We start from the raw sequence: 72,089 nt of genomic DNA, 5'->3' as shown, positions 1-72,089 counted from the left end.
GTCTGCTTCTGGGTTCTGTAAAAAAGCGAGAAAATCAAAACGAGATAAAGCATCAGCTGCAACGTTGCTGACCCCGTCCAAAAACAGGGCATGAAAATGAAACCCCTGTCCCAGAGCTATCCAGGTCAATCTACGCATGAAAGACCTGATGAGTAACGATTTAGATCTGCCCTTGTTAATGATCTCTGCGGTCGCCATGTTGTCAGTGTGGAAAACCACCGTGTGACCCGACCACCTATGCCCCCAGACTATAGCAGCTGCTACGATAGGAGAGATCTCGAACAATGCCGACATCTGAGAAAACCCCGGCACCTGTAGCACGTGTGTGGGCCATGAGCCGGCGCACCAATGTGAGCCAAAGATGGCCGCGAAACCTACCGAGGCAGCCGCGTCTGAAAATACGTGTGGAGAATCAGAAGTGGCCCTCGGAATAACCATGGAAATGCCGTTCCACCCACTGAGAAATCTGTCCCACATGAACAGATCTGCTCGGGCGTTCGCATTAAGATGCACTGATGCGTCCAAATCACTGGTCTGTTGTAATAAGACTAGCAATCTTGAAATGAATGATCTACCCTGAGGAATGATCCTCATGGCAAAGTATAACATGCCCAACAGAGACTGCAATTCTCTCTTGGTGCAAACCTGAGACATGAGCAAGGAACGGACACCTGATTTGATTATGTCGAGTTTGTCTTGTGGCAGACTGGCTGACATGGCACGTGAATCCAGAGAGATCCCCAAGAACGTGACAACCTGCGCAGGCCCTTCTGTTTTGTGTTCGGCCACTGGAATGTTGAACTCCTTGAAGACCTGCAAGAGAACCTGCAAGTCAACAGGTGCCTGTGAGGGTTCTTCGATCAACAGAAAATCATCCAGGTAGTGAATGATGTTCTGACAACCCCGTACTTCCAACAAAATCCATTCCAGTGCCTGCGCTAACCTGTCAACAGACTGGGGCTGCTCTAGGAACCAACGTCAACTTGTTGGGGAATAGTACGCATCTCTCCATTTGATGCCATGCCACTGCCAGAGAGATGGGCTAATGGGCAGCAGTTTGAACGCATCAGAGACATCTGCTTTGGACAGCCAAGCCCCCATGCCTGTCTGAAGAATGACCTGGATAGCCTGGTCTACGGAAGTATACTTCAAGGAAAATTCCTCGGACGGAATCAACGAGTTGGGACTAGGAACGTGGGAAGAATGTGTAGCAGACAAATCATGAATCAAACAAATTTATTGGAATATTTTCCCTGCACCACCCCCACCGGGCTCACCCTCCAAGTGCAGAAAGGAGGGGACTGGAAAGGACAATGATGAAACCCTTGTCCAGCTCAACTGCCAGGAGTGAATCCACCAGACCAGCATGTTTAGAAGCCGACTGCAAGTTGGGGCATTCATGAGTCTGCTGGGGCAGGTTGATGAGCCCAGTGTGAAACCCCCGTGAAACCCTTCCACCAGGAATGTACGGAACGGCTGAACCGGATGAAGCTGCAGCAGCTGGTCTAGTGCCTCCACATTCACCCGGCTCAGTCACGCCGGCTTCAATGTGCAGACCGTGACCGGATGTGCCCTAAAACATGTGGCACAGACATGCAGGAGACTGCACTGGCTGAAGTTGCAGATGGCGTAGACCACTGCAAACAACACAACAACACCACAAAACAACAACAATAAAAAACGAAAAAAACAACCTGTTAACCCTACGACCTGCTGCCCGTAAGCTGACAAACAAAATGACGGAATCTAAGCCCCCCCCCCCCCCCCCCCCCCCCCCCCCCCCCAGCAGCGTGAAACGATTGAACGAAAAGCCTTCGAGGCTGACAGGGAGTATGATAGTCGTTTCCACTGACGTATGAAGCAAGCCTGAGTTTGTGCGAATCTGTGACGTGGCAGATTAATTAAAAACGAATACCGCGGGCTAAAGAACCTACAGACGTGGTAGGTGATGTATGTAAGTATAGGATTTGTGGAAAACAGACCGTATGACGTATGACACTAGTCTACGAGATGAAACGGGGTGTGTATGTCGTGCGAGCGTGTAGCTGTATTGGCGGATGTACCTATGCTAGAGGTGTATGGATGAAGCTTGGTGGATAAAGTGTTTTTTTTTTTTTGTTTGTTTTTTATTTTTTTTTTTTTTTTTTTTTTTTACAATCCACTTGTACCCTTTTTTTTTTTTTTTTTCATTTGAACAACCCACTTTTTTTTTTTTTTTTTTTTTTTTAACTTTATTTAACAATCCACTTGTACCCCTTTTTTTTTTTTTTTTTTCATCAAACTGCCTGATGTGCGAACTATGTGTCTAAGGTATGTATGTAGTGTATGTGATGAGTGTCAAACATGTGCACAAGCAGCAACTTTGTAAGTAAGCAGCGTGAAACGATTGAACGAAAAGCCTGCGAGGCTGACAGGGAGTATGATAGTTGTTTCCACTGACGTATGAAGCGAGCCCGAGTTTGTGTGAATCTGTGACGTGGCAGATTAATTAAAAACGAATACTGCGGGCTAAAGAACCTACAGACGTGGTAGGTGATGTATGTAAGTATAGGATTTGTGGAAAACAGACCGTATGACGTATGACACTAGTCTACGAGATGAAACGGGGTGTGTATGTCGTGCGAGCGTGTAGCTGTGTTGGCGGATGAACCTGTGCTAGAGGTGTATGGATGAAGCTTGGTGGATAAAGTTTTTTTTTTTTTTTTAACTTTATTTAACAATCCACTTGTACCCTTTTTTTTTTTTTTTTTTTCGTCAAACTGCCTGATGTGCGAACTATGTGTCTAAGGTATGTATGTAGTGTATGTGATGAGTGTCAAACATGTGCACAAGCAGCAACTTTGTAAGTAATCAACTCAGTAATGGCACCAGGACCCAGCTGCCAGAGTTTAACCTGCTGAGCCCAGATGACTCGCAGCCCCTGTGTGAACTTAGATACAGGTTATGCTGAGACAGGCAATGAGCTCCAACTATGTGACAATGCTGCCCATTGGTGCCAAAACTTGAATTGCATGTGCCTGAACGCAGTGAGGAGAAGCGATCCTCCGGCACACTTCCCCCTCTCTACACCCCCTCCTACCCTCCTCCACGTTGCCACGCTCCCCAAACAAACCAGTTATCTTGGAAAACGACCTGAACAGCTTGCAGACTGAAGTGAAAGGTACACCCGGCTTCTCTGAGATCCGACTCGTGCAGGACGCTTGCTGATGACGTCACACCCGGAAGTAGCAGACGTCCGAATGCCGACGTGCTGCCTGGGAGAGCCAGACTGCTTAAGACAGGTACCGGCCCCTCCCACAAATCCAGGCTAGCCTGCGGCCAGCCTTAACACATGCTTCCAACATCAGCGATCTCCCAGTACACCGATTCATTGAGACAGCCGACATACACTACATTTTGCCTGCACGCTGTCTCTCTGTCCCCCTCTTCTTTGTTATGCTCCCAGTCCACCTAGCCCCCCATCCAGTATCAGTAGCCGTTTAGAGTGCACTTTCAGCGCTGATGTCCAGTGCCACCCACGGGTGACACACTGACCCATACTTTTACTTTACCTTAAGGAGAACAACAGCTCCTTTTTAGGACATTTCAGCTGCGGCGTCATCCCATCTGGGCTGATTTCCACACATCTAAACTAAGGGAGCGCAGGGAGGTCCACTTGTTTTTTTCTATATATATATATATATATATACATTTTTTATTTTTTTTGAGTATTAATTCATACTCAACGCCTCCTTACTTATCAGGGGGGGAATATCTGGGCCGTCATGGTGGACTCAAGGAAACAGAATTACCGGTAAGTCTAATTACGGTTTTTCCATTTCGTCCACCATGACGGCTCTTACTATGAGAGCTACCAGATTATTAAATAGGGTGGGCAACTGCTTGCAAAACCTTCTGACCGAAGGCCAAGTCTGCAGAAGCCGAAACATTAATGCGGTAATGTTTGATGAAAGTATTTATACTTGACCAGGTGGCCGCTCTACAAATTTTGTCTAAGAAGACACCTCCTTTTTCTGCCCACGAAGAAGCCATAGCTCTTGTAGAGTGGGCTTTTATATTTGTAGGGCTGTTTAGGCCCGATTTTTTTATAGCAACAGACAATGGTAGACCTAATCCATCGTCCAATGGTGGCTTTGGATGCCTTTTTTCCCCTTGATTGGACCTGCATATTGAACAAGAAGATTATCATCCTTTCTAAATTCCTTTGTTGAATCTAGCTACTGTATGATAGTATCCCAAACATCCAGGAGCTGGAACTGATCGTGTGATGGACAATCTTTGGGAAAAGATGGAAGGACAATTTCCTGATCTCTGTGAAAGTCCGACACGACCTTTGGCAGGAAACCCGGATCCAGACGTAAAACTATTCTGTCTGGAAAGATAGTGAGGTATGGTTCCCGGCAGGACAGTGCCTGGATTTCGCCCAATCGTCTGGCTGAAGTTATGGCTACTAGGAAGGCCGCTTTTAATGATAGGTGTTTGAGTGAGATATCCTGAATAGGAGAAAATGGTGATCTTGTAAGACTTCTCAGGACCAAGTTCAAGTCCCATTGAGGCGTCCTAGTGTCACAGCCAGACAGCTGAGAAGCGCTCACAGGAGCTTCTCAGATCCTCCTCCTTGAATTTCTTTGTTTTGGTTTAGTTTCTCATCTCGTTAGTCTATCTCAGCTGTCATGCAGTCAGACTGATCGCTACCCTTTAAGTTCCTCCCCATAATGCAGTAGTGTGCGGCTGATACAACTTCCTGGAGTGTGTGTGCATGCTGTTCCCAGTTCCCAGTTCCCAGTCCTCAGTCGTCTGCAGATAAGTGCTGTTTATGTATTTATGTTTTTGTCTTTTCTGGATCCAGGTGACCCTGACTCCCTCCGTGTCAGTGTAGGGAGCCGGTGGTCGTGTCCCTTCACTATTGTAGGGTCTTCAGGTAATAGATAGCCGAGGAACGTGGATATGCGGCCATCCACCTTTGGGGTGTTCGCATAGGCTGAGCAGTGAGGGAGAGCGGCAGGTCTATTGCAGGGGTCTCCCTTTGTTCCTTAGTTGTGGATCCAGAGAGACATTGTTTATATGGTTTTGTCTTGTTTCCTGTACACCATCCGTGACATTATCAGCCGCCAAAACCGTGTCAAGCATGGATCCGGTTTCACTTTTGGCTGAACGCCTCCAGGGTCTTTCATTGGAGGTAGCTGATCTCCGTAGGATTTTTTCTCAGTTTCAAGTGACCGGTTCAGCTTGTGTTCATGGAGTTTGTGCTGAGCCCAAGGTCTCGCTCCCGGATACGTTCTCTGGGGGTAGTGAGAATTTTGTGCGTTTTAAAGAGGCTTGCAAACTCCATTTTCGCCTTCTTTCCCATTCTTCTGGTGATGAAGAACGGAGGGTGGGGATCATTGTATCGCTGCTCAGGGGTAACGCTCAGTCTTGGGCCTTTTCGCTACCGGAGGGGGCACGGCCCCTCCGCTCAGTGGATTAATTCTTTTTAGCCCTGGGTCAGATATATGATGATCCGGATCGTATTGCTCTGGCTGAGTCTAGACTACGTCGGTTATGCCAGGGTAAACAATCCGCAGAGATATACTGCTCCGAATTTCGGAGATGGGCAGCTGATACTGGTTGGAATGATGCTGCACTCCGAAGTCAACTTGTCCATGGTCTTTCAGAGGGATTGAAAGATGCATTTTCCTTTCATGAGAGGCCTATCTCCTTGGACTCTGCTATGTCTCAGGCCGTTCGTATTGACAGGCGTCTTAGAGAGAGACGAGAGATCTCTCCTTCCTGTCCTATTCAGTCTCGGAACAGTGCAGCGGTCTCATTCTGTGCGCAGGAGTCTCAGTCGCTGTCAGCCCCTTCTGAGCAGGAGCCCATGCAGCTGGGGTTGATTGCCTCTGACAATAGAAGATTCAGCCCGCATGGGAGGGTTTGTTTTTGTTGTGGAGGTATAAATCATTTGGCAAATGTTTGTCCCTCAAGGAGATTCAGGCAGTTTTCTGGGAGTAATAAAGAGACAAAAAGGAAAAAATCTCTTAAAAATGTTCCGTCTGTTACTATTGGCAGGGTTGAGGCGGAAATTGAAGGTTTTCCGTTTGCTTGTAGTTCCCGTTTTGTCCTGCCTGCTAGGGTGGCGCTAGAGAGCAAGAGCATTTTTTGTGAGATTTTTGTGGATAGTGGAGCAGCTGTCAACCTCATTGATAATCAATTTGCAATAACTCATGGTTTCCAGGTATGCACTTTGGGAAGGGATATTCCTGTTTTTGCTATTGATTCAGCTCCACTTTCTCAGAAATCATTAAAGGGCATAGTTCACAATATCCGTTTAATTGTGAGTGATGCTCATGTTGAGGATGTGTCATGTTTCGTCCTTAGCGGTTTGCCTACTCCTTTAGTGTTGGGGCTACCCTGGCTCACTAAACATAACCCCACCATTGATTGGCAAACGAGGCAAATAAATGGTTGGAGTGACTTTTGCAGAGAGAATTGCCTCATAACATCTGTTTCTGAGGTTTCTACTAAGACTGTACCACCTTTCCTCTCTGAATTTTTGGATGTCTTCTCTGAGAGTGGAGTTCAGGGTTTGCCTCCGCACAGGGAGTATGATTGCCCTATTAATCTCATCCCAGGCGCCAAGCTGCCTAAATCTCGTTTATACAATCTCTCCCAACCTGAGAGGGTCGCTATGCGGGCTTATATCTCTGAGAGTTTGAGAAAAGGACACATACGACCCTCGAGGTCACCTGTTGCCGCTGGTTTTTTCTTTGTTAAGAAAAAAGATGGTTCTTTAAGACCTTGTCTGGATTTCAGGGAGCTGAACAGTATCACTATTCGTGATCCTTATCCGCTTCCTCTGATCCCGGACCTGTTTAACCAGGTTGTTGGGGCTAAAGTCTTTTCCAAATTAGACCTAAGAGGGGCATACAACCTGGTTAGGGTCAGAGAAGGAGACGAATGGAAGACGGCTTTCAATACCCCTGAGGGCCATTTTGAGAATTTGGTTATGCCTTTTGGTTTGATGAATGCCCCAGCCGTTTTTCAGCATTTCGTCAACAGCATTTTTTATCATTTAATGGGAAAATTTGTATTAGTGTATTTGGATGACATTTTGATTTTTTCTCCTGATTTCAAGACTCATAAGGAACACTTACGTCAGGTCTTGCTCATTCTGCGGGAGAATAAATTATATGCGAAACTGGAAAAATGTGTGTTTGCGGTTCCAGAAATCCAATTTCTGGGGTTTCTTGTCTCCGCTTCTGGTTTTCGCATGGACCCCGAGAAGGTCCGCGCTGTGCTTGAGTGGGAGCTTCCTGAGAACCAGAAGGCGCTGATGCGTTTTTTGGGCTTTGCCAATTATTACAGGAAATGTATTTTGAATTATTCCTCTGTTGTTAAACCACTCACTGATATGACCAGAAAGGGGGTAGATTTTTCTTCCTGGTCGGTAGAGGCGCGTAAGGCCTTTTCTAATATCAAGGAGAGTTTTGCTTCCGCTCCCATCCTAGTACAACCTGATATTTCGTTACCCTTCATAGTTGAGGTTGATGCTTCTGAGGTAGGGGTGGGTGCGGTCTTGTCTCAGGGTTCCTCTCCTGCCAAATGGCAACCGTGTGCCTTTTTCTCAAAGAAACTCTCCTCCGCAGAGAGAAATTATGATGTGGGAGATAGGGAATTGTTGGCCATCAAGTTGGCTTTTGAGGAATGGCGCCATTGGCTAGAGGGAGCCAGACACCCTATTACCATGTTTACTGACCATAAAAATCTGGCCTATTTGGAGTCAGCCAAGCGTCTGAACCCGAGACAGGCCAGATGGTCTTTGTTCTTTTCAAGGTTTAATTTTGTTGTTACGTTCCGCCCTGGGGTTAAGAATGTGAAGGCAGATGCCCTGTCACGTTGTTTTCCAGGAGGTGGGAATTTTGAAGACCAGGGTCCCATTTTGGCTGAAGGTGTGGTGGTCTCTGCTCTTTTTCCTGAATTGGAGGCAGAGGTGCAGGCAGCCCAGTCAGAAGCTCCTGATCTTTGTCCTCCTGGGAGGTTGTTTGTGCCTCTCGCTTTGAGACACAAGATTTTTAAAGAACACCACGACACGGTCCTTGCTGGGCACCCGGGGGCAAGAGCCACACTGGATCTCATCGCTCGGAGATTCTGGTGGCCTGCGCTTCGTAAGTCGGTTGAGGGTTTTGTGGCAACTTGCGAGACTTGCGCTCGTGCCAAGGTCCCTCATTCACGGCCATCAGGTCCTCTCCTTTCTTTGCCCATTCCTTCCCGTCCTTGGACACATCTGTCCATGGACTTCATAACGGACTTGCCTCGTTCCTCGGGGAAGTCTGTGATTCTGGTGGTGGTGGACCGTTTTAGCAAAATGGTGCATTTTATCCCTTTCCCTGGTTTGCCCAATGCTAAGACGCTGGCGCAGGCATTTATTGACCACATTGTCAAATTGCATGGGATTCCTTCAGACATAGTCTCTGATAGGGGCACGCAGTTTGTTTCCAGATTCTGGAAGGCTTTCTGTTCTCGCTTGGGGGTTCGGTTGTCATTCTCTTCTGCTTTCCATCCGCAGTCGAATGGCCAGACAGAGCGCGTCAATCAGAATCTGGAGACATATCTGCGCTGTTTTGTGGCGGAGAATCAGGAGGATTGGTGTTCTTTTTTGTCCCTTGCTGAGTTTGCTTTAAATAACCGTCGTCAGGAGTCCTCTGATAAGTCACCATTTTTTGGTGCATATGGGTTCCATCCGCAGTTTGGGACTTTCTCGGGAGAGGGCTCTTCTGGTTTGCCTGATGAGGACAGATTCTCCTCGTCTTTGTCATCTATTTGGCAAAAGATTCAGGATAATCTAAAGAGCATGAGTGAGAGATATAAGCGTGTGGCGGATAAGAGACGTGTGCCTGGTCCGGACCTGAATGTTGGTGATCTGGTGTGGTTGTCTACCAAGAATATCAAATTGAAGGTTCCCTCCTGGAAGTTGGGTCCTAGGTTTATTGGGCCTTACAAGATCCTGTCTGTCATCAATCCTGTTGCCTACCGTCTTGATCTTCCTCAGACTTGGAAGATCCATAATGTTTTTCATAAGTCCTTATTGAAACCTTATGTTCAACCTATTGTACCCTCACCTTTGCCTCCTCCTCCGATTATGGTTGATGGAAATCTTGAATTTCAGGTCTCTAGGATTGTGGATTCTCGTCTTGTCCGCGGTTCCCTCCAGTACCTCGTTCATTGGGAGGGTTATGGTCCTGAGGAGAGGATGTGGGTCCCAGTGACGGACATTAAGGCCTCTCGTCTCATCAGGGCTTTCCATAGGTCCCATCCTGAGAAGGTGGGCCCTGAGTGTCCGGAGTCCACTCCTAGAGGGAGGGGTACTGTCACAGCCAGACAGCTGAGAAGCGCTCACAGGAGCTTCTCAGATCCTCCACCTTGAATTTCTTTGTTTTGGTTTAGTTTCTCATCTCGTTAGTCTATCTCAGCTGTCATGCAGTAAGACTGATCGCTACCCTTTAAGTTCCTCCCCATAATGCAGTAGTGTGCGGCTGATACAACTTCCTGGAGTGTGTGTGCATGCTGTTCCCAGTTCCCAGTTCCCAGTCCTCAGTCCTCAGTCGTCTGCAGATAAGTGCTGTTTATGTATTTATGTTTTTGACTTTTCTGGATCCAGGTGACCCTGACTCCCTCCGTGTCTGTGTAGGGAGCCGGTGGTCGTGTCCCTTCACTATTGTAGGGTCTTCAGGTAATAGATAGCCGAGGAACGTGGATATGCGGCCATCCACCTTTGGGGTGTTCGCATAGGCTGAGCAGTGAGGGAGAGCGGCAGGTCTATTGCAGGGGTCTCCCTTTGTTCCTTAGTTGTGGATCCAGAGAGACATTGTTTATATGGTTTTGTCTTGTTTCCTGTACACCATCCGTGACACCTAGGGGTTAAGGATGGCCTTATAAACCTCCTTATCCACCTATGACTGGCTAGGTCAGTATCATAGCAAGCCCCCAAGGCCGAGATCTGTACTCTAAGAGTACTTGGTCTCAGACCCAGATCTAATCCTCGTTGGAGAAAGTCCAGTACTTTCTCAATATTTGGGGTAGAGTCTACCGGCGGGCTCTGGCCTAGCCAGCTACAGAATTTCTTCCAGATTTTTAGATAGATCGCAGAGATGACTTCTTTCCTGCTGGATTTGAGGGTATTTATAATCTTCTCAGATAGCCCCCTGCTTTTTAGGACCTCGCGGTGAAGAATTGGGCCCTGAGAAATGATGTTCTCCTGTGGGGGAATTCTCCAGGGTTCTAGTTCCCTTAGTACTGGGAACCAATTTCTTTTTGTCCAGTATGGGACAACCAGTATTACTGTTACTGGGTCCGACCTTATTTTTTGCAGCACTCTAGGTATTAGCGGCCAAGGGGGAAAGGCATAGGCTAGACCCCAAGTCCACCTGATTGAGAATGCGTCCACTGCCCAAGGGTTGTCCCTGGGGTTTAGAGAGCAGAAAGGATGGACTTTTGCATTTTTTCTTGACGCAAACAGGTCTATCTGGGGGGTCCCCCATCTCCTGGTGATCTGATGGAATACCTCTGAGTCTAGGGCCCATTCTCCTGGATCTATGGTCATCCTGCTATGGAAGTCCGCCTGTATATTTTCTGTACCCTTTAAATGGATAGCTGTGATGGAGGGAACATTTCTTTCTGCCCAGAAGAATATTTTCTCTGCCAGATTTTTTAAGCTTGGGGATCTTGTGCCCCCCTGATGCTTCAGATATGCGACTGCTGTTACATTGTCTGAAAGGATTTTCAGGTGTTTTCCGGATACCTTGTCTTGTGACGCCTTCAGAACCTCCCAGATCGCCCTCAGTTCTCTGTGGTTTGATGACTTTGTTCTTATGATGTCCGACCAAGTGCCCTGGTAGCTTAGCGAGCCTATTTTTGCTCCCCATCCTGTGCCGCTTGCATCTGTATATATTTGTATTTCTGGATTCTTTATCCAGGGTACACCTCTTAGCAAGTTTCTGTTTTCCGTCCACCAGTTTAAATCTGATCTTACGTGGTTTGGAATGGGGATTCTTTTTTCTAGAGAGCACTGCCTCTTGTCCCAGTTTTTCAGGATCCACGACTGGACAATCCTGGTATGAGCCTGGGACCAAGATACTGCCGTTATACAGGAAGTCATCATACCCAAGAGGCTCATGGCACTGCGTATGGAGCACTGAGACTGACTCTGGAACTTTCTTGTTTTGTCTACAAAGGATGTTATTTTCTCCTGAGGGAGGGATGTCATCTGGGAAACTGCGTCCAGGATCAATCCTAAAAATTTCATTCTGGTTGATTTCTTTAGGTTTATTATCCAGCCTAGGTCTGAGAACCTGCGTATCAGGTCGTTGGTAAGGCTGGTTGTTTCCAGTTCTGAGGATCCTAGAACTAGGAAATCAATCACGTATGGAAATATTTTTATTCCTTCTGCTCTCAGGGGGGATATCATTTCCACTACGAGCTTCGTGAATACCCTTGGGGCAGAGGAGATTCCAAAGGGTAACTCGGTGAACTGGAAGTGTTTTATTTCTCCCAAGCTGTCCACTAGGGCGAATCTGAGGTACTTCTGAGATGTCTTGTTTATGGGGACATGATAGTAAGCGTCCTTTAAGTCTATGGACGTCATGAAGTCTCCGGCTTTGATCAAAGGAATGATGGATGTTATGGATTCCATCCTGAACTTTCTGTATGTGACAGCTTTGTTTAGTCCCTTTAGATTTATAATAGTGCGGAAGGTACCGTCTGGTTTCTGCACCAGAAATAAACTGGAATAGTAACCCCTTCCTCTTTCCATACTGGGGACTTACCGTTACCACTCCTGAATCTATAAGCTGTATGACCCCTTGCCAGATTTTTTCCAGAGTTTTTGGGCTGTGTGATGTTATCTTGAACTTTTTTTGGAGGGGCTGAGGAAAATTCTATCCGGTAGCCATTTCGTATGATGTCTAAGGCCCACGGATTTTTGGTGATGGATTCCCACCGGGACAGAAAATTCCTCAGTCTTCCCCCTAATCTGGCGTCATTGTTTATCTGACTGTTTATTCTGGGGGTTGAGAAGGAAGCCTTTCCCCCCTTCTGGTAACTCCACCTACCTGACTTCCCTTTGCCCCTATAGGGTCTAGTCTGGGAATTGAAGGAACAAAAGGGCTTCTTTTTATTTTCCTCTGGAAAACCCTTCTTTTTATCATCAGCCTTCTCAAGAATGGAGTCTAACACGGGTCCAAAAACGTATTCCATGGAAAAAGCTATAGAACATAGCTTGGCTTTTGATATCCTATCCCCTCCCCAGGCTTTCATCCACAATGCCCTTCTAGCTGACTTGGTGAGGGCAGCATCCTTGGCGGTGAACCTCACCGATTCCGCCGATGCATCCGCCAAGAAGTCAGTGGCTGATTTGAGGAGTGGAATAGAGATTAATATTTCCTCTCTTGGGGTTTTGTTTTTGATATGGTCTTCCAACTCAGTGAGCCAGAAACACATGGACCTAGCAACCGACGTCGCAGCTATGTTGGTTTTAATACCAAACATAGATGCCTCCCAGGATTTTTTTTAGAAGTGAGTCAGCCTTCCTTTCCATTGGGTCCTGTAGTTATAATGAGTCCTCGAATAGAAGGGAGGTCTTCTTGACTACCTTGGCTACCTGGATGTCAATTTTTGGGGTTTCATTAAACAGTTTGACGTCCTCTGGATCGAATAATAGCCTATTCCTGAATTCCCTGGATACCCCCAGTCTTCTTTCAGGGTCCGTCCACTCATCCAGTATCATATCTTTTATGTTTTCGTTCATTGGAAACATCTCATCCAGGACAGATGGTGTTTTTTTCACCTCCTCAATACCCATGGTTGCTCTGACAGCGCCCAATAGCTCCTCCATGTCCTCGGAAGAGAATTTTTTTTTTTTACCATCTTCCACAATTTCACCCTCTGATAGAGCGTCAATATCAACGTTCTGTCTAGAAGTGGAGGCCTCCTCGTCCATATCCTCTGAATCAGAGGAGGATGGGACAGACATTCTAGTTTTTTTTGCCGGAGGTGTAGGAGGGACTGATCTGAGAGAGGCCAGGGAGGACCTAATTTCACGGAACACGTGCAAGGTCGAAAATAATCGTGAGTACTTCATGAACATTGTTTTATCATGTTTATAAAACTGCACGTAAGGCCGAGAAAATCGTGAGTACTCTACGAACTTTGTTCTATTGTGCCTATACGAAATCTTTGGCATTTGAAAGTCTGCATGAATAATATACAGTATATGAACTTATGCATCATAAAATCGCGAGCAACTCATAAATACTGTCTCACTGTGTTTATATCGAATTTTTTGAACAAGAAGGTTTGAATAAACGCAATACGCGAACATTCGATATACTTACGAATATACAAGACTGGCCGTTTAAATAAATGTGTACACTGAACTTTCGATTCAGCAAGTTTTCAAGCCACCATAACAGAACTGTGTAGCCTTTGGCAAGTTATTCAGCTACCTCTGCTTGCCTTAAAGGGGCCACACCTCTGTTCACTTTAAAGGAGCCATTCACACACAATTTGTAACATTTGATGAACCATTAGCCATATATGCAAATTAACATTATATATATGAGTCTCAGGATTAATGTATGTACAATGTTTTAAATATTGAATATTGGCCAATACATACTGTGTTATATTTTTTTATGTATAGGGATTTTTAACATAAATAAATTGTAATATTGTTGCATCTGCGTGACCCCTGTATTTGTGAGTGCCAATCTAATTATCCAATATATCTTATCTGGTAAACGGGGGTTTACATCAGATTGTGCACCTAACCAAACTTCCTTATATTCAGTAGAGCCATCCTTATTTGATTAAGGACTTAATTTCGTTTTGAATTAGTGATTTGACCTCCAACAATATGGATGGTTGCTCCTCTTTTACAAGATCATTGATGCAAACTTGGCGGAGTTTCTTTTTATGATTTTCAGGAAGTCTCTTGCTACAAGTTGCACACCTATGAACTTTAGTTCTTGTTCTGGGCTCTTTAACTCCCTATTAGAGAGGAGCAACCAGGTATCAATAGACATGATAATGAAGTCAATATGATACATCATTTTTCTCTCTCCCCACAGGGGAACTCACGGTTGGAGTAGCCGAGGGGGCTTCAGATTCCATCTGGGCTGCAGGGTGTCAGGGGCGTCGGGGACAGACATCTGTGATTTGTCTGCTCCAGGAGACTGACGTCATCGCGGTGCGCCCCAGTCCAACCTCCGCCCCTTCCTCCTCCTGCCAGCCCGAAGCAGAGTGCAGTGCTGAGGCTTCATCCAGGAGTCGGCGTGCAGCGTGTTCTGCTATGCGTGGTCAGCTTCCTCAATGCAGGGAAGGGGGACCGACGCTATGGGGAGAGATGCAGGCTCCTGCAGACAGGAACGAAATCAGCTCCGCATGTATCCTCTGCCCAGCTTTGGACTCGACCGCAGGAGGGCAGAGGAAGAGGACACAAATCCCCAGGTATCTTTTAAAATAATAAAAAATTCTTCACCTCTATCAGGAGGGCTCTCTGTGAGGTGCCCCCGTAGGGACAGGAAACACTGAGGGTGAGAGTGGGTGGTGGCCTTTTAAACTCTCTGTGTTCCTGCCCCTACAGAGATCAAGGGGTCAATCTCATAGTAAGAGCCGTCATGGTGGACGAAATGGAAATAGCTGATTTTTAATGCGCTTCATCACAAGTTAATTTGGGTCTAATCAAATTCAGTGAAGCGGCCAAATTGAATTTTTGAAAACCTTGCTTACCTCTAATATTTACCCTGGAGGACTGTGTAATGATCTTCATTTCATATCAGATAAGGTCTCCATTATCTTATCCAGCTCTGAAACCATGAGTCTACTCGACTCATACCAGAAAGCAACTTACCTATAGTAATCTAGGCAGATGGATTGTCCAACAGATTATCTGTTAGGAGTTGGCATCACCGTAAATATATCATAGCTGGAACTCTAGATCTGAAGGATATATTTCTTTAGGACTTCAGAGAAATAAGAAGCCACAGCAGCCTGAGGGTAGGGTTCTCTAAGAGCTCGGTCAGTTCGAAGGATGGACCCACAGACAGGTGTTGTTCCATCTCTGAAGGTACAATAGAATGGCAGGATAATCTGGCTATAAATGTATTAACTTTAGTAGGAAGAACCCACTATATGTAAGTTATACTTTACAGGCCTGAAGCTGTGTACTTTACACTCCAATGAGGGCAGACACATTCACCTCAATAGATGATTCACTTTATGCAGATGAATGATCTGATGACGTCTACACTTCCACAGAAGAAAACTGAGCAGATGACTTGTTGGCCTTATTCTCTCAAGTACAGCAGCTCCTGAGTAGAGATGTAGGCCCCCAACCCAAACCAGAAACATAGCACTCTCTGCTTAGCTTTCCACATTTATCAGAAGAAGACCTGTTCAGGATTGAGAAGCTGTCTATAGTGAATCTGGACTGAATTAGTCAGTAAGGATAATTTTCAGGATGTTTCCATTCTGCCATCATAGCTTTTTTCAAAGCTTCAACTACTTTGAAGGCCCTAGGCCCCCTAGAGGTAGATACCCCGTGGTCATCATCCTGGTCTCCTAACCAGATGGACATGAACAATTTCTTTGTTACTTTCTTTCCTTAGAATGAATATTTCCCTCTTCCTTCTTCTTCTTGTCAGAGGAGGAAAACAGTTTATCCTGAATTCTTCATTAGAATGGTGCACTGACTGGGGTTGTTGCACTACTTTGCAATACTTTGCGTTTTCCTGAAAGAAGAGAGACTGACTCCTGTCATCTGGATCTTCAAATCAGTCAGCACTGCAGAGATGGTTCACAGCGAGGTCACGAGGGCGACATTCTGGCACCATAGTAATTCCTAGCTATAGGACAAGACATATATCAGATTCCTTGCAGCAAGGTGCTTTCATTTGGAAGTTGTCTTTCTTACCTCTAAACCTCTGTCACCAGGACCTGCTGAAGAAAATACATTAGTAAAAAATTTATACCAAGAATGAAAAGGGGATGGGGGGGGGGGGAATACAAAACACAAAAAGCGGAACACTTAACTTCTGAGGATGATGGATGAACAGGACTCCAACAAGAACCTCACTCCAGCTCTTCCAAAACCAAATTAAGCTATCCCAAGCAAGGAGTGATAGGTAAAGTCAGACTAAATAGGGCGAGGTAAAGGTCACATGATCCACACCTGAACAGGAGGTGTGGACATACCAGCAACACACAGACAAAGGGAAATCAAAAGAGGCTGTCAGATCACTAATGCGTAGATAATCTTTCAGACCTTCTGAGACCTGTGACAGATGTGACAGTACCCCCCCCCCCTTCTACGGGTGACCTCCAGGCACCCAGGACCGACCTCATCAGGATGAGCTCTGTGGAATGCTCTCACCAGAAGACTAGCATTAACATTGGTCGCTGGAACCCACATCCTCTCCTCTGGGCCATACCCTCTCCAATGAACGAGATACTGGAGGGATCTCTGGAGAACTCGGGAGTCCACAATCCTGCTGATCTAAAATTCTAAATTGCCGTCCACCATGACAGGATCAAGAGGTAAGGGGGACGGCTCAACAGGTTCGACACATTTCTTTAGCAACGATTTATGAAATACGTTATGGATTTTCAATGCCTGAGGAAGTTCAAGACGGAAGGCTACAGGGTTAACAATGACAGTGATCTTATATGATCTTGGGCCCAACTTCCAAGAAGGTACCTTAAGTTTAATGTTTTTTGTAGACAGCCACACAGAATCACCCACTCTCAGGTCCGGACCACTCATACGTCTCCTGTCAGCCGCATGCTTATACCTGGTGCCCATCTTTTTCAGGTTATTTAGGGTTTTCCACCAAATAGAAGACAAAGAAGAGGAAAATCGTTCCTCCTCAGGAATGCCGGAATTTTGAGCACCAGAAAATGTACCAAACTGTGGATGGAACCCATATGCCCCAAAAAACGGCGACTTATCAGTGGATTCCTGTCTCCAGATTCTGATTCGTGTGCTCCGTCTGTCCGTTCGACTGAGGATGAAAAGCCGAAGAGAAGGACAATTGTACACCCAGACGAGTACAGAGCACTTTCCAGAATCTGGAAACAAACTGAGTCCCTCTATCGGACACCACATCAGAGGGAATGCCATGTAGTTTCACGATGTTGTCGACAAACACATGTGCAAGAGTTTTAGCATTGGGTAGACTAGGTAATGCAATAAAGTGTGCCATTTTACTAAAACGATCTACAACCACCAGAATCACGTTTTTTCCCAAAGAATTCGGTAAATCCGTAATAAAATCCATGGACAAATGGGTCCAAGGTCTGGACGGGATGGGCAATTGAAGAAGAGATCCGGAAGGCCGAGTATGTGTCACCTTAGCACGTACACAGGTACCACAGGCTGACACATAGTCCTTAACACACTTATGCAACCCCGCCCACCAAAATCTGCGAGAGATGAGATCGACAGTCGATCTGCTCCCAGGGTGCCCAGCAAGCACCATACAGTGATGTTCCGCAAACACCTTGTGACGTAATTCGGAGGGAACAAACAATTTCCCCGGAGGACAAGAGTCCGGACCATTCACCTGTGCCTCCAACACCCTGGCCTCGAGATCAGGATAAAGAGTGGATATGACTACCCCTTCAGATAAAATGGGACTAGGGTCATCAGACTCACCCCCCCCCCCCCAGGAAAGCTACGCGACAAAGCGTCCGCCTTGACGTTCTTAACCCCAGGGCGGTAAGTGACGAAGTTAAATCTGGTGAAAAACAATGACCATCTGGCCTGCCTTGCGTTCAGTCACTTAGCCGACTCCAGGTAGGCCAGATTCTTGTGATCCGTAATTACCGTAATAGGGTGAATTGCTCCTTCCAACCAATGCCGCCATTCCTCGAACGCCAACTTAATGGCCAGCAATTCCTTAATCCCCACATCATAATTCCTTTCAGCAGTAGAGTTTTTTAGAGAAAAATGCACATGTGCGCGATTTACTAGGTGAAGGACCCTGCGACAAGATTGCTCATACTCCTACCTCGGACGCGTCAACCTCAACAATAAATGGCTGAGTCACGTCCGGTTGCACCAGAATAGAGGCCGAAGCAAAACATTATTTCACAGCAGAAAAGGCCTGTAATGCCGCATCAGACCAGACACAAATATCTGGACCCTTCCTAGTCATGTCTGTTAAAGGTTTAACCACAGATGAATAGTTAAAGATACATTTACGGTAGTAGTTGGTAAACCCCAAAAACCGCATAAGCTCTTTCAGATTTTCGAGTCGATCCCAGTCCAACACAGCACTGACCTTCTCGGGATCCATACAAAAACCTGAGGATGAGAGCAGGTAACCCAGAAATTGCCTTCCTGTACCGCAAATACACACTTTTCCATCTTAGCATACAACTTATTCTCTCTTAGGATCTGTAACACCTGTCTCACATGATCCTGATGAGTCCTCATATTAGGCGAATAAATTAGTATGTCATCAAGGTATACAACGACAAACCTCCCCACCAGATGATGAAAGATGTCATTGACAAAGTGTTGAAAAACCGCAGGAGCATGACCAGGTTTTCAAAATGACCCTCAGGGGTATTAAATGTGGTCTTCCACTCATCCCCCTCCTTGACCCTTACCAGATTATATGCCCCCCTCAGATCCAATTTAGAGAACACATTGGCACCGACAATCTGACTAAAAGAATCCAGAATCAAAGGAAGGGGGTAAGGATCACGGACGGGCATACGATTAAGCTCATGGAAGTCCAGACATGGTCTCAGGGTACCATCTTTTTTCTTTACAAAGAAAAACCCAGCAGCCACTGGGGACTTGGATGGACTAATATGTCCCTTTGCCAAACTCTCGGTAATATACTCTCGCATGGCCTTTCTTTCGGGTTCCAAAAGATTATACAACCGAGATTTGGGCAATTTAGCTTTAGGAATAAGATTGACGGGACAGTCATACTCCCGGTGCGGAGGCAACTCCTGATTACCACTCTCAGAGAAAACATCAGAAAATTCTGAAATGAACGAGGGTACAGTTTTAGTGGTAACAATAGAGAATGATGCATTAAGACAGTTGTCCATGCAAAAATCACTCCAATCGAGAATCTGTCTCGCTTGCCAGTCGATGTTAGGGTTATGTTTGCTTAACCATGGTTAGCCCAACATCAACGGAGCAGGCAGACCCTCCAATACATAACAGGAGATAGATTCCTGATGCAAATCACCCACTCTTAAATGAATGTCATTCACTACCTGCGACAGGCATTTTTGGGCGAGAGGTGCTGAGTCAATTGCAAAAACAGAAATACTATTCTCTAAAGCATTAGTAGTCAACCCGTGAATGCGTACAAACTCTCCATCAATCAAGTTAACTCCTGCCCCACTGTCGATAAATGCTTTGATTTTCACAGTTTTGGACTCTGGCGCCACCTCGGCAGACAGGAGAAACCGGGTACTACCAGTAAAAGACAAAAGTAGGTTTTCTTGCTCCCCATCCATACCACCAATAGTAATTTGAAGCTTAAATGTTTTTTCCTTTTTGTTTACACCTTGAGGCTGCAAGTACAGAAAAAAATTCACAAAATGTCCCTTCTTGCCACAATAAAAGCAGACTCCTTTCACATGACCCAAACTTTTGCCAGTAGTACCAGGAGTAGCTACTACTAACTGCATAGGCTCCTCGCAAGGCGCAGCCACCAGTGTCTCTCCACCATAAGTGTCAAAGGAAGCAGTACCCTTATTGGACAGTACGTCCTGAAGGTGAGGACCCCTAGATCTCTCCCTCAGGTGTCTATCTAGATGTACAGCAAGGGACATAGCTGCTTCCAATGACACAGGATTTTAATGAAAAGCCAACGCGTCCTGCAGTCTCTCAGAGAGACAGAATTGGCTACGGAGAGCAGGATCGTTCCACTCAGTATCGGTAGCCCATCTCCTAAATTCAGAGCAATAGGTCTCCGCGGAACGTTCTCCCTACCGCAAACTCCGTAACTTGGTCTCGGCCTGAGAGATCCGATTCGGGTCAGCGTAGATGAGACCCAAGGCACTAAAGAATTCATCTACCGACCGGAGGGGCGGTAATCCAGTCGGCAGAGAAAAAGCCCAAGATTGGGCGTCCTCTTTAAGCAATGAAATAATCATACCCACACGTTGACACTCATCCCCAGAAGAGTATGGACACATCTTAAAGTATAATTTACATGACTCCCTGAACCGGATGAAATTGTCACTACCCCCGGAAAACCTGTCCGGGAGAGCCACCTTCGGTTCAGGACAGGCCTGTGACCCACCACCGGGACCAGCAGCCTGTGGACTTTGAATCTGCAAGACAGTTGTGCGGAGGTCTGCTACCTCCAAAGTCTGATTCAGCAGCTGTTCGACCAGTGCAGACATAGTATCCATAGCTGCACAGATCAGAACAAAAATGGCGGTATTGGCTTGGGATAATGTCACGGATGTAGTAGGGGAGAACACCATAAGACAACAAGAAGGAAGGGGAAAGACACTAGGCCTTACCGCTAGGGAAGAAAAACGGTCACCACCTATAAAACCCTGCTCCTGGCCCTAACTCCTATCCGTATGGGCACCTCTCGATGGTAGAGATACCCATACACAGGAACCTAGAAAACCCTGGTTACCCTTGGATGCCCTAAAGATAATGACAGGGCAGAGACCACCCGTTCCTTCCCTGGTGAGGGAACTAGCGTCTAACTGAGGCCTAGTAAACAACCGGGGGGGGGGGGGGGTACAAAACACAACAAGCGGAACACTTAACTTCTGAGGATGATGGATGAACAGGACTCCAACAAGAACCTCACTCCAGCTCTTCCAAAACCAAGTGAAGCTATCCCAAGCAAGGAGTGATGGGTAAAGTCAGACTAAATAGGGCGAGGTAAAGGTCACATGATCCACACCTGAACAGGAGGTGTGGACATACCAGCAACACAAAGACAAAGTGAAACCAAAAGAGGCTGTCAGATCACTAATGCGTAGATAATCTTTCAGACCTTCTGAGACCTGTCACAGATGTGACACTGTCAGACTTGCTGCACGTGAATCTATCTGTGACCCCCTCATAGGTTCTGCTCATTAGTTAGTTAGTGATGCTTTTTATACCTGCCTCTCACTATAGCCCTTGCGGTTTATAGTTTCTCCTGGAGTTCTCTGCTGGTGTTTGGTGGATCTCCTGCTCTCAGTTTGTCTTCAGTTAAGTCCTCCTTCCTTCCCTTCTGTTGTTTGTACTGGCTAGGCCTTAGGTCGACGCTGGTTTCTTCATCTTGTGCAATGAACCGGTTGTCTTTTCGCCTGCTCCCTAGCTGAGGGTTTGTGTCAGTTACAGCAGGGCTTAGGTTCGTGTGCATGAACACTTCTACCATCGAGATTTGTTCATGTTGGTAGCAGTCAGGAAAAGGCTCAGGGATTGTCAGAAGGTGACCTTTTCCTGTTCCCTAGCTCTGGGGCCTAGCTTGCTGTTTTGTTTAATTTTGTTGTGTTTGGTTTGCTTCCCTTCCCTCACCACCTGTGACATTATAAACCGCCCGTACCGTTATATTTTTTTCCCTTGCTCTGTGCAAAATGATGCTCTGGTTGATCGCATGCAGGGATTGTCTTTGGAGGTTGCTGACCTTCGTAATTCAGTTGCTCTGTGTCAGAGATTTCTGGCGTCTGGCGCCGCTAGTGGGAACCAGATCAGCCTTGAACCAAAGGTCGCTCTCCCAGATAGGTTTTCCGAGGGAATTGATAACTTTGTTCGGTTCAGGGAGTCTTGTAAATTATAATTTCGTCTGCGTCCGATTTCATCTGGTGACGAAAATCAGAGAGTGGGGATTATCATTTCTTTGCTAAAAGATGATGCTCAGTCTTGGGCTTTTTCTCTGCCGATTGGTTCTCATTCCCTCTGATCGGTGGACAAATTTTTCAGAGCCCTGGGCCTGATTTATGATTACCCAGACTGGGTCTCTCTGGCCGAATCTAAGCTGCGTAGCTTGTGTCAAGGAGAACATACGGCTGAGTCATATTGTGCTGAATTTAGAAGATGGGCGACTGACTCGGAGTGGAATGACCCTGCACTCCGTAGTCAGTTCTGTCAGAGGCTGTCTGAGAAACTAAAAGACGCCCTTGCTTTTCTTGAAAATCCTGATTCTTTAGAGGTGGCCATGGCTCTAGCCATAAGGATTGATAGACGTCTGAGGTGCAAGGTTCCCCTCAGGCAGGAGGCACTGTCATTTTGGGAATATGTCCCTCCTGTCCCTCGGGGTACAGTGACACTTGAACCAAGGACTGGAGAGGAAGCTATGCAGTTAGGTCAGGTCTCTTCTTGCCTTGGTAATAGAAACTCTAGAGTTCAGAGAAGACTGTTATTTCTGTGGTAAAGAAGGACATTTCGTTAATGTGTCATTTTATTAAACCTCAAAGTGGTAACGAAAATCAAAAGTTTCCTTAGGCCCCTTTCACACAGGCGAGTATTCCGCGCGGATGTGATGCTTGAGTTGAACGCATTGCACCCGCACTGAATCTTGACCCATTCATTTCTATGGGGCTGTGCACACGAGCAGTGATTTTCACGCATCACTTGTGCGTTGCGTGAAAATCGCAGCATGTTCTATATTCTGAGTTTTTCACGCAACGCAGGCCCCATAGAAGTAAATGGGGTTGTGTGAAAATCGCAAGCATCTGCAAGCAAGTGCGGATGCGGTGCGATTTTCACGCATGGTTGCTAGGTGACGATCGGGATGGGGACCCGATCATTATTATTTCCCCTTATAACATGGTTATAAGGGAAAATAATAGCATTCTGAATACAGAATGCTAAGTAAAATAGGGCTGGAGGGGTTAAAAAAAAAATTAAAAAAATTTAACTCACCTTAATCCACTTGTTCGCGCAGCCGGCATCTCTTCTGTCTTTAACTGTGAGTAGAGTTGAGCGAACACCTGGATGTTCGGGTTCGAGAAGTTCGGCCGAACTTCCCGGAAATGTTCGGGTTCGGGATCCGAACCCGATCCGAACTTCGTCCCGAGCCCGAACCCCATTGAAGTCAATGGGGACCCGAACTTTTGGGCACTAAAAAGGCTGTAAAACAGCCCAGGAAAGAGCTAGAGGGCTGCAAAAGGCAGCAACATGTAGGTAAATCCCCTGCAAACAAATGTGGATAGGGAAATGAATTAAAATTAAAATTAAAAAAATAAAAATGAACCAATATCAATTGGACAGAGGTCCCATAGCAGAGAATCTGGCTTCACGTCAGCAGAGAATCAGTCTCTTCATGCCATAGCAAAGAATCTGGCTTCATGTCAGCAGAGAATCAGTCTCTTAATGCCATAGCAAAGAATCTGGCTTCATGTCAGCAGAGAATCAGTCTCTTCATGCCATAGCAGAGAATCTGGCTTCATGTCAGCGCAGAATCAGTCTTCATGTCATAGCAGAGAATCAGGCTTCACGTCACCCACCACTGGAACAGGCCACTGTCACACATTTAGGCCCTGGCACCCAGGCAGAGGAGAGAGGTCCCGTAACAGAGAATCTGGCCTGATGTCAGCACAGAATCTGTCTTCATGTCATAGCAGAGAATCAGGCTTCACGTCACGAATCAGGCTTCAAGTAAAATAGGGCTGGAGGGGTTAAAAAAATATTTTTAAAAATTTAACTCACCTTAATCCACTTGTTCGCGCAGCCGGCATCTCTTCTGTCTTTAACTTTGAGCAATAGGACCTTTGATGATGTCACTACGCTCTTCACATGATCCATCACCATGGTGATGGATCATGTGAGGGACCATGTGATGAACGCAGTGACATCATCAAAGGTCCTATTGCTCACAGTTAAAGACAGAAGAGATGCCGGCTGCGCGAACAAGTGGATTAAGGTGAGTTAAATTTTTTTATATATTTTTTTAACCCCTCCAGCCCTATTTTACTTAGCATTCTGTATTCAGAATGCTATTATTTTCCCTTATAACCATGTTATAAGGGAAAATAATACAATCTACAGAACACCGATCCCAAGCCCGAACTTCTGTGAACCCAAACATGCGCGATTTTTCTCACGCGAGTGCAAAACGCATTACAATGTTTTGCACTCGCGTGGAAAAATCGCGCATGTTCCCGCAACGCACCCGCACGTTTTGCCGCAACGCCCGTGTGAAACCAGCCTAACTCTTTGTAGCATGAATGAAGAGTCAGAACAGGTATATTTGTATACTACCTGCAGTACCTGATTCCTCCTACCTGCCATGGTGGCGCTAGACTCTGAAAATATTGAATTAGAAGAATTTGTTGACAGTGGCGCAGGGGTTAATCTTGCTGATTATTAATTTGTTCAGAGTCATGGTTTTAGAACTAGCGCATTCAGCAAAGAGATATCAGTGTTTGCTATAGATTCCGCTCCTCTCTCGCAAAAATGTCTAACTCATATTGTGCAGGATATTCATTTGAGGGTGAGTGATTCTTATGTGGAATCCATTTCTTGTTTTGTTCTTAAACGTTTGCCTGCTCTGCTGGTTCTGGGTTTACCATGGTTGACCAAACATAATCCTATCATTGATTGGCAAACTAGACAAATCAGTAATGGAGTGATTTTTGTATGGACAACTGTCTCGGCGCATCTATTCCTGGGGTATCCACTAAGGTGTTACCTCCGTTTCTTTCTGATTTTTTGGACGTATTGTCGGAGGGTGGAGATCAGGAGTTTTTCCCCCACCGAGAGTATGATTGTCCGATCAATCTTATTCTCGGGGGGAGCAAAATTGCCAAAATCTCGGTTATATAATCTTTCCAAACCTGAAAGAGTAGCTATGCGAGAGTATATTGCCGAGAATTTGACAAAAGGACATATTAGACCATCTAAATCACCTATGGCAGCAGATCCCTTAAACCGTGCCTAGATTTCCGGGAACTGAATCTCATTGCTGTCCGTGAACCTTATCCCCTTCCCTTGATTCCGGATCTATATGATCAGATTGTCAGTGCCAAGGTGTTTTCTAAGTTGGATTTAAGAGGAGCTTATAATCTGATAAGAATCAGGGAGGGGGATGAATGGAAGACGACCTTCAATACTCCTGAGGGTCACTTCGAGAACCTGGTTATGCCCTTTGGTTTAACTAATGCCCCGGCAGTCTTCCAGCACTATATCAATAAAAGAAAGGAGGTTCTGCTTCGGCGCAAGTCCACAATGGAGACAGTCTCAATGGAATGGATAATTCTTCTTTATTGGAAACAACGCGTTTCGGGGATTAAAACTTCCCCCTCATCAGGTTTCATAATATTACAATGGATGCAATACACAGGTAAATATTTATAGGTAAAAAACAAAAAAAAAACGCCAAAAGGTGCACTTGGGGGCCGCCCCCTAGGGGTGGAGCTACCCCCAGGTGTCACCTCAAATAGCTGATCGATCGGATCAAATCAAATCCCTATTTTGGATATGTAGTCCGTTCTATAGTTTAGACTTACATGATTGTATATAAGTTCATTAAAAAAGGAGCATCCTAGGTTTGTTCGACCGAGTATATCACTCAATGTATTTATAGTTCATCTTATATATTATATGCTCTGAATATATGATTATGAATAAATAAATAAAAGATGAGGGGTTGTATAAATAGATAGTTAGATGCATATAGAGGTAGTGAAGAGTTCTATAAAAGCATTCCTATATATAAATATAAATATATAACACTATTTTAATAGGGGTTGATATAAAAACTCTCAAAGTTACTTAACCACCTCCCGACCGCCTAACGCAGGGATGCCTCCTGCGGGCGGCCGGGTTATTCCTCCTGGACGCATCTACGCGTGATCTCGCGAGACGTGAGATCACGCGCATATGCTGCCCGCACATACGCAGTGCGGGTCGGCAAAAGGCGCACAAGGAGTTGGTCACCAGCCTGCCAGCCAATGATCAGCGCTGGCAGGTTGGTGACTTTTAAAAAACGAACCACCAGCCATATAACACATTATATTTATAAATATAATGTGTTAAATGGCTTCTGTGCTCTCTGCTGGGTCCTTTTCGTCGGTTGGTCCCAGCAGAGAGCACAGATCACAGTGAGTACACCAAGCACTACATATTTAGCCCCAGATCACCCCCCCCATCACCCCTGTCAATCACTAGTGTAAACTGTCACTTTTTTTTCCCCCACCAGTATTGACTGTTAGGTTTAGGTTAGTTTAGGCCCTTTGGTAGGTAGGGAGCTTCAGTTAGCGCCCAGCCCACCGCACCGCAGTCACTGATTCGCTGATTAGCGTATCGCTAATCAGCATTGGTACTTTATAGTATCTGTAAGTGATCAGAACTGATCACAGTCAGATCTATAATAGTATTAGTGTCACCTTAGCTCGCCCTCCACCCAAAACGCAGTGTTTGCCCGATCAGGCCTGATCGGTCGCCCACACGTGCGTTCACCCACGCCCGCCCCGCCGCAGGGACAAAAAATTTCCAAACTACTTCTCACGCTTTAGGGCCCCTAAAATGCCAGGGCAGTATAAATACCCCACAAGTGACCCCATTTTAGAAAGAAGACACCCCGTGAGGGGCATGGCGAGTTCATAGAAGATTTAATTTTTGGGCACAAGTTAGCGGAAATTGTTTTGTTTTTTTTGTTTTTTGTTTTTACAAAGTCTCACATTCCACTAACTTGTGACAAAAAATAAAATTTTACATGAACTCACCATACCCCTCACGGAATACCTTGGGGTGTCTTCTTTATAAAATGGGGTCACTTGTGGGGTATTTATACTGCCCTGGCATTTTAGGGGCCCTAAAGTGTGAGAAGTAGTTTGGAATCCAAATGCGTAAAAATGCCCTGTAAAATCCTAAAGGTACTCATTGGAATTTGGTCCCCTTTGCGCATCTTGGCTGCAAAAAAGTGACACTCATGTGGTATCGCCGTACTCAGGAGAAGTAGGGCAATGTGTTTTGGGGTGTATTTTTACATATACCCATGCTGGGTGAGAGAAATATCTCTGTAAATTGACAACTTGGTATAAAAAAATGTAAAAAGTTGTCATTTACAGAGATATTTTTCACACACAGTATGGATATATGTAAAAATACACCCCAAAACACATTGCCCTACTTCTTCTGAGTACGGCGATACCAAATGTGTGACACTTTTTTGCAGCCTAGGTGCGCAAAGGGGCCCAAATTCCAATGAGTACTTTTAGGATTTCACAGGGCATTTTTACGCATTTGGATTCCAAACTACTTCTCACGCTTTAGGGCCCCTAAAATACAAGGGCAGTATAAATACCCCACAAGTGACCCCATTTTAGAAAGAAGACACCCCAAGGTATTCCGTCATGGGTATGGTGAGTTCATGTAAAATTTTATTTTTTGTCACAAGTTAGTGGAATATGAGACTTTGTAAGAAAAAATTAATAAATTCCGTTTTCGCTAACTTGTGACAAAAAATAAAAACTTCCATGAACTCACTATGCCCATCAGCGAATACCTTAGGGTGTCTACTTTCCGAAATGGGGTCATTTGTGGGGTGTTTCTACTGTCTGGGCATTGTAGAACCTCAGGAAACATGACAGGTGCTCAGAAAGTCAAAGTGCGTAAATTAATTTTTTTGCACCATAGTTTGTAAACGCTATAACTTTTACCCAAACCAATAAATATACACTTATTGCATTTTTTTTTAATCAAAAACATGCAGAACAATAAATTTAGAGAAAAATTTATATAGAAATGTAGTTTTATTTGAAAAATTTTACAACATAAAGTGAAAAATGACATTTTTTTGCAAAAATTTCGGTCAATTTTGATTAATATCAAAAAAAGTAAAAATGTCAGCAGCAATGAAATACCACCAAATGAAAGCTCTATTAGTGAGAAGAAAAGGAGGTAAAATTCATTTGGGTGGTAAGTTGTATGACCGAGCAATAAACCGTGAAAGTAGTGTAGTGCAGAATTGTAAAAAGTGGTCTGGTCATTAAGGGGGTTTAAGCTAGGAGGGCTGAGGTGGTTAATGATTGATAAAAATATTAAATAAAAAATATTAAATAAAAAATCATAAATTTAATAAAAATATGAGTATTTAGGATATTAAAAAATGTCTAATTCTAGTCATTTCTTATGTACTAAAAAGAGATAATTGGTAGAGACAAGATTTTATATATATATATATATATATATATATAATATTCATATATAATATTCATTAGTTAATTATTATTTGGTTTTTATTATTATTATTTTGTTTGTTTTTATTATTATTTTTATTATTATTATTATGAGGCGTTTTATTTTTTATTTTTATGTATATTTGACGTTAGATAATTGGACTTTTAGTCCAATTATCTAACGTCAAATATACATAAAAATAAAAAATAAAACACCTCATAATAATAATAAAAATAAAAATAATAATTTTTTATTTAATATTTTTTATTTAATATTTTTATCAATCATTAAGTAACTTTGAGAGTTTTTATATCAACCCCTATTAAAATAGTGTTATATATTTATATATGTATATAGGAATGCTTTTATATAACTCTTCACTACCTCTATATGCATCTAACTATCTATTTTTACAACCCCTCATCTTTTATTTAATTGATAATCATATATTCAGAGCATATAATATATAAGATGAACTATAACTACATTGAGTGATATACTCGGTCGAACAAACTTATAGTTACACCTGGCTGAGGAGTCCATTCTCCCCCTGACTGTGGCATAAGCATTTTCGTTTCCTTGCCAACGGATCATGTGACCGCAAGGTTGCGATCACATGGTCCCGATGCCACGCATAAACACACACCCCTATTACGGCCAGCGGTGTCCTTTGTACAGTCGAGCATGCGCCCTCTCACAGGCAGGGGCCTGCACCGATCGGCCTCTCTCCCTCTCCCCCTGTATCTCCATATGAGAGAGGGCCGATCACTAGAGGACGCTCCTGCTTCCGGTCTGTTCCGTTCATGTGACCACCTACCCTTGCGGTCACATGACGGATATGTGTATACACCGATGAAAAGGTTTTTCTATTAAACATTCACCTAGGATGCTCGTTTTTTATGAACTTATATACAATCATGTAAGTCTAAACTATAGAACGGACTACATATCCAAAATAGGGATTTGATTTGATCCGATCGATCTGCTATTTGAGGTGACACCTGGGGGTAGCTCCACCCCTAGGGGGCGGCCCCCAGGTGCACCTTTTGGTGTTTTTTTGTTGTTTTTTACCTATAAATATTTATCTGTGTATTGCATCCATTGTAATATTATGAAACCTGATGAAGGGGAAGTTTTAATCCCCGAAACGCGTTGTTTCCATTAAAGAAGAATTATCCATTCCATTGAGACTGTCTCCATTGTGGACTTGCGTCGAAGCAGAACCTCCTTTCTTTTATTGCAACTTCTTCTTTTTGGGGGACTGGACATCCCATCCAAAAGAATACACAATCTGAGGCCTTAGTTCCGGTAGATAAGTCTCATCAATACAAGCCTTCAATAGGGTTGTGCCTATTGTAGCACAACCACAAAAGGTGAGCCTTCACAATCCTCACTATATTATTTTACCTGTATATACATACTATACAAACTAAGAAGACAGGTTGGCATTCGCAGGAGGTGCTCAAACCCACATGCAGTTGTGCATATATATAGGGGAGCAAATCCTGCACTTGTGGCCCGTTGCTAATGGCAATCCCCAGCAAAATGCATACGGTGGAGGATGCCCGCGGCTAACCACAAGTACCACAATAGACATCCTACACAGGGTAACAAGTGCGGATGTGATAATTAATATAACAATATAACAAAATAACAAAAATAGGTGCACTCTGCGGTCTCACTAAACCCTCAAACTGATTTTAAAATTGAGAGATTAGTCAACATGTCCTACGGTGTAGAACATGTCTAAGCCCGGGCACCACGCCAAGGTTTCTCAAGTAGCCCGGGACCCTACACTCTCCTACCTGAGCCGTTTGGGCAATACCAGGAGCCAGTGGGCAAATTACAGGAGCATCAGGCCGACTCACAAACAACTCACCTAGTTACCTCCAGCATGTAGCCATGCTTGCAATGGGAGGAGGGAGGAGTCTGAGAGTCCCACTATATACATACTATCCTATTGTGCGCCCCTTTCTCTTCCATTATCTATTCTCCTCATTCGCTTGAGAGGAATTTAGATTTGTCCAATACACAAGCACTTTATCAATGACATTTTTCATCATTTGGTGGGGAGGTTTATCGTTATTTACCTCGATGACATACTGATTTACTCACCCGATATGGAGTCTCATCAGGATCATTTAAGACAAGTATTATTGATCCTTCGGGAGAATAAATTGTATGCTTGGTTGGAAAAATGTGTGTTTGCTGTTCAGAAACTGCAGTTTCTGGGTTATTTACTTTCTGCCTCAGGTTTTTGCATGGATCCCGAAAAAGGTCAGTGCGGAACTAGAATGGGTCCGGCCGGAGAATCAGAAAACTCTGATGCGGTTTTAAGGATTTACTAATTTCTACAGGTAGTTGAGTAAGAGGCAGCTCTCACCTGCTCCACGACACCCTCCGGGCACAGAGACTGCTCCTGGATGCGGGAATGCAAAAACAATTAAGGAGAAGTCCAGCTCAGGCCAGGTGTGAATACGTGGTTTCTTTATTTTCAGCGGTAATACAATTCCACACAGCAAGGTGTAACAAGTGACGCATTTCAGACCTCTATAGCATCAGGGTCCTTCTTCATGACAAACACAAAATGCTGTGGGAGCACCCCCTGATAAATCCCTGTCCGGTCACAGACTAATGCTGATCACCTGGGAGAGGGAGGTATCAGGGGGAGGTCCCACAGATCCTCAGTTAAAAAGTACAACAATACAAAGTATAGCTCGGTAATTAAAAACCGTGGGAGGAAGTAGTGCGTTCTTAAATAATGTTATATATATCTGGGTATGAATATAACACATAACCAATATAACTTTGTGTCAAACAGAAAGGGACACAACATTGGATGATCTTATAGTATAGAAGATACAGAAAAGCTAAACATTAGCTATTTTTTAGCTATTTTTTAATATTGCAATATAAGGTCATGACGTTTATTGAGACCTGAAGGCTGACGGGATCCCAATTGGAAAATCCAAAAGGCCTCTCTGTTCAGAAGTTTTCTTCTATGATCCCCCCCTCTTGGTGGCAGGAAAACCCTCTCTATACCCTGCACTTTTAAACCTGATGTGTCTCAATCATGTGAAACCGCAAAATGAAGACTGGCGGCTGAGACATTGCGGTTCTTATAGTGCGGTATATCAGAGATGTGTTTCCGTATTCTATTTTTCAAGGGGTTAATTGTGCAACCTACATATTGCAGTGAACACAATTCGCAGGTAATCAGGTATACCACATACTTGGAATTACAATTAATATGGGAATATACATTGAACGTTTTGCCATCTGCTGTGGACCTGAAAAACTTATCAATAACCCTTGAAGAATAGAATACGGAAACACATCTCTGATATACCGCACTATAAGAACCGCAATGTCTCAGCCGCCAGTCTTCATTTTGCGGTTTCACATGCTGGAGACACATCATGTTTAAAAGTGCAGGGTATAGAGAGGGTTTTCCTGCCACCAAGAGGGGGGAATCATAGAAGAAAACTTCTGAACAGAGAGGCCTTTTGGATTTTCCAATTGGGATCCCGTCAGCCTTCAGGTCTCAATAAACGTCATGACCTTATATTGCAATATTAAAAAATAGCTAAAAAATAGCTAATGTTTAGCTTTTCTGTATCTTCTATACTATAAGATCATCCAATGTTGTGTCCCTTTCTGTTTGACACAAAGTTATATTGGTTATGTGTTATATTCATACCCAGATATATATAACATTATTTAAGAACGCACTACTTCCTCCCACGGTTTTTAATTACCGAGCTATATTTTGTATTGTTGTACTTTTTAACTGAGGATCTGTGGGACCTCCCCCTGATACCTCCCTCTCCCAGGTGATCAGCATTAGTCTGTGACCGGACAGGGATTTATCAGGGGGTGCTCCCACAGCATTTTGTGTTTGTCATGAAGAAGGACCCTGATGCTATAGAGGTCTGAAACGCGTCACTTGTTACACCTTGCTGTGTGGAATCTTATAACCGCTGAAAATAAAGAAACCACATATTCACACCTGGCCTGAGCTGGACTTCTCCTTAACTAATTACTACAGGAAGTTCATCCTGAATTATTCCACTATTGTCAACCCTTTGACCGATATGACTAGGAAGGGTGCTGACTTCTCTGTCTGGTTGGAAGAGGCATTACAGGCTTTTTCTGCAATTAAGGAATGTTTTGCTTCCGCTCCCATTCTGATGCAACCCGATGTGTCTCAACCCTTCATTGTGGAGGTTGACGCGTCAGAAGTGGATGTCGGAGCAGTTTTGTCACAGGGTCCCTCTCCTAGCAAATGGTGTCCGTGTGCTTTGTTCTCTAAGAAACTCTCTGCTGCCGAAAGAAATTATGATGTTGGGAATAGAGAGTTGTTGGCCATCAAATTGGCCTTTGAGGAATGGCGTCATTGGCTAGAAGGAGCGATTCATCCTATTACGGTATTTACTGACCATAAGAATCTGGTTTACCTGCAATCAGCAAAGCGTCTGAACTCTAGGCAGGCAATTGTTCTTTACCAGGTTTAATTTTGTGGTCACTTATCGCCCTGGGATCAAAAACGTCAAAGCGGATGCTTTATCACGTAGCTTTCCTGGGGGGGGGGGGGATTCGGAGGATCCCGCTCTGATTTTGGCTGATGGGGTGGTGGTATCCCCTCTTTATCCCGAGCTGAAGGCGGAAGTGTTGGGGGCTCAAGGTGAGGCACCTGATTCCTGTCCTCCAGGGAAGTTGTTTGTTCCTTCAGAACTGCGACACAAGGTGTTCAAGGAACATCATGATACTGTCCTTGCGGGACACCCTGGGAAGTAGATCCTCTGTGGATCTTATTTCCCGGAGATTCTGGTGGCCAGGTTTTCATAAATGTGTTGAGGGCTATGTAGCAACTTGTGAGACCTGTGCACGCGTTAAGGTGGCTCACACTCTGCCATCAGGATCTCTTCTTTCTTTGTCCATTCCATCTCGTCCTTAAACGCATTTGTCCATGGACTTTATCACTGATTTACCAAGTTCCTCTGGGAAAACTGTGATTTTGGTGGTGGTGGACCTCTTCAGTAAGATGGCTCACTTTGTACCATTATCAGGCTTGCCCAATGCTAAAACTGTCGCTCAGGTGTTTATTGATAACATCGTGAAATTACACGGCATCCCCTCTGATGTGGTGTCTGATAGGGGGATGCAATTTGTCTCCAGGTTTTGGAAGGTGTTTTGTACTCGTCTGGGTATTCAGTTGTCTTTCTCTTCGGATTTTAATCCTCAGTCGAATGGTTAAACTGAGCGCACTAACCAGAACCTGGAGACTTATTTGAGGTGTTTTGTCGCTGAGAATCAGGAAGAATGGTCCTCGTTTTTGTCCTTGGCTGAGTTTGCTTTGAATAACCGTAGACAGGAGTCAACTGATAAGTCACCATTTTTTGTCGCATATGATTTTCACCCTCAGTTTGGTACTTTTTCTGGGACTGAATCTTCTGGTATACCTGAAGAGGAGAGATTCATTGTCTTCTATCTGGCGGAAGATTCAGGTTAATTTGAAAAAGATGGGCGAAATATATAATCGGATGGCTGACAAGAGACGTATGACTGGTCCGGACCTGTGTGTGGGTGATTTGGTGTGGTTGTCCACTAAGAACATTAAGTTGAAGGTACCCTCTTGGAAGTTGGGCCCAAGATTTATTGGGCCATTATAAATCCGGTGGCATTTTGTCTGGAACTTCCGCAGGCCTGGAAGATCCATAATGTGTTTCACAGGTCCTTGTTGAAGAAGTATGTCGAACCTGCTGAACCATCTCCTTTGCCTCCTCCTCCTGTCTTGGTAGATGGTAATCTGGAGTTTCAGATCTCCAGACTACTGAACTGGCATGTTCTTCGGGGTTCCCTTCAGTACCTGGTGCTTTGGAGGGGATACGGTCCTGAGGAAAGAATGTGGGTTCCAGCTACCGATGTCAAAGCTAGCCGCCTTGTGAACGCCTTTCACAGGGCACACCCGGATAAAGTTGGTCCTGGGTGCCCGGAGGTCACCCGTGGGGGGGCGGGGGGGGGGGGGGACAGTCACGCCCTGCCCTGTGAGTGATCTGAGAAGATCTGTCAGACTTGCTGCACGTGAATCTATCTGACAGCTTTGTTGTGGCTTTGTCCTGGATCCCACCCCCTCACAGGTTCTGCTCAGTAGTTAGTTAGCGATGCTATTTATACCTGCCTCTCACTTTAGCCCTTGTGGTTTATAGTTTCTCTTGGAGTTCTCTGCTGGTGTTTGGTGGATCTCCAGCTCCCAGTTCATCTTCAGTTAAGTCCTCCCTCCTTCCCTTCTGTTGTTTGTACTGGCTAGGCCTTAGGTTGTCGCCTATTCCTTCATCTTGTGCAAGGAACCGGTTGTCTTTTCGCCTGCTCCCTAGCTGAGGGTTTGTGTCAGTTTCAGCAGGGCTTAGGTTTGTGTGCATGAACACTTCTACCATCGAAATTTGTTCATGTTGGTGGCAGTCAGGGAAAGGCTTAGGGATTGTCAGGAGGTGACCTTTTCCTGTTCCCTAGCTGTGGGGCCTAGCCTGCTGTTTTGTTTAATTTTGTTGTGTTTGGTTTGCTTCCCTTCCCTCACCACCCGTGGGGTAGAAAAATAAAAGTAAATTCGCTGGTGCACTTATATGTTGAAAAACCTTTAGTGACATATATCAGTAGAAAAACAAAAATACATTTGCCATTCGTTGCTGCACTAATATTTTGAAAAACCTTTATTGATGTCTGTGACAAATACCGCACCTCGCTGCCGCCGGACAACAAATACGTAGAGACAGCGAAATACGGTATAGTCACTGGTTACCAAGGCGTGACGTTATGCCATCCCTGAGGAGCAGGTAAGGTCAGCTCGGTACAGTGTTCACAGACTCCTCCTGTCCACACGAGCACAGAGAGCCTTTTTACTGCCCAGGTGAAACAGCGCTTTCTCAGCCTGGGAAGACTGCCACCAGCTTCTCGTTTGATATAAGCCCGGTCCGCTAACATGATTATATAGGGTGAGAAACCAACCCGCAGTAGCGTATAACTAGGCCGAAACACAATAAGCCGTACGCTCCATAGGGTTGGGCTTTATGGCAGAGTGGCCAGAAGAAAGTCATTTCTTTCAGCTAAAAACAAAAAGACACGTTGTGATCTGGTCTGATGAGACTAAAATTGAACTTTTCAGCCATCAAAGAAAACGCTATGTCTGGAGCAAACCCAACACATCGCATCACCCAAAGAACACCATCTCCACAGGGAAACATGGTGGTGGAAGCATCATGCTGGGGGATGTTTTTCAGCAGCTGGGACTGGGAAACTGGTCAGAGTTGAGGGAAAGATGGAGGCCTCTACGTTGTCTGACAACAGATAAGATCCGGATCCCTAACACACAGCAGGACTATAGGATCCCTGGGATATTCACATGTTCTAGGACAGAGACTCAATGCAAGGATGAGGTCCCACCGCCACACAATTAAAGAGAAGAAGCTACACTTTCCTGTGGCTAAGCATTTCTGTAGCCCAGGACACAATGTAGAACACACGAAAGTTCTCATATTAAAAGGTAACTTAAATTCCCAAAAGCTAGAAGAATTTGGGAATACAAATTTATAACACTGCTTGACACTTTGAATACAAGATCTAAAGAGTCTTCTATGGACATAGTCGGGGCACCAGGTCTCTGAGATAACATCAATTTAGAGACCATAAAACTTTCACACCCCTTATCTGTAAGATAATTAAGGACTCATTCTCAAGATCTTTAATATGTTGTTCTGTTTTTTTTTTCAAATGTCCATTCATTGCCCCATGTCTCTGTTCTTATTGTATATACACTCACCGAAAGAATTATTAGGAACACCTGTTCTATTTCTCATTAATGCAATTATCTAGTCAACCAATCACATGGCAGTTGCTTCAATGCATTTAGGGGGGTGGTCCTGGTCAAGACAATCTCATGAACTCCAAACTGAATGTCAGAATGGGAAAGAAAGGTGATTTAAGCCATTTTGAGCGTGGCATGGTTGTTGGTGCCAGACGGGCCGGTCTGAGTATTTCACAATCTGCTCAGTTACTGGGATTTTCACGCACAACCATTTCTAGGGTTTACAAAAAATGGTGTGAAAAGGGAAAAACATCCAGTATGCGGCAGTCCTGTGGGCAAAAATGCCTTGTGGATGCTAGAGGTCAGAGGAGAATGGGCCGACTGATTAAAGCTGATAGAAGAGCAACGTTGACTGAAATAACCACTCGTTACAACCGAGGTATGCAGCAAAGCATTTGTGAAGCCACAACACGCACAACCTTGAGGCGGATGGGCTACAACAGCAGAAGACCCCACCGGGTACCACTCATCTCCACTACAAATAGGAAAAAGAGGCTACAATTTGCACAAGCTCACCAAAATTGGACTGTTGAAGACTGGAAAAATGTTGCCTGGTCTGATGAGTCTCGATTTCTGTTGAGACATTCAAATGGTAGAGTCCGAATTTGGCGTAAACAGAATGAGAACATGTATCCATCCTCTGATGGCTACTTCCAGCAGGATAATGCACCATGTCACAAAGCTCGAATCATTTCAAATTGGTTTCTTGAACATGACAATGAGTTCACTGTACTAAAATGGCCCCACAGTCACCAGATCTCAACCCAATAGAGCATCTTTGGGATGTGGTGGAACAGGAGCTTCGTGCCCTGGATGTGCATCCCTCAAATCTCCATCAACTGCAAGATGCTCTACTATCAATATGGGCCAACATTTCTAAAGAATGCTATCAGCACCTTGTGGAATCAATGCCACGTAGAATTAAGGCAGTTCTGAAGGCAAAAGGGGGTCCAACACCGTATTAGTATGGTGTTCCTAATAATTCTTTAGGTGAGTGTATATTGCTGTTTCTTCATATATTCTTGTAGTACACCAGATGAAGAGACTGGTGATGTCTCGAAAGCTCGCTATGTAACATCATTACTTCTATTTTTGATAGCCATTAAAAGGTATCAAACCTGCAATACTCTTATTTTGTTTCTCTTAATGAGAGCACTGAACTAGTTTTCTATTTGCTAACACGGTACCAGACTTTTTCTTTAAACTTCCATCTGTCCTCCTAGTAGACGGGGCAGGAATACCCCCTTATAGTGCTGCTGGTTAGGACGTCAGGGCAGCGTCCTCTCCTGATAATCGCCTGCTCCATTTACAGGCATCGATCCCCTCCACAGTACAGGGATGAGCAATGGCTGCCGCTCTCACTCCTCCCCATACAGAATCATCACTGTTCACACTGCACAATCTGCTGCCCAGAGACGTCTGAGGCGTCTGCGGCAGGTGTGAACCCTGGGCCGTGTATACCGCCTGTAGGAAGCTCTCGGGGGTCTTCCAGTGTCTGCTGTGATGGAACAGGGGCTTCCTCTTCAGACCTGCATTCCAGGGAACAACTACATTTCAGTATTTTATGTAAGCCATATGAGAGGTGACCACAACTATGTACAGAGAACTACAACCCCCAGCATGTCCAGACTGGTATATATCAGAGGCCTTCAACCCCCCAGCATGTCCAGACAATATTTCAGAGGTGAGAACTACAACTCCCAGCATTTTTCCAGTTCTATAAGAAAACTATCATAAACTTCTTCTCCATGCAAGGATCATCCCTCACATGTCACATGACCACAACTACAGCTCTTCCTCCATCTTATCTCCTCTCTACAGCTGAACCCGCCCCCTACACTGATCACATGATGGTGACATCATCAAAGGTCCTTCACCACCTCGTCTCCCCATTGCTGAGCCCCGCCCCGCCCCCTGCACTGATCACATGACGGTGACGTCACCCCAGGTCCTTCAGCTCTGGCAGTGCAGCAGATACTGGGCAGGTCCTGGTCGGTAGTCAGGGCTCTTGTTCTCTCTGGTATCAGCCATTCCTCCAGCCTGCAGGTAAGATGAGCTGTGAGGAGACAGTGTGGTGGAGAGCTCAGACATGTCACCTCTGGAGATTCTCCTCCATTACACACAAGGAATCCTTCTCCGCTCCTCAGCTTAGTATGATGGGGGAGGAGTAGTGGGGATAGTGGGGGTTGTCATCATTCGCTGGCCCCTGACTACCCTGGTGAGGGGCCCCTGCCTCCAGGAGGAGAATGAATGGAGCGGGGGCTCGGCCTGAGCTCAGCTCTCTCCAGTCTCTTCTCTAGGAGTTCTGGACACAGCTGAGCACAGCCCAGAGGTGGGACCTGCATCTATCAGACATGTATCTCCTGTGGAGCCACCAGAGATCTCCATGTTGGGGCCCCTGGAATCCATGTGGTGGGGGCTCTGAGAAGCGGGGCCCCTCCAGGCTCAGGAAGTGCGGTTCTGGAGGTGACATCTGGTCTTGTCCCCTGGATGATTTCCTCTCCTCTTCTAATAAAGGCGCCTGCAGTCCTAGAAGCCTCCAGCTCCTCCAGTTCTCTCCTCTTCTACTGAATGACCACCAAGGATGGACAGGAAGGAGATCAGCAGAAGAATATTAGACCTCACCTTGGAGATCATCTCCCTGCTGAGCGGAGAGGTAAACTTTTCTAGATTTCTCTCCTCTGTATTGTATTCTGTAACAAGTCAGACATCGGGAAGGAGAATCAATCATAGGAAGTGATAGGAAGAGTCCAGGGTCCTGGAGAACGGCCTCCAGACCTTCCAAGTGATGGAGAACCTGAAGATCAGCCCCCAGTATGGTGAGTGATGTGTCATGTGACCAGTGACCAATAGTCATGTTGTAGGAGCCATGAGGAGATAAGTAGGCACGTTGTACCAGGAGGAGAGGGCCGGAGGAGAGCACATGGCCCCTGAAGGGTTTATTCCCTAAGTGTCTCTCTCCATCCACAGGAGTACACAATAGTGAAGAAGACATCGGGGGACTGTGTGACTCCCATCATCCATCTCCAGGAGTCAGGAGGGCGGAGCAGGACCCCTCACCCCATTACAGAGCCTCCCCCTCACCCCCTGATACATGAGCAGAAGATCCTAGAACTCACCCACAAGATGATGGAGCTGCTGACTGGAGAGGTGACACTGCTGGGAATGCTGGGAAATTCTCCAGTAACAGCACTGGAGGGGTCTGGGTGATGACGGTGTCATTGTGTTGTCAGGTTCCTATAAGGTGTCAGGACGTCACTGTCTATTTCTCCATGGAGGAGTGGGAGTATATAGAAGGACACAAGGATCTGTACAAGGAGGCCATGATGGAGGAGCACCAGCCTCTTATATCACAAGGTAAGAGCCGTCATGGGCAGTGTATACATGTGTGTGCAGTGACATGTAATGGAGGAGCACCAGCCTCTTATATCACAAGGTAAGAGCCGTCATGTGCAGTGTATACACGTGTGTGCAGTGACATGTAATGGAGGAGCACCAGCCTCTTATATCACAGGGTAAGAGCCGTCATGTGCAGTGTATACATGTGTGTGCAGTGACATGTAATGGAGGAGCACCAGCCTCTTATATCACAAGGTAAGAGCCGTCATGTGCAGTGTATACACGTGTGTGCAGTGACATGTAATGGAGGACCAGCCTCTTATATCACAAGGTAAGAGCCGTCATGTGCAGTGTATACACGTGTGTGCAGTGACATGTAATGGAGGAGCACCAGCCTCTTATATCACAGGGTAAGAGCCGTCATGTGCAGTGTATACACGTGTGTGCAGTGACATGTAATGGAGGAGCACCAGCCTCTTATATCACAGGGTAAGAGCCGTCATGTGCAGTGTATACACGTGTGTGCAGTGACATGTAATGGAGGAGCACCAGCCTCTTATATCACAAGGTAAGAACCGTCATGTGCAGTGTATACACGTGTGTGCAGTGACATGTAATGGAGGAGCTCCAGCCTCTTATATCACAAGGTAAGAGCCGTCATGTGCAGTGTATACACGTGTGTGCAGTGACATGTAATGGAGGAGCACCAGCCTCTTATATCACAAGGTAAGACCCGTCATGTGCAGTGTATACACGTGTGTGCAGTGACATGTAATGGAGGAGCACCAGCCTCTTATATCACAGGGTAAGAGCCGTCATGTGCAGTGTGTACACGTGTGTGCAGTGACATGTAATGGAGGAGCACCAGCCTCTTATATCACAAGGTAAGAGCCGTCATGTGCAGTGTATACACGTGTGTGCAGTGACATGTAATGGAGGAGCTCCAGCCTCTTATATGACAAGGTAAGAGCCGTCATGTGCAGTGTGTACACGTGTGTGCAGTGACATGTAATGGAGGAGCACCAGCCTCTTATATCACAGGGTAAGACCCGTCATGTGCAGTGTATACACGTGTGTGCAGTGATATGTAATGGAGGAGCACCAGCCTCTTATATCACAGGGTAAGAGCCGTCATGTGCAGTGTATACACGTGTGTGCAGTGACATGTAATGGAGGACTACCATTAGCAGATATGTGTGAAGTGAAAAGAAATTGATACACGGTTTTTAAAATGCTCAATAAATCAAAATCTAGCAAGTGTGGCATACATTTGTATTCAGCCCCCTGTATTCTGATACCCCTAAATAAATTCCAGTGGGACCAATTCCCTTCAGAAGTCACCTAATCAGTAAATATAATCCACCTGTGTGTAATGTATTCTCATTATAACTACAGCTGTTCTGTGAAGGTCTCAGAGGTTTGTTAGAGAACAGTGAATAAAAAGCATCATTAAAAACAAGGAACACATCAGACAGGTCAGGGATAAAGTTGTGGAGAAGATTAAAGCAGGGTTAGCTTATAAAAAAAAATATCCCAAGTTCTGAACATCACACAGAGCACTGCTCAATCCATCATCTGAAAATGAAAGGAGTATGGCACAACTTCAAACCTACCAAGACATGGCCGTCCACCTAAACTGACAGCCCAGGCAAGGAGAGCACCAATTAGAGAAGTGGCCAAGAGGCCTATGGTCACTGTGGAGGAGCTGCAGAGATCCACAGCTCAGGTTGGAGAATCTGTCCACAGGACAACTATTAGTCGTGCACTCCACAAATCTGGCATTTATGGAAGAGTGGCAAGAAGAAAGTCATTTTTGAAAGCAGTCATAAGAAGTCCTGTTTTCAGTTTGCCCTAAGCCATGTAGGAGATACAGCAAAAATGTGGAAGAAGGTGCTGTGGTCAGATGAGACCAAAGTTGAACTTTTTGGCCTAAATGCAAAACGCTATGTTTGGTGTAAAACCAACACTGCACATCATCCTGAACACGGTATCCCCACCGTGAGACATGATGGTGGTAGCATCATACTGGGGAAGGATTTTCTTCAACAGGGACAGGGAACCTGGTCAGAGTTGATGGGAAGATGGATGGAGCCAAATACAAGGCAATCCTGGAGGAAAACCTGGTAGAGGCTGCAAAAGACTTGAGACTTGGGGTTCACCTTCGAACAGGACAACGAGATCAAAGCATATTCATGTCTTAGAATAGACCTAAATCCCATTGAGAATCTGTGGCAAGACTTGGAAATTGCTGTTCACAGATGCTCTTCATCCAATCTGACTGAGCGCGAGCTCTTCTGCAAAGAGGAATGGGTAAAAATGTCAGCCTCTAGATGTACAAAGCTGGTAGAGGCCTACCCCAAAAGACTGCAGCTGTAATTGCAGTGAAAGTTGGTCCTTGGGGGCTGAATACAAATGCAGGACACACTGACCAGATTTGTATTTATTAAGAATTTTGAACACCGTGCATCATTTTCTTTACACTTTACAATTACTTGTACTTTCTGTTGTTCGATCACATAAAATCCCAATAAAATGCATTTAGGTTTGTGGGTGTAACGTGAAAAATGTGGAAACGTTCAATAGGTATGACTTTCAAAACTTTGTGTATCCATAGTGCTTCATTCAAATGATGGAAGAGTGTCCTTCTGGCCTCCAGGCTGGTATAATGAAAATGTATTTACCTGAAAATTTCCTTTCCTGAAGTCCGTAGGCAGCACAGTCACAAATGGGTTACAGCTGGGATACAGCTAAACTGAGACAGGTTAAAAAGCAGTAATGATCAATTAAAGGGTTTCTATCACTTCGTATGACATAATTAGTTGTCAGACACCAGCGATCTGCTAGTGTCTGCTCTGGCCAACCATCCTACTATAATCGCTTGTGGGGCAGCGGTTTTGCTAAAAAATGAACTTTTATAAATATGCTAATGAGCCTCTAGGTGCTATGTGGGCGTCATTAGCACCTAGAGGCTCCGTCTACATCCATAAACAGCCGCCGCCCAGCGCGTCAAGGGCAAAGATGTGAACCATGCAACAGCGTGGCAAAATGTTTTTCAGTGGTATGTGCCCAGTTCAGCTCAGAATATGGCAATCGAGCAGGTAGAGTGACAAAACTGGAGGCACTTCTCCATAGTTCCCATGATCCTCCAAGCTAGTGGCATGACTTGCCCTCTGGCCCTTGATGGGTCCTTGATGCTGAAGAAAGGGCCTAGGCGACGGAACTGCCTGCTGGAATCCAACAACGCAAGTGTGAAAGTACCCAAAAATGGTGACCATAGGGAAGTCTCCAGATGAAGGAGGCAGAGCTTGACGGCCATCAGAAGTGATGTGCTTATCACCCACTTTGTCCTGGGCAGAAGTGACCAGTCGGTTTCTGGTTGCCCAGCAGAGGCTATAGGGCTACTTCTCAAATAGTGAAGAAAAAAGGAATGGTCTTCCCAGGGAAAGGAGACTTGGAGGAAACTATAGATGCAGAGTTTTCTGCAACACCTCGGTGCCTGGTGGACAGGAGATTAGGAGTAGTTGGTTTACTTCTTCTTTGCACACTGACTAATTTACGAAAGTCTTTACTTTGGGTTCTCACTCTCAAAATTTACATCATAAGAAGTGGTGTGATTGTGTCAAGATGATGGCCTGAAACCTTTCTGGTTGGTAGGGTGCTGTAAGAAGAAACCTCTAGTCCTGACACTTATACCCTTGTTCTCATTATACAAACATGGCCAATTCACTTTCACAGACCAGAGGTTATTTGGGCCTTTGACCTGCTAGGAGCTGGAACCTTGGCACAGGTGGTGAGGAGAAGAACATTGTTATTTATCCCTGATAACTAAACCTAGCAGTTAAGGAGCTGCAAGAAGTGTCTGATCTATAGATAGATCTACAGGAGGCCATGTATTCAGTCACTGTGTGCTTGTGTCTCCACAGATGGATCCAGGAGGAGAAATCCACCAGAGAGATGTCCTCGTCCTCTGTATTCCCAGGACTGTCCAGAGAAGAAGGTCCCAGAGAACCCTCAGGTAGATGGAGCTGAGCCCCCTACACATCTATATAGGGGGATCCTGCAGTCATAGATTGTGGGGGTCTCTTATGTGGATCTGTTAGATGTCTGCTGTATTGTACTAAATTGTTACAGATGACAAATCAGAGGGAAGATCTGATTATTATTAAAGTGGAGGATGAAGAAGAGAGGATGATGGGCGATCTCCCGTGTAAGAGTGAGGTGGAGGAGGACATTCCAGGAGATGTCACCACAGGTATGGAATCATGAATAGAGAAAGTGACTTCAGATTCTGTCCTTGGTGCCTTCAGGGCAGGAGGCGAATCTGATCACTGGCTGCTGCGCAGCTCTTTGTAGATATCCCCATCACATCATAAAGTGTTACCCTTATCCAGCTGACGGTGATCTCTGATCAGATTCTTCTCTGATCCCGGCTGTTCCTGCAGGACATGGCGGTTAGTCATAGCCACATCCAGATTGCGGCATAAAAGTTATTTGTGCCGCAATCTGCAATTTTCCCCGCTCACACCAGGTCTAAAAAAGGGTGCATGGCGGGACATTCATTATTTTCTATTCCTGTTTTAGGCCTAGAAAATGGTCTACATGTAAGACAACAAGGAAGCTGATTTACATTTAGACCGGTGATGGAAACATCACCTCGGCAGATCCACCACCAGCTAAAGGGGTTATTAAAATGCCGGTCTTAATAAATTACCTCCTTCCTACCAGATCCATTTCCAGCCTAATTGAAATATTATAATGTATTTTGTGTATTGTATGGTTTAAAAAAATATTACAAATTCTAAATTTTATATTAAACAGGAAATCCCAGTAGGAATTCTGAAGGAAACTTCATGTTATCACTAAATTATAATGAAGATGAAGATATCATGCAGCGCTCTTCAGGAAAAAACCTTAATGTATATCCAGGACTTCAGAGTACAGATCTATCATATAATCCCTTTAATCATCAAGAACCTTTTCCTGACCAATCACAGATTGTTGCCACAACTAAAGGTCAGAAAGGGGATAAAGGGTTTCACTGTGTTAAAGGGTTCACAAAAAGCTCAGGTCTTTCTACAGACAGAAGATTTCACACAAGGGAGAAGCCATACTCCTGTTCAGAATGTGGGAAATGTTTTACAGATAAATCTAATCTTGTTATACATGAAAGAAGTCACACAGGAGAGAAGCCATATTCATGTTTACTTTGTGGGAAATGTTTTACACAGAAATCAAATCTTGTTAAACACCAGAAATTTCACACAGGAGAGAAACCATATTCGTGCTCAGAATGTGGCAAAAGTTTTACACAGAAATCAGATCTTGTTACACATGAGAGAATTCACACAGGAGAGAAACCATATTCATGTCCAGAATGTGGGAAATGTTTTACAGATAAATCATGTCTTGTTACACATAAGAGAAGTCACACAGGAGAGAAGCCGTATTCATGTTCAGAATGTGGGAAATGTTTTACAGAAAAATCTAATCTTGTTAGACATGAGAGAATTCACAGAGGAGAAAAGCCGTATTCATGTTTAGAATGTGGGAAATGTTTTACAGATAAATCATGTCTTGTTACACATAAGAGAAGTCACACTGGAGAGAAGCCATATTCATGCTCAGAATGTGGGAAATGTTTTACCGATAAATCAAATCTTGTTAGACATGAGAGAAATCACACAGGAGAGAAACCGTATTCATGTTCACTTTGCGGGAAATGTTTTACAGATAAATCAGATCTTGCTAGACATGAGAGAAGTCACACAGGAGAGAAACCATATTCATGTTCAGAATGTGGAAAATGTTTTACACGGAATTCACATCTTGTTAAACATGAGAGAATTCACAGAGGAGAGAGGCCATATTCATGTTTAAAAACTGGGAAATGTTTTACAGAAAAGTCACATCTTGTTACACATGCGATAAGTCACACAGGAGAGAAGCCGTATTAATGTTTAGAATGTGGGAAATATTTTACAGATAGATCTTGTTAGATATGCGACAAATCACATAGGAAAGAAAACAAATTCATGTTTAGAAAGAGGGAAGTGTACAGATAAATGTACAGATCTTTTTAGACATGACAAGACATGGCCTTCAACCAAAAATCCAAGTGTTGTTTTTTTTTTTTTTGTGATCATCATGGTATATCACATTGTCAATCATTTTTTAGTATCTTTATTGATTAATTTTCATGAGCAAAATACAAGAATAAACCATTTAATTATCAACAATTAGTAATTAACAATACAATACAACCTCCCTAAAACAATTGAGACAACCTATAAAGGTATCAGAAAGACACTGAGTCCCTGTATTTTGTATACAGCAATACATTTATTAAGGGAGGGAAAGCCTGTGCCAACTACGAACTCCAGGAAAAGGAAATATCATTGAGTAAGTTTTGGGTTTCCTGATAGTCCTGCGGCAGCATAGCATACAATGGGACTTGAAAAGCAATAATATTTGGAAGGGGGAGGGGGGTACTGTATTTGAAGTCGCCAACTGTAGCACTCTTCTGCTGCTATAACATCCAGACAATAGTGTCTGATGAATGTTGAAGACGGGGCCCATATTGCCTGTATGCAAATCTGTCCCAAAGACACCTGAGCCTGTTCAGCAAAGGAGGAGGAAGTGGACCAGGTGGAGTGCGCTTTAACTTGAAATGAAGACCGCAGATTCAAAAGGTCATAGCAGTAGTCAATGGTTGCCTTTTAACCGTCTTGCAGTGGATGCTTTACTGGCTTTCTTGCCTTTATTAGGTCCTTGGAACTGTAAGAAGAATTTTTCTGCCTTCCTGATTGTTTCTGTCTTTAGGATGTAAATAAGAAAAGCCTTTCTGACATTCAGGAAATTACAGTTTATTTGATCGCTGTGAATGGAATCAGAGGCATAAACAGACAAAGAGATCTCTTGATGAATATTAGAAGTGGAGGCAACTTTCAGAATGAAACCAGGCATGGTACGCAGAACCAGACAATCTCCAAGATCTCTGCAGTATGGTTCTCTACAGGATAGCGCCTTTAACTCACTAACAGATTTCGCACATGTGATGGCTGTTAGAAATACTGTTCTATAGGTCAACATTTTTAGAGAGGCATCTTCCATAGGCTCAAATGGATGCATGGCAAGGGATTTAAGTGCAGTTTAAAGATCCCAGGATGGCAAAGACGGATGAAAACTGGTTTGAGATTTCTAAGAGCTTTAAAAAAAAGTTCTCACTCAAGATTGACCTGTAAATGTACCTTGTAATTGGGCATTGATAGCTGTAAATAGATGTTAGGAGGGTTGAGTTTCAGCCCTGCATCAAACCCCTTTTTAGTGGTGTCACGTGCCCGAGGCCCAAGGCAAAGCTCCGGGACGTCTAGCAAACAGGAAACGGGCAAAAACAGACACATGTAATATAAGAACATGACAGTAAGGCCTCCTGCCACGACCATATAGATTTTTCAGTATTTTGCGGTCCTCAAAAAACGGATACGCAAAATATACGGATGACGTCCGTGTGCATTTCGTTTTTTGCAGAATGGAACAGCTGGCCCCTGATAGAACAGTACTATCCTTGTCTGTTATGCTGACAATAATAGGACATGTTCTATCTTTGAACGGAACGCAAATACGCAAACGGAAGGCATACGGAGTACCTTCTGTTTTTTTTGCGGGTCCATTGAAATGAATAGTTCCGTATTCCGTATACAGAACACAAAAAACAGAACGTAAACGGAAAAAATAAACGTTTGTGTGCAAGAGGCCTGAAGCCGGTTAAAGAGGAACTTTAACCACTCCTGACATTCCTGTTTTAATTTAATAGCTTCATGAATTCCCCATGTACTAACAATTCTGGAACATCCATTCTTATGTCTCTATGTTGTGCCATTCCTTTATTATTTGCACTAGAAGTTATGAATGGATTGCTATTAGCTTTCAGTAAGGGTACAGAGGGGTGGTAACTAGTTGGGGGGCTGGAGATATTACTTGTTCATTTTTCAGTCTCGCACACATGAATGTATGCATTTTAGCACACAATACAGTAACAGTATGCTAAACAGAACAGTATTGTGCACTGCACTATATCAAATTGTTTCTCCTTAAGCAACTCATTTAGTTGATAACTTTGTTATTTACAGTCAGCAGTTTGGACAGCAGTCACACATGGACATGAACCACCCAGTCCCCCAGCCTAAACAATATCCAAAGTGAAGGAAATGTTTCCTGCATATTCAAAAGGATAAGTTTATTGAAGTGCTGGCAGTAGTGCCCTGGCCTCCTCTCAGCTCACCAGGCTCAGCGCCGTACATTGTATAGCGGCTGTGCTTGGTATCGCGCTCAGCCCCTTTCACCTCTATGCGGCTGAGCTGCTCCTAGGCCACTTGATCAATGAACGTGACGTCACATGGCCCAGAAAAATCACAGAGAAGGGCACAGGGCTCACAGGAGCCCCGGTGCCTTCTCAAACAGCTGATCGGCAGTGGTCCCAGGTAGGGATCGACCGATTATCGGAATTACCGATATTATCGGCCAATATTCAGGATTTTCAAAGCATCTAACCTTGCCGATATGCCGATAACGAATCGCGAACATGGATCGCGCTGCTATCAACGCGATCAATGTTCCCTCAGCAGCACAGGGGAGAAGGAGTAAAAACTCCCTAAAAGTGACCCTAACCAAAAAACTACACCCCTCAAGGTATTCAAAACTGATTTTACAAACTGTATTAATCATTTAGATGTTCCTCAACAGTTAATGGCAAATGGAGATGTATTTTCTGAATTTCAATTTTTGGTAACCTTGCCTCACAAAAATGTAATATAGAGCAACCAAAAATCATATGTGCTCTAAAAATAGTCCCAACAAAACCGCCGCTTTATCCCGTAGTTTCCAAAATGGGGTCACTTTTAGGGAGTTTCTACTCCTGGGGTGCATCAGGGGGGTTAAAACAGGACACGGTGTAAATAAACCGGTCCATAAAAATCAGCCCTCCAAAAACCACACAGCGCTCCTTTACCTCTACGCCCCGCCGTGTGGCCGTACAGTAGTGTTCGACCACATATGGGGTGTTTCTGTAAATGGCAGAGTCAGCGCAATAAAGATACAGTCTTGTTTGGCTGTTAACCCTTGCTTTGTTAGTGTAAAAAATGGGTTAAAATGAAAATTTGGCAAAAAAATGAAATTCTCAAATTTCATTTCCATTTGCCAATAACTCTTGTGCAACACCTAAAGGGTTAACGATGTTTGTAAAATCAGTTTTGAACACCTTGAGGGGTGTAGTTTCTTAGATGGGGTCACTTTTAGGGAGTTTCTACTCCAGGGGGGTTGAAACAGGACACGGTGTAAATAAACCGATCCTTAAAAATCAGCCGTCCAAAATCCACACGGCGCTCCTTTCCCTCTACGCCCTGCCGTGTGGCCGTACAGTAGTGTTCGACCACATATGGGGTGTTCCTGTAAACGGCAGAGTCAGGGCAATAAAGATACAGTCTTGTTTGGCTGTTAACCCTTGCTTTGTTAGTGTAAAAAATGGGTTAAAATTGAAAATTTGGCAAAAAAATGAAATTCTCAAATTTCATCCCCATTTGCCAATAACTCTTGTGCAACACCTAAAGGGTTAACGACGTTTGTAAAATCAGTTTTGAATACCTTGAGGGGTGTAGTTTCTTAGATGGGGTCACTTTTAGGAAGTTTCTACTCTAGGGGTGCATCAGGGGGGCTTCAAGTGGGACATGGTGTAAATAATCCAGTCCAGCAAAATCTGCCTTCCAAAAACCATATGGCGCACCTTTCCCTCTACGCCCTACTGTGTGGCCGTACAGTAGTGTATGAACACATATGGGGTGTTTCTGTAAACAGCAGAGTCAGGGCAAAAAAGATACAGTCTTGTTTGGCTGTTAACCTTTGCTTTGATAGTGGAAAAAATGGGTTAAAATGAAAAATTTGGCAAAAAAATTTAATTCTCAAATTTCATCCCCATTTGCCAATAACTCTTGTGCAACACCTAAAGGGTTAACAAAGTTTGTAAAATCAGTTTTAATACCTTGAGGGGTGTAGTTTCTAGAATGGGGTAATTTTTGGGTGGTTTCTATTATGTAAGCCTCGCAAAGTGACTTCAGACCTGAACTGGTCCCTAAAAATTAGGTTTTTGCAAATTTCTGAAAAATTTCAAGATTTGCTTCTAACCTTCTAAGCCTTGTAACATCCCCAAAAAATAAAATATCATTCCCAAAATGATCCAAACATGAAGTAGACATATGGGGAATGTAAAGTAATAACTATTTTTTGGAGGTATTACTATGTATTATAGAAGTAGAAAAATTGAAACTTGGAAATTTGCAATTTTTTACACATTTTTGCTAAATTTGGTATTTTTTTATAAAAAAAAAGATTTTTTTTTACTTCATGAAGTACAATATGTGCCGAAAAAACATTCTCAGAATGGCCTGGATAAGTCAAAGCGTTTTAAAGTTATCACTACTTAAAGTGACACTGGTCAGATTTGCAAAAAATGGCCTGGTCCTTAAAGGGACACTGACAGGCCCGATAAACATATTTAGTTATTCCTATGCAGTCATAGGTCTATTAAAGTGTATTACAATCACATAAGAGTACCCCCGTCCGCATTTTAAACCATGTAAAAACAAGTGAGTTCAATGCAGCAGGAGACCCTGGCATTGAACTCACTTGTACCTTCTGCGCGTGCGCCGGATAACTTGCCCGGGACCCTCACTCGCAGTGTGCCTGCATCCCTTATTCAATGCCAGCGTCTCCTGCTGCGCCTGCGTCGGCTCGGGAGGATCGGGGACTGTAAAAGCCGCCCAGACAGTGAATATTAATGAGCTGGGCGGCGCTAGGAAGCGACAGTTGAGGCGCGGCTGGGCCCAAAGGTAGGAGTAAAAACGCCCCTTGGGCATAAAGAGATGTGACAAACCGCCCCTTGGGCATAAAGGAAGGTGATTGACAGATGATTATAAACTTGTTTTTACATGGTTTAAAATGCGGACAGGGGGTACTCTTATGTGATTGTAATACACTTTAATAGACCTATGACTGCATAGGAATAACTAAATATGTTTATCGGGCCTGTCAGTGTCCCTTTAAGGTGAAATAAGGCTGTGTCCCAAAGGGGTTAATAACCACCCTCTGTTTTCTATCACTGAGCCAGTTACTTACCCACATACAGCCACTTTCTCCCAGTCAAAGCATTCTCATTTTACATACTAACATTTTATGCGGTACAGTAACATAGTACATAAGGCCAAAAAAAGACATTTGTCCATCCAGTTCTGCCTGTTATCCTGCAAGTTGATCCAGAGGAAGGCAAAAAAAAAACCTGTGAGGTAGAAGCCAATTTTCCCCACTTTTGGGGAATAATAAATTCCTTCCCGACTCCAATCAGGCAATCAGAATAACTGATCAACGACCCCTCTCTAGTAGCCATAGCCTGTAATATTATTACGCTCCAGAAATACATCCAGGCCCCTCTTGAATTCCTTTATTGTACTCACCATCACCACCTCCTCAGGCAGAGAGTTCCATAGTCTCACTGCTCTTACCGTAAAGAATCCTCTTCTATGTTTGTGTACAAACCTTCTTTCCTCCAGAAGCAGAGGATGTCCCCTCGTCACAGTTCTGGGGATAAATAGATGATGGGATAGATCTCTGTACTGACCCCTGATATATTTATACATAGTAATTAGATATCGCCTCAGTCGTCTTTTTTCTAAAGTGAATAACCCTAATTTTGATAATCTTTCAGGGTACTGTAGTTGCCCCATTCCAGTTATTACTTTAGTTGCCCTCCTCTGGACCCTCTCCAGCTCTGCTATGTCTGCCTTGTTTACAGGAGCCCAGAACTGTACACAGTACTCCATGTGTGGTCTGACTAGCGATTTGTAAAGTGGTAGGACTATGTTCTTATCACGGGGATCTATGCCCCTTCTGATGCAACCCATTATCTTATTGGCCTTGGCAGCAGCTGCCTGATACTGGTTTTTGCAGCTTAGTTTGCTGTTTATTAAAATTCCTAAATCCTTTTCCATGTCAGTGTTACCGAGTGTTTTATCATTTAGTATGTACGGGTGACTTGCATTATTCCTTCCCATGTGCATAACTTTACATTTGTCAGTGTTAAACCTCATCTGCCACTTATCTGCCCAAGCATCCAATCTATCCAGATCCCTCTGTAGTAGTATACTGTCCTCTGTAGTGTATATATACAGTATACTGTCCTCTGTAGTATATATACAGTATACTGTCCTCTGTAGTATATATACAGTATACTGTCCTCTGTAGTATATATACAGTATACTCTCCTCTTCAGTGTAAATTACTTTACACAGTTTAGTGTCATCCGCGAATATTGATACTTTACTGTGCAAGCCTTCTACAAGATCATTAATAAATATATTGAAGAGAATAGGGCCCAATACTGACCCCTGAGGTACTCCACTAGTGACAGTGACCCAATCTGAGTGTGCACCGTTAATAACCACCCTCTGTTTTCTATCACTCAGCCAGTTACTTACCCACATACAGATGTTTTCTCCCAGTCCGAGCATTCTCATTTTATATACTAACCTTTTATGTGGTACAGTGTCAAATGCTTTGGAGAAGTCCAGATATACGACATCCATTGATTCGCCGCTGTCAAGTCTAGAACTTACCTCCTCATAGAAACTGATTAAATTAGTTTGGCATGACCGATCCCTCACGAAGCCATGCTGATATGGCGTTATTTGCTTATTTCCTTTGAGATGCTATAAGATAGCATCTCTCAGAAAACCTTCAAACTGTTTACCCACAACAGATGTTAAACTTACCGGCCTATAGTTTCCAGGCTCTGTTTTTGGACCCTTTTTAAATATTGGCACCACATTTGCCATGCGCCAATCCTGTGGAACATTCCCTGTCAGTATAGAGTCTGCAAATATCAGAAATAAGGGTCTGGCTATGACATTACTTAATTCCCTTAGGATACGGGGGTGTATGCCATCCGGTCCTGGCGATTTGTCTATTTTAATCTTTTTAAGTCGCTGATGTACTTCTTCCTGGGTCAGACAGGACACTTTTAATGAGGAATTTATTTTTACATTCTGCATGTCATCTGACAGTTTATTTTCCTCAGTGAATACACTGGAGAATTTTTTTTTAACAATTTTGCTTTCTCCTCGTCGCTCTCTGCGACTCCCCCCTCATTACTCTTTAAAGGGCCGACACCTTCAGATTTATACTTTTTAACATTTATATAAACAGTGCGGTACAAAATGCTTTGGAGAAGTCCAGATATACGACATCCAGTTAATGTACAAGGTTACAGTTTGTTTAGAAAGGATCGTCAAAACCGAAGAGGGGAGGGGTTTGCCTTTATGTAAAGTCCTGTCTAAAGCCCACACTCTGTGAAGATATAAGTGAGGGACATGAACATGTGGAGTCACTGTGGGTAGAGATACATGGAGCTAAAAACAATAATAAATTACTAATAGGAGTTTACTATAAACCACCTAATATACCAGAGTCCACAGAAAATCTACTACTAAACGAGATAGACGAGGCGGCAAATCATAATGAGGTGGTTATTATGGGGGACTTCAACTACCCAGATATAGACTGGGAAACTGAAACTTGTATATCTCATAAAGGAAACAGGTTCTTGGCAATAACCAAAGACAATTACCTCTCCCAACTGGTTCATGACCCGACTAGAGGGACGGCCATACTGGACTTAGTATTAAATAAAAGGCCTGACAGAACGACAGACGTGCAGGTTGGGGGACACCTGGGAAATAGTGACCATAAAGTAATAACCTTCCAATTATCATTCAAAAGAGCGTTTCTACAGGGAGTAACAAAAATACCAAATTTCAAAAAAGCTAAATTTAGCCAACTAAGAGAGGCCTTAGGCCTAACTAACTGGGACAAAGTCCTCAAAAATTAAAATACAGCCACAAAATGGGATATCTTTAAAAGCATCCTAAAATCTCATTGTGAGAGGTACATACCGTATGAAAATAAAAGGTTAAGGAACAAAAAGAAACCAATGTGGATAAATAGAACTGTAAAAAAAACAATAAATGACAAAAAGAAAGCATATAAATCACTAAAACAGGAGGGTAGCACGGAAGCACTGAAAAACTATAAGGAAAAAAATAGAACATGTTCAAAAAAAATAAAAGCGGCCAAACTAGAGATCGAGAGATTAATTAATAAAGAGAGTAAAACTAACCCTAAAATGTCCTTAAATGATATAAATGTTAAAAAGTATAAATCTGAAGGTGTCGGCCCTTTAAAGGGTAATGAGTGGGGAGTCGCAGAGAGCGACGAGGAGAAAGCAAAGCTGTTAAATATTTTTTTCTCCAATGTATTCACTGAGGAAAATAAACTGTCAGATGACATGCAGAATGTAAAAATAAATTCCCCATTAAAAGTGTCCTGTCAGAGTTCCGGTTCCGGCGCCGCCATGTGAAGTCGCTTGGAAAGTGAGCTCCCCATGAACCTGCCACAAACCGAGACAAATTGCCCATACACCCTCAACTTCGGTGGGACAGGAGAGAACACACGGTCCGCACACGCTGCATGGATCGGTATCTTATTATTATGGGCAAGAAACTAAAAACCAGAGAGCTGCCGTCACCGCTACAGAGAGATGCAGCACCCGCCATTATGGCGCCGAACACAGAGAAGGCGGACGGCGACGGGTCCCGGGCTCTCTCACAGCAACCCGACGAGGGAAGGGAGATGCAGAGTCTCATGCCGGACTCACTAATCAGGCACATTGACTATAAGGAGCTTGCAATCGAAGTGGCCGCTCACTTAGCTCCTGACCTAAAAGAGACTCTGGCCTCATCAGTCACTCGGGTGATGCAACAACTGCAGGAAACTGTACAGGAGCATGATACCAGACTAAATGCCGCGGAATCTAGGATTCAAGTGATTGAGGACACCACAGAATCTATCCTCTTCAAATTGCAGAAAGTCCTTACAGAAAATAAGAGACTTTGTGAGAAGTTAGAGGACTTGGAAAATAGATCCAGACGCAACAATTTGAGAGTGGTGGGGCTGAAGGAGGCAATCCCGGCAAGTGATCTGGTAGCGATCTGCGAAACTGAGCTGCCCAAGGCCCTGGGAATCCAACGACTCTGTAAAGTAGAGAGAGCACACCGAGTGGGCCCACTTAACCGGGGCGAGGACCGCCAACTTTCCAGACCAAGACAGGTCATAATGCGCTACCTGGATTACTCCGATAAGGAGACCATCCTTAGAGCATTTAAAGCGCGCAAAAGCCCCATAATGCTGAGAGGGGCGAAAATTCTGCTATTTGGAGATTATTCTGCAGAGGTGGCGAGGAGACGTAAAGCATTTTCTCCGATCTGCACGCAATTGCACAACAAGAATGTAAGATTTGCGTTGAGTTACCCTGCCTCGCTCCGGATCTTCCGCTCAGATGGTTCGTCCACAATGTACCACTCGCCAAATGAAGCGCTGGCAGCCATAGAAGGATACTCACCATCTAACCAAGGAGCACAGACTTCACCGCGACATCGAGAGTGGGGACCTCAGGATCCCGCCGAATACCCGTCAGGATCGGACTTCCGGGAGCGCCCCCGGGCGGATCGAATCAGTCCAAACCAGCACCGCGGAGCAAGATGACTTTGACTTTCTTTCCTCTCCTGGGGGTTCCGCCGCGGGGGCTTTGGGGAGCCCGGGACGATCTGTAACGCGGGAGCTGGTATGTTTTATTGGGGCGGCTCCTCTGAGTCGGGGAGGCCGGGGGCGATTTCGCTCCCCTGGAGATTTTAGATCTGGGGGCCACGGTCTTCTGGATCGGGGGGGTTGGACCCATTGACATGCGGGCCTGCTTGAGGTGGCATCTCGGGCCGGGGAGATCATGGGAAGTTTGCTCCCTTGGGGTCTAAAGGCATAGCCTTTGTCCCAGGGGCCAGGATCTCTCAGGTCCGGGAGGCGGGCCGGATAGATGGGGCAATATAGGTTCGGTTTTCTTTTTCAAAGTACTGCATGTGTTTATAAAAGGCATTTGGGATGATGTTTTAAAGGGCGGGGGAAGTGGGGAGCAGAGCGATCAAAACACCATTGTCGCTAATTTTCACATGGGGAAAAAAGTGAAGGTTCTGAGCAAACAAATGTGGCCTTTAGGGTTACTTTCTGGGTTTATCGCCCTAAGGATCTATGCTTATGTTTATGTTTATTCTTTGTTATTGTTAAATAGAGGGGTTAGGGGAAGGGTATTGTTTAGACTTGTCGATAGGATGTCTGCCTTCAATCACTCCTTAATCAGCTTCAGGGACCAATGGAACCCTCCATGAGAGTAGTTTCCTGGAATGTAAAAGGATTGCGCTCACCTCAAAAGCGCAACAAGATACTTAGGCACTTGAAGAATCTCCGTGCTGATATAGCCCTCTTACAGGAGACTCATCTGATAGAAGAGGATTATCCCAGGATGAAAAAGATGTGGGTAGGTAGGGTGTTGGGTTCTCCAGCGGTAAACCGCAAAGCAGGAGTAATGATCTTATTTCACAAAAATCTATCATGCACCATCAGGGATCAGTCAAACGATGATGAGGGTAGACGGTGCACAGTAAAAATCGCCTTGGGAACAGATGAGCTTCAGATTTATAATGTATATGGTCCTAATGGGGATAGTAGACCCTTTTTGAATGACCTGACCGGGACTATTGAAAGGGATACGTCAGTCAATAAGCTGGTGGGGGGAGACCTCAATGCCGTGGCCTCTTTAAGAGAAGACAGGAAACCAATACGGAATTCTAGAGAGCGCCCTCCTAGTACAAAAGGGGCCCTGGCAAAGTTCTTGGAGGACACGGCATTGATTGACTCCTGGCGAATGCTAAATCCAGACAGTAGGGAATATTCATTTTATTCCAATCCACATGACTCGTGGTCGAGAATCGACTATCTTATGGTTTCTGGTGGCCTGACTAATAGGATATTAGGTACCAGAATCCACGACCTGATCATATCTGATCATGCCCCCATCTCTATAAACATAGCAGAGTTGCAGCCTAAGGGATCGAATATTCTATGGCGCTTCCCGTCATTCCTATATCAAGACGAGAATTTCTCTGATCTCCTCAGAGGTTGGTACTGGGAATATAGGGGAGATAATAACACATATCAGGATTCGCCATCTCTCTATTGGGATGCAGCAAAAGCGGTGCTGAGAGGACGCATAATGGCATATACGTGGGGGATAAAGAAAAAAGTAACATCAGCATTGCGGAATTATAGTGAGATCCTACGTTCAGCCTATACTGAATACATGAATGCGCCCACTGAGCAATCTAGACTGCGGTGGAAGGAGGCCAGAAATAATTATGAGCTGTGGTACGAGAGGAAGGCAAGGATAGATATGTCAGGCAGCAATGCCAAGTTTTTCAGGGAGGGAAACAAGGCAGGTAGACTATTAGCATCACTGGTAAGGAACTCCAGAAAACAGAACCACATAACATCCATAGCCGATCCTGGGGGTGGGATACATACAAATCCTGAGAAAATAGTTTCTATCTTGAGGGATTTTTATGCACAGCTCTATGAGGATCCTGGCCCAGCCGATCACATGTCTGAGTTCTTTCTGAAATGCACTGGTCTGCCCTCGCCATCACAAGCTCAGTTAGATACTTTGAACTCGCCGTTCACTGAGTCAGAGGTGTTAGGGACTATTAAAAAATCGAAACTACATAAAGCGCCAGGCCCAGACGGGTATTCAATAGAATTTTATAAGATGCTAGGTGGGGAGATAGCAGAACCCCTCACGAGAGTCTTCAATAATGTCCTTTCAGGATCCTCTTTATTATCATCTTCTGATAATATAGCCTATGTCAAACTAATTCCCAAGCCGGGGAGAGACGCCACACTTCCTTCTTCGTACCGACCCATCTCACTTATCAATGTTGACATAAAGATAGCAGCTAAAATAATGTCTGATAGGTTGTCAATGTTAATGCCGGACTTGGTGTCTCCATCTCAGTCAGGCTTTATTAGGAACAGAGCTGCAGTTACTAATATACGCAAAGTCCTTACAGTTTTAGACGCAGTAAGATGGGAATCAGATAGATCTATAATGCCCTCATTAGTGGCTTTTGATGCGGAAAAGGCATTCGATAACGTGAGATGGGATTGGATGAATAAGGTATTAGACAGGATGCGGATTGTAGGCCCCTTTAGGGTTTTCCTATCAGCAATATATCGAGACCCCAAGGCCAGAATCTCTTTGCCAGGATTTCTGTCAGCGCCCTTCCAGTTGGCAAGGGGAACGCGTCAGGGATGTCCCTTATCACCACTATTATTTAACCTAGCATTAGAACCCCTGATTAGGATATTGGAAGAGGGGGATATTTTCCGGGGCATTAAGGTGGGAAGCCAGGAGGTGAGGACTTCGCTTTTTGCTGATGACTTGCTTGTCTTCATGGCTGATCCTGAGATGGATTTAGAGAAGGTGTTAAACCTCTTGTCCTCTTTTGGACCAGTCTCGGGGTTCAAGATAAATGCGGACAAATGTATGTTACTTACATTGCGTGCATCTAGGTCTAAACTTGTATTGCCGGATTCATGTAGCAAGATTGTAATAGCTGAGAAACACATCAAATACCTAGGGATCAAAATAGGGAGAACCCCTGAGTCTCTTTATGCTCTCAATTATGTCCCACTGTTCAAAACAATTAGAAACGACCTGGAGAGATGGAAAAACCTACCCTTGTCTCTGACGGGCAGGGGTAACGTCATTAAAATGATATGCTTCCCAAAGCTACTGTACCCCATGCAAACAATACCGCTGCTTCTAAAGCATTCTGATGTTAAAAATATCCAGTCCATGTTCACAACTTTCTTGTGGTCAGGGAAAAAATCTAGAGTATCACTATCTAAGTTAATGTTGCCTAGAATCCAAGGTGGCATAAATATCCCAAATATGAGAATATATAATCTAGCATGTCTATTCAGGCATTGCCTGGACTGGATACACAAAACACACTACTGTTCAGACCCTATTTTAGAGCAACAACTATCGGCTAAGTGGCCACTGGTGAACTTATTACATACCAGGAGGCGATTGCTCCCACCCCATCTGAAACACTCAATAATTTTAAGAGACACTATGGTCGCTTGGAAAGAAGTACGCAAACTAGCCAAAAGACCTTTTTTAGCATCCAGAAACTTGGAACTCTGGAATCATCCGGAGTTCCCTCTAGGGTCTCAAAACAAAATGTTTGGTGTCTGGAGGGCCAAGGGAATTCATTCATTTCTGGATATGCTGCATATTACCGAGAAGAGATACCTGACATTCCCAGAGTTATGTGAGAGGTTTGGTCTAGAAAATTCACAGTTCTTAGCTTATCAACAGGCTATCTATTTTTGTAGACAGAGGCTAATAGATGTCTCAAGCGAATGCACAAGCCAATACCTAGCATTTTCACTGGGACAGGGGGCCACGAGATACTCTATTTCCCAATTATATCAGGTCATGAGAGAATCAATTGATAAGAAAGTGGAAGCCAGACTCTTCAAGAAATGGGGAAAGAAATTGCAGGTCTCGTTATCGGTGGAGGAAGTTTTGCTGGGGTGGGAGAGAGTATGCAAAGCGGTACCATGTGAAAGGTGGAGGGAGTCACATTTCCGTCTCATACATTCAGCAATATATGCATTTAATTTTGCGGGGCCTACACCTAAAATTGGGTATCTGACGGCATGTCCGAAATGTGGAACGGAGAGAGCAGATTTACAACACTGTGTGTGGGAGTGTGATTTCGTCCAATCTTTTTGGAAGACAGTGGTAAATTGGATTAAAGAGACGTGGGAGATAACATTGGTACATAGCCCTACGGTTTTGCTCTTTCATGTTTTTGATGTTACGTCTAAACCTCGAATGATTATTGATGTAGCGCTGTTGGTATCTCTCCGTGGTCTTCTAAATAACTGGTTGAAACCTAGTACACCTCCAATTAAAGAACTGATTTCTCAGATGTCACAGTTAATGTACATAGACAAATTGGACACGGAACACCAAAAAGAGAAGAAGACCAAAAATTTCTTCCACAAATGGCAAAAATTTATTGAAAAACATATACCGCGGGGAGATATCAATGAGCTGATGACTTCTTTCAGATATACAGAATGGTACTCAAATGCAGTGCGAACAGGGAGATTGGCGTCTTTGAGAGTAGATAACTGAAGGTTATAACCTTAACCTTAAAATTAAAAAATGCTTGAATTTACGAGGTGGGAGGGGATTGTAGGAATAGACATCCTGGAGAGTGGGAGGGGGGGGGGTTAGGGAGGGAGGGGGATTTGTGCCATTTGATTTCGTTTTATCCATATGGTTTCTGATTTATTTATAAAAACAAAAAGTGGTGTATCATATGCTCATATATGTAACGTGTTGAGATAATGACATGTTAAGATGATACATTTGAAATAAAAATATGTTTTAAAAAAAAAAAAAAAAGTGTCCTGTCTGACCCAGGAAGAAGTACATGAGCGACTTAAAAAGATTAAAATAGACAAATCGCCAGGACCGGATGGCATACACCCCCGTATCCTAAGGGAATTAAGTAATGTCATAGCCAGACCCTTATTTCTAATATTTGCGGACTCTATACTGACAGGGAATGTCCCACAATATTGGCGCATGGCAAATGTGGTGCCAATATTCAAAAAGGGTCCAAAAACAGAGCCTGGAAACTATAGGCCGGTAAGTTTAACATCTGTTGTGGGTAAACTGTTTGAAGGTTTTCTGAGAGATGCAATCTTAGAGCATCTCAACAGAAATAAGCAAATAACGCCATATCAACATGGCTTTGTGAGGGATCGGTCATGCCAAACTAATTTAATCAGTTTCTATGAGGAGGTAAGTTCTAGACTTGACAGCGGCGAATCAATGGATGTCGTATATCTGGACTTCTCCAAAGCATTTGACACTGTACCACATAAAAGGTTAGTATATACAATGCTTGGACTGTGAGAAAATGTCTGTATGTGGGTAAGTAACTGGCTGAGTGATAGAAAACAGAGGGTGGTTATTAATGGTACACACTCAGATTGGGTCACTGTCACTAGTGGGGTACCTCAGGGGTCAGTATTGGGCCCTATTCTCTTCAATATATTTATTAATGGTCTTGTAGAAGGCTTGCATAGTAAAATATACATTTTCGCAGATGACACTAAACTGTGTAAAGTAATTTACACTGAAGAGGACAGTATACTGTGTATATACTACAGAGGACAGTATACTACTACAGAGGGATCTGGATAGATTGCAGGCTTGGGCAGATAAGTGGCAGATGAGGTTTAACACTGACAAATGTAAAGTTATGCACATGGGAAGGAATAATGCAAGTCACCCGTACATACTAAATGGTAAAACACTCGGTAACACTGACATGGAAAAGGATCTAGGGATTTTAATAGAGGATCCTTTAGAAGAGGATTCTTTACGGTAAGAGCAGTGAGACTATGAAACTCTCTGCCTGAGGAGGTGGTGATGGTGAGTACAATAAAGGAATTCAAGAGGGGCCTGGATGTATTTCTGGAGCGTAATAATATTACAGGCTATAGCTACTAGAGAGTTGATCCAGGGAGTTATTCTGATGCCTGATTGGAGTCGGGAAGGAATTTTTTATTCCCCTAAAGTGGGGAAAATTGGCTTCTACATCACAGGTTTATTTTTTTGCATTCCTCTGGATCAACTTGCAGGATAACAGGCTGAACTGGGTGGACAAATGTCTTTTTTCGGCCTTATGTACTATGTTACTATGATAGCGATCCGTCCAGGCCCTGACCCAGCAAAGCAGCCCCAAACCATGATGCTCCCACCACCATACTTCACAGTTGGGATGAGGTTTTGATGTTGGTGTGCTGTGCCTCTTTTTCTCCACACATAGTGTTGTGTGTTTCTTCCAAACAACTCAACTTTGGTTTCATCTGTCCACAGAATATTTTGCCAGTACTGCTGTGGAACATCCAGGTGCTCTTGTGCAAACTGTAAACGTGCAGCAATGTTTTTTTTGGACAGCGGTGGCTTCCTCTGTGGTATCCTCCCATGAAATCCATTTTTGTTTAGTGTTTTACGTATCGTACATTCTCTAACAGGGATGTTAGCATATGCCAGAGACTTTTGTAAGTCTTTAGCTGACACTCTAGGATTCTTCTTCACCTCATTGAGCAGTCTGTGCTCTTGCAGTCATCTATACAGGACGGCCACTCCTAGAGAGAGTAGCAGCAGTGCTGAACTTTCTCCATTTATAGATAAATTGTCTTACCATGGACTGATGAACAGCAAGGCTTTTGGAGATACTTTTATAACCCTTTCCAGCTTTATGCAAGTCAACAATTCTTAATTGTAGGTCTTCTGAGAGCTCTTTTGTGCGAGGCATCATTCACATCAGGCAATGCTTCTTGTGAAAAGCAAACCCAGAACTGGTGTGTGTTTTTTATAGGGCAGGGCAGCTGTAACCAACACCTCCAATCTCATTTCATTGATTGGACACCAGTTGGCTGACACCTCACTCCAATTAGCTCTTGGAGATGTCATTAGTCTAGGGGTTCACATACTTTTTCCACCTGCACTGTGAATGTTTACATTGTGTGTTCAATAAAAAACATGATAACATTTAATTCTTTGTGTGTTATTAGTTTAAGCAGACTGTGATTGTCTATTGTTGTGACTTAGATGAAGATCAGATCACATTTTATGACCAATTTGTGCTGAAATCCATATCATTCCAAAGGGTTCACATACTTTTTCTTGCAAATGTATATAGGGGGTCCTTCAGTCATAGAGGAGTCATAGATTGTGGGGGTCTCTTATGTGGATGTTAGATTTCCCACCAGTCTTCTGTATTGTACTGAATTGTTACAGATGACAAATCAGGGGGAAGATCTGACTGATATTAAAGTGGAGGATGAAGAAGAGAGGATGATGGGCGATCCCCTATGTAAGAGTGAGGTGGAGGAGGACATTCCTGGAGATGTCACTACAGGTATGTATTCCTAAATGGAGAAAGTGACTCCAGATTCTGTCCTTGGTGCCTTCAGGGCAGGAGGATAATCTGATCACCGGCTGCTGCTCTTCTCTTTGATTGGAGATGTCCCCATCACATCATGAAGTGTTCCTCTTATCCAGCTAATGGCGATCTCTGATCAGATTCTTCTCTGATCCTGGCTGTTCCTGCAGGACATGGCGGTCAGTCATATCCACATCCAGATTGCAGCATAAAAGTTATTTGTGCCACAGTGTGCATGGCGGGACATTCATTATTTTCTATTCCTGTTTTAGGCCTAGAAAATGGTCTAAATGTAAGATAGCAATAAGCTAGTTTACATTTAGACCTGTGGTGGAAACTCTGAAGTTATGTAAAGGCTGGCGTCTCTACATAACGTTGGCAGATCCACCACCAGCTAAAGGGGTTATTAAGATGCCGGTCTTAATAAATGACCCCTTATATTTCTCCTTCCTACCAGATCTATTTCCAGCCTAATTGGAATATTATAATGTATTTTGTGTATTGTATGGTTTAAAAAATTGGAATTACAAATTCAAATTTTTATGTGACCACAACTAAAGGTCAGAAAGGGGATAAAGGGTTTCACTGTATTAACCCCTTAGGGACACAGCCTTATTTCACCTTAACCCCTTCCCGACCGCAATCTGTATATATACGTGATAGCTGCACATACCCCGTGCAGCTACCACGTATATAGACGTCAAGCCAGCTCTTTAATCCAAGCGCTGCAAAGCGCTTGGATTAAAGCTTCTGCCCGTGTCCTGCTGCTGTCACGGACAGCATACAGTCCAGTAATGCCGGCAAGGGACCAATCAGAGTGGCCCCTTGCCGACAATTGATCCGATTGGTTAGTCTGTGCAGACTAACCAATCGGATCGCGGCAGTGAAAAAAATGCCGGTTTCATGCTCTGATCTGCGCTCTGCAGATCAGAGTATGAAATCAGGTAGGGTCCTCGTAATACCCCCCCCCCCGATCTGTGCCCCCAATCTGTGGCTGTGCCCCCCCTTGTGTCTGCCTGCAGCTAATTCCTAGAGGCAGCTGCCCTGATGCGGTCCGCCCCCTCCCTGCCCCACGCATTCAGTCTCTCCTGCCGCAGCCTCTCTCAATATTGGCGGCCGTACCCCCGATCCCCCCCCCTTTCCAGCGCTGCCCCCGATCCCCGCTGCCCCCGATCCCCCTGCTGTGTGTGATGGCGGCGGCTCCATTACTGAGCCGCCGCCATCAGCAGAGAGTGTCAGCTCTATGCTGACACTCTCCTGTAACCCCATAGATGCTGCGGTTGCGGCATCCATGGGGTTAACAGAGGGAGGAAGCTCCCTCTCTCAACCATCGGGGCTGCAGCGCTGTGATTGCAGCACCCGATGGTTGCCATGGCAACCGGACGCTTTGCAAAAGCGTCCGGTTGCCATGGCAAAGGCGTCCAGTGCTGCCACCTACAGGACATCTGGAAGTATTATACTTTGGAAAGCAAGAGCATTGCAAAGTATAGTACAACTATCAGCCCCACTGGATCTTCAAGATCCAAGAGGGAACTGATAAAAAAAGTGAAAATAATAAAAGTAAAAATAAATAAATAAAAATGTAAATTAAAAAAAGAAATTGCCTTTTCCTATAAAAAAAATAAAAAAATAAAATACACATATTAGGTGTCACCGCGTCCGTAACGACCGTCTCTATAAATATATCACATGATAGACCCCGTCCGATAAACACCATAAAAATAAAATAAAAAAAACAGTGCCAAAAAAGCTATTTTTGTCACCTTACATCACAAAAAGTGCAACAGCAAGCGATCAAAAAGGCTTATGACCCCCAAAATAATGCCAATCAAACCGTCACCTCGTCCCGCAAAAAATGATACCCTATTTAAGACAATCGCCCAAAAAATAAAAAAGCTATGGCTCTCAGACTATAGGGACACTAAAACATCATTTTTTTGGTTTCAGAAATGCTATTCTTGTGTAAAACTTAAATAAATAAGAAAAAGTATACATATTGGGTATTGCCACGTCCGTAACGATCTGCTCTATAAAACTGTCACATGACCTAACCCCTCAGATGAACGCTGTAAAAAAAAAAAAAAAAAACAGTTCCAAAACAGCCAATTTTTTGGCCACCTTGTCCCATAAAGTGTAATAATGAATGATCAAAAAATCATATGTACCCAAAAATGGTACCAATAAAAACCTCAACTCTTTCTACAAAAAATTAGCCCCTGCACAAGACGATCGGTAGAAAAATAAAAAACATATGGCGTTCAGAAAACCAATCCAGCAAAATCTGCCTTCCAAAAACCATATGGTGTTCCTTTCCTTCTGCGCCCTGCCGTGTGCCCTTACATCAGTTTACGACCACATGTGGGGTGTTTCTGTAAACCGCAGAATCAGAGTAATAAAGATTGAGTTTTGTTTGGCTGTTAACCCTTAATGTGTTAAAGAAAAATTTTTTAATAAAATAGAAAATCTGCTAAAAAAGTGAAATTTTGAAATTTCCTCTCCATTTTCCTTTAATTCTTGTGGAACACCTAAAGGGTTAATAACATTTGTAAAATTGGTTTTAAGTAACTTGAGGGGTCTAGTTTCTACAATGGGGTCATTTATGGGGGTATCCACTATGTAGGCCCCACAAAGTGACTTCAGACCTGAACTGGTCCTTAAAAAGTGGGTTTTGGCAATTTTCTTAAAAATGTGAAGAATTGATTCTAAACTTCTAAGCCTTCTAACGTCCTAAAAAAATAAAATGACATTTCCAAAATGATGCCAACATAAAGTAGACATATGGGGAATGTTAAGTAATAAATATTTTATGAGGTATCACTTTCTGTTTTAAAAGCAGAGAAATTGAAATTTAGAAAATTGCGAATTTTTCTAATTTTTGGGTAAATTTGGGATTTTTTCATAAATAAAGGTGAAATATTTTGACTCAAATTTATGACTATCATGAAGTACAATGTGTCACGAGAAAACAATCTCTGAATGACTTGGATAAATAAAGGCGTTCCAAAGTTATTACCACATAAAGTGAGAAATGTCAGTTTTGCAAAATTTGGCCTGGTCAGGAAGGGGGCAAATGGCCCAGATGGCAGGTGGTTAAACTAATACTTTGTGGAAGCACCTTTTGATTTTATTACAGCACTCAGTCCTTTTGGGTATGAGTCTATCAACATGGCACATTTTGAATTGGCAAGATTTGCCCACTCTTCTTTGTAAAAACACTCCAAATCTGTCAGATTGTGAGGGCATCTCCTGTGCACAGCCCTATTCAGATCACCCCACAGATTTTCAATCGGATTCAGGTCTGGGCTCTGGCTGGGCCATTCCAAAACTTTAATCTTCTTCTGGTGAAGCCATTTCTTTGTTGATTTGGATGTATGCTTTGGGTCGTTGTCATGCTGAAAGAAGCCATTGTCAGCAGAAGCCTGAAGGTTTTGTGCCAATATTGACTGGTATTTGGAACTGTTCATAATTCCCTCTAGCTTAACTAAGGCCCCAGTTCCAGCTGAAGAAAAACAGCCCCTTGGCATGATGCTGCCACCACCATGCTTCACTGTGGGTATGGTGTTCTTTTGGTGATGTGCAGTGTTGTTTTTGCGCCAGACATATCTTTTGGAATTATGGCCAAAAGGTTCAACCTTGGTTTCATCAGACCATAACACCTTTTCCCACATGCTTTTGGGAGAGTTCAGATGTGTTTTTGCAAAATGTAGCCTGGCTTGGATGTTTTTCTTCGTAAAAAAGGCTATTCGTCTTGCCACTCTACCCCATAGCCCAGACATATGAAGAATACATGAGATTGTTGTCACATGTACCACACAGCCAGTACTTGCCAGATATTCCTACAGCTTCTTTAATGTTGCTGTAGGCCCCTTGGTAGCCTCCCAGACCAGTTTTCTTCTCGTCTTATCATCAGTTTTGGAGGGACGTTCAGTTCTTGGTAATGTCACTGTTGTGCCATATTTTCTCCACTTGATGATAACTGTCTCCACTGTGTTCCATGGTATATCTAATGCCTTGGAAATTCTTTTGTACCCTTCTCCTGACTGATACCTTTTAACATTGAGATCCCTCTGATGCTTTGGAAGCTCTCTGTGGACCATGGCTTTTGCTGTGGGATGCGAATAAGAAAATTTCAGGAAAGACCAACTAGAGCAGCTGAACTTTACTATATAGGCCCAACAAAGTGACTTCAGACCTGAACTAGTCCTTATAAAGTGGGTTTTGGAAATTTTCTTAAGAATTTTAAGAATTGCTTCTAAACTTCTAAGCCTTCTAACGTCCTAAAAAAATAAAATAACATTTCCAAAATGATGCCAACATAAAGTAGACATATGAGGAATGTTATGTAATAAATATTTTATGAGGTATCACTTTCTGTTTTAGAAGCAGAGAAATTGAAATTTAGAAAATTGCAAATTTTTATTTATTTTTGGTAAATTTGGGATTTTTTCATAAATAAAGGTGATATATATTGACTCAAATTTATGACTGTCATGAAGTACAATATGTCACGAGAAAACAATCTCAGAATGGCGTGGATAAGTAAAAGTGTTTCAAAGATATTACCACTTAAAGTGACGCATGTCAGATTTGTAAATTTTGACCTGGACACTGGGGCATCAATGACCCGTGGTCATGAAAGGGTTAAGGACCAGGCCATTTTTTGCAAATCTGACCAGTGTCACTTTAAGTGGTGATAACTTTAAAATGCTTTGACTTATCCAGGCCATTCTGAGATTGTTTTTTTTGTCACATATTGTACTTCATGACACTGGTAAAATGAAGTTCAAATTATTATTTTTTTTTGCATAAAAAAAAACGAATTTACCAAAATTTTGAAATATTTGCAAATTTCAAAGTTTCAGTTTCTCTACTTCTGTAATACATAGTAATACCCCCAAAAATTGTGATGACTTTACATTCCCCATATGTCTACTTCATGTTTGAATTATTTTGGGAATGATATTTTATTTTTTGGGGATGTTACAATGCTTAGAAGTTTAGAAGCAAATCTTGAAATTTTTCTGAAATTTACAAAAACCCAATTTTTAGGGACCACTACAGCTCTGAAGTCACTTTGCGAGGCTTACATAATAGAAACCACCCAAAAATGACCCCATTCTACACCCCTTCAAGGTATTCAAAACTGATTTTACAAACTTCGTTAACCCTTTAGGTGTTGCACAAGAGTTATTGGCAAATGGGGATGAAATTTGAGAATTTCATTTTTTTGCCTAATTTTAAATTTTAACCCATTTTTTCCACTAACAAAGCAAGGGTTAACAGCCAAAAAAGACTGTATCTTTATTGCCCTGACTCTGCTGTTTACAGAAACACCCCATATGTGGCCGTAAACTACTGTACGGCCACACAGCGGGGCGTAGAGGGAATTTTGCTGGACTGGTTTATTGACACCATGTCCCATTTGAAGCCCCCCTGATGCACCCCTAGAGTAGAAACTCCATAAAAGTGACGCCATCTAAGAAACTACACCCCTCAAGGTATTCAAAACTGATTTTACAAACTTTGTTAACCCTTTAGGTGTTGCACAAGATTTAATGGAAAATAGAGATACAATTTCAAAATTTCACTTTTTTGGCAGATTTTCCATTTTAATATTTTTTTTCCAGTTACAAAGCAAGGGTTAACAGCCAAACAAAACTCATTATTTATGGCCCTGATTCTGTAGTTTACAGAAACACCCCATATGTGGTCGTAACCCGCTGTACGGGCACACGGCAGGGCGCAGAAGGAAAGGAATGCCATACGGTTTTTGGAAGGCAGATTTTGCCGGACTGTTTTTTTTTACACCATTTCCCATTTAAAGCCCCCCTGATGCACCCCTAGAGTAGAAACTCCAAAAAAGTGACCCCATTTTAGAAACTACGGGATAGGGTGGCAGTTTTGTTGGTACTAGTTTAGGGTACATATGATTTTTGGTTGCTCTATATTACACTTTTTGTGCGGCAAGGTAACAAGAAATAGCTTCTTTGGCACCGTTTTTTTTTTTGTTATTTACAACATTCATCTGACAGGTTAGATCATGTGGTAATTTTATAGAGCAGGTTTTCACGGATGCGGCGATACCTGATATGTATACAATTTTTTTTATTTATGTAAGTTTTACACAATGATTTCATTTTTAAAACCAAAAAAAGTTTTAGTGTCTCCATAGTCTAAGAGCCATAGTTTTTTCAGTTTTTGGGCAATTATCTTAAGTAGGGTCTAATTTTTTGCGGGATGAGATGACGGTTTGATTGGCACTATTTTGGGGTGCATATGACTTTTTGATCGCTTGCTATTACACTTTTTGTGATGCTTTTTTTACACCGTTTTTATTTTTATTTTTTTACGGTGGTCACCTGAGGGGTTAGGTCATGTGATATTTTTATAGAGCCGTTCGATACAGATGCGGCGATACCTAATATGTATACCTTTTTTTTATTTATGTAAGTTTTACACAATGATTTCATTTTTGAAACAAAAAAAATCATGTTTTAGTGTTTCCATAGTCTAAGAGCCATAGTTTTTTCAGTTTTTGGGCGATTATCTTGGGTAGGGTATGGTTTTTGCGGGATGAGATGACGATTTGATTGTTCCAATTTTGGCGTACATGCGACTTTTTTGATCACTTTTATTACCTTTTTTGGGAAGTAAGGTGGGCAAAATTTCAATTTCATCATAGTTTTTTATTCTTATGGCGTTCACCGTTCAGGTAAAGTAACATGACCGTTTTAAAGATCAGGTCGTTACGGACGCGGCAATACCAAGCATGTGTAGGGAATTTTTTTTTTCATTTTTAATCAGTGATAAATGTGTTTTTTTATTTTTACTTTTTTTTTTACCCAGACCCACTTGGTTCTTGAAGATCCAGTGGGTCTGATGTCTGTATAATACAGTACAGTACACTATATAGTCTACTGTATTGTATTTTACTTACACTTTGTCTGAACAGATCTATGCCTTTTGCACAGATCTGTTCAGCACCATGGACAGCAGGATGCCTGAGAAGGCGTCCTGTTGCCATGGGAACCTTCCCCGTCTGCTCAGTTGTGGCCATAACTGCGCAGACGGGGAAGGGTAAGGAGAAGGGCTCCTTCTCTCTGTGACCCCATCCTGTCTGTGGGCTGCAAATGCACAGCAGCCCCCCGATGGGAGAGGGAGCTCCCGACTGTTAACCTCTGCTCTTCCATACCGCGGTCCGTAAGGACCGCGGTATGGAAAGGGTTAAACGGCTGACATCGCATCACAGATGTCAGCCGTTTATACCAGGGTGTCAGCAATGTGCTGACACCCTGGTATACCCACTGGCCACCAACGATTATTCAAGGGGAGGCGGGCGGGGATAGTGATCCTGCCTGCCGCACTGCCCGCCTCCCGCACCGACTTCAACCCCCCCTGCACCTCCCGCCTCCATAAAATCATTCAGGGGTGCAGGGGGGTTGAAACATATATATTTTAGGCATATTAAAGTTTCTGTTCCCCGCGGTCAGGGACTGCGGGGATCAGAAACTGCAGAAAGCGCAGTCAAACCGCAGGTCTGAATTGACCTGCGGTTTGTTACGATCGCCGACATGGGGGAGTCACGGGACCCCCCCGCGCATTTAGCCGAGGTGCCTGCTCAATGATTTGAGCAGGCACCTTGTTCCGATCACCGCCGGCCGGGCTGCAGTGATCGGAACAACACATGACGTACCGGTACGTCATGTGTCCTTAAGTACCAGAACAACATGACGTACCGGTACGTCATGTGTCCTTAAGAGGTTAAAGAGTTCACAAAAATCTCAGGTCATTCTACAGACAGAGGATTTCACACAAGGGAGAAGCCATACTCCTGTTCAGAATGTGGGAAATGTTTTACAGATAAATCAAATCTTGTTATACATGAAAGAAGTCACACAGGAGAGAAGCCATATTCATGTTCACTTTGTGGGAAATGTTTCACACAGAAATCAGATATTGTTACACATGAGAAAATTCACACAGGAGAGAAACCATATTCATGTCCTGAATGTGGGAAATGGTTTACAGAAAAATCTAAGCTTGTTAGACATGAGAGAATTCACAGAGGATAAAAGCCATATTCATGTTCAGAATGTGGGAAATGTTTTACAAATAAATCATGTCTTGTTACACATAAGAGAAGTTACACTGGGGAAAAGCCATATTCATGTTCAGAATGTGGGAAATGTTTTACCGATAAATCAAATTTTGTTAGACATAAAAGAAATCACACAGGAGAGAAGCCATATTCATGTTCAGAATGTGGAAAATGTTTTACAGATAAATCAGATCTTGCTAGACATGAGAGAACTCACACAGGAGAGAAATCATATTCATGTCCAGAATGTGGGAAATGTTTTATAGATAAATCATGTCTTGTTGCACATAAGAAAAGTCACACAGGAGAGAAGCCGTATTCGTGTTCAGAATGTGGAAAATGTTTTACAGAAAAATCAAATCTTGTTAGACATGAGAGAATTCACACAGGAGAGAAACCATATTTATGTCTAGAATGTGGGAAGTGTTTTACAGATAAATCATGTCTTGTTAAACATGCAATACGTCACACTAGAGAGAAGCCATATTCATGTTCAGAATGTGGGAAATGTTTTACTGATAAAACAAATCTTGTTAGACATGAGAGAAATCACACAGGAGACAAACCGTATTCATGTTCACTTTGTGGGAAATGTTTTACAGATAAATCAGATATTGTTAGACATAAGAGAAATCACACAGGAGAGAAACCATTTTCATGTTCAGAATGTGGGAAATGTTTTACACGGAATTCACATCTTGTTAAACATGAGAGAATTCATAGAGGAGAGAGGCCATATTAATGTTTAAAAACTGGGAAATGTTTTACAGAAAAGTCACATCTTGTTACACATGCGATAAGTCACACAGGAGAGAAACTGTATTAATGTTTAGAATGTGGGGAATGTTTTACAGATAGATCTTGTTAGATATTCGACAAGTCACATAGGAAAGAAAACAAATTCACGTTTAGAATGAGAGAAATGTACAGATAAATGTACAGATCTTTTTAGACATGACAAGACATGACCTGCAACCAAAAATCCAAGTGTTGGGGTTTTTATCTTTGTGACCATCACGGTATATCACATTGTCAAATAATTTTTTTGTATCTTTATTGATTAATTTTCATGAGCAAAATTTAAAAAATTAACCATTTAATTATCAACAATTAGTAATTAACAATACAATACAACCTTCCTAAAACAATTGAGACAACCTATAAAGGTATCAGAAAGACACTGAGTCCCTGTAGCTCTCTTCTGCTGCTATAACATCCAGACAAGTGTCTGATGAACGTTGAGGACGGGGCCCATATTTCTGTTTTGCAAATCCATCCAAAGACACCTGAGCCAGTTCAGCCAAGGAGGAGGAAGTAGACCGGGTGGAGTGCGCCTAAACTTGCAATGGAGACCGCAGATTCAAAAGGTCATAGCAGTAGTCAATGGTTACCTTTTTATCGACTTGCAATGGATGCTTTACTGGCCTTCTTGCCCTTATTAGGTCCTTGGAACCGTAGGAAGAATTTTTCTGCCTTCCTAATTGTTTCGGTCTTTAGGATGTAAATAAGAAAAGCCTTTCTGACATTCAGGAAATTCTGACAACAGTTTATTTGATCATTGTGAATGGAATCAGAGGCAAAAACAGACAAAGAGATCTCTTGATGAATATAAGAAGTGGAGGCAACTTT

General features: G+C 43.6%; 1 pseudogene; it reads left to right on the top strand.

Annotated features, from left to right (window-relative positions):
* Window positions 1-43,539: 43,539 nt before the first annotated feature.
* Window positions 43,540-71,007, top strand: LOC120992074 (annotated as a pseudogene).
* The last annotated feature ends 1,082 nt before the right edge of the window (window positions 71,008-72,089 follow it).

This window comes from Bufo bufo, chromosome 2 (assembly GCF_905171765.1).
Source record: "Bufo bufo chromosome 2, aBufBuf1.1, whole genome shotgun sequence".
Taxonomy (NCBI): domain Eukaryota; kingdom Metazoa; phylum Chordata; class Amphibia; order Anura; family Bufonidae; genus Bufo; species Bufo bufo.
The sequence above is the reverse complement of the archived record's forward strand: the minus strand, read 5'-3'. Positions and strand labels throughout refer to the sequence as shown.